This window comes from Rhinoderma darwinii, chromosome 4 (assembly GCF_050947455.1).
Source record: "Rhinoderma darwinii isolate aRhiDar2 chromosome 4, aRhiDar2.hap1, whole genome shotgun sequence".
Taxonomy (NCBI): domain Eukaryota; kingdom Metazoa; phylum Chordata; class Amphibia; order Anura; family Rhinodermatidae; genus Rhinoderma; species Rhinoderma darwinii.
This window is the reverse complement of record NC_134690.1, coordinates 124,376,862-124,437,809: the sequence shown is the minus strand read 5'-3', so window position 1 is coordinate 124,437,809 and position 60,948 is coordinate 124,376,862. Positions and strand designations below refer to the sequence as shown.

The window sequence follows — 60,948 nt, the reverse complement described above, 5'->3', positions numbered from 1 at the left end:
CCTGTTTAGAAATTGCCACACTGGACCGTTGGAGGCCTTCCACAGTTTAGTGTTGAAATATAGATCAAAACGCATTCACTTTGGCATTGATGGAATGGAGGCTAGGACCAAACTTGCTATCCTGGCGCATAATCACAATGTAGGAAGAAAAAACGCTGTTGTTCATGTGCAAAAGCCACATTGTGACTCTATTGGTACTGAAAGAACAAAGTTAATCCTACCAAAAGGGAAGAAGAGGTGGGTGATCAAAAACGTGTTTGAACCCATGAGTAATGAACATACAGATAAAATACTGGATGATTGTCTAAAAATCGCACAGGGTGAGGTAAGTCATACTTGGCAAAGTAGAGCTCCAATGCTTCCACCCAACATTCCCAATGTTGAAAGGCCAAGCAAACAAGATGTTTTGGAGGAGCACTGGACTAGGTTTGGATAGTGATAAGATTAATGCGTTTCATGACAAAATTTAAAATGGTTTATATTGCTATAGAGCTGTAAGTAGTTTGTTTAGTTTCTTGAGATATTACAGGACACTTAGAAGCAAACGTAGCTACGCGGGTCTACTCAAAGATGTTCCTCGATTAGAGTTGTGTAAGTCCTCGTGGGTAAGACAAAATCACAAGCACAGTGTAGACCCAACCTCGTATGTAGATTCTCATACATTACTCACCTTTGCTCAGCAGGCTCACTAGTCCCTGTTTGACGGTTGTTGCTTACTGCTGGATAAGGAGGATTGTTTCTTTGCAGGGTACGGGTATGTTCACACGCACTAATTACGGAGGTAATTCGGGCGTTTTTGCCCCGAATTACGTCCGAAAATAGCGCCTCAATAGCGTTGACAAACATCTGCCCATTGAAAGCAATGGCCAGACGTTTGTCTGTTCACACGAGGCGTATATTTACGCGCCGCTGTCAAATGACGGAGCGTAAATAGACGCCCTCGTCAAAGAAGTGACCTGTCACTTCTTTGGCCGTAATTGGAGCCGTTATTCATTGACTCCAATGAATAGCAGCGCCAATTACGGCCGTAATGGACGCGGCGTTCAAGCGCCTGCACATGCCGGTACGGCTGAAATTACGGGTATGTTTTCAGGCTGAAACATCCCCATAATTTCAGCCGTTACGGACGCCCTCGTGTGAACATACCCTAAGTGTTGACACCATCAATGTAATGAGTCTTCTACTGTGATGTGTGCTCATGGTACACAGGAGTCCCAGTCTAATACTAGTGGTCTACATTTCCTACTTTGTATCCAGACACTCCATTCCCCACGTTTGACGGTGGTTGCTTCCTGCTAGATAAGGAGCATTGTTTCTTTGCAGGGTAAGTGTTTATACCGTCAATGTAATGAGTTTTCTACTGTGATGTGTGGTGGCTACATTTTTTATTTTTTTTTCTTCACAGAAGTCCTTGGTTCTCCACATCTTACACTGTCCTTTCTTTTTTCCAACATTATTTTTGTTTTTAACACACTTTATATATGTAATAGTTTTTAGAGTTTCCAGATGCCTTAACTCCTAAGTGATCACCCCTATAACCTCAGTTTTATTGCCCCGGCTTATCTTAATGATATATCACTTCATGTACTAATTGTCTTTGTGTAACATCTAAATGTTGTGCTTTTTTCTAAGTCATTCATTTGTAAACTGCCTGAAGAAGGAGCCTCTGCGCTCTGAAAGCCGCATATAGAACTTTTATGGTTAGCCAATAAACGTATCATACCTATTATACTTTTGTCTTTTTTGACACAAAAGTATTTAACATTTCATATTGTCTCTGGCTAACACGGTACTACACTATTTTTTACTGTACTTCGTCAAAAGTATATTGAAATGTATAAGATGCAAATAATTTGTGTCAACCTTTTTTAAACCAGCATAATAGATTAAAAACTTTTTTAATGTATTGTATCTTTCAGACTATACAACTTTGATATGATTTATAAATACATATAGTAAGTGAAGATGTCAGGGTCACTAAGGCCCTGTGCACACAAGAGTTTTGGCAACGCTGAAATATCTTCCTGAATATAGATTTTTACCGGCATGCATTGAAGCGGCGTTGTAAACAAATAACATTAAGGCTGGGTTCACACGACCTATTTTCAGATGTAAACGAGGCGTATTATGCCTCGTTTTACGTCTGAAAATACGGCTCCAATAAGTCTGCAAACATCTGCCCATTCATTTGAATGAGTTTGCCGACGTACTGTGCCGACGACCTGTCATTTAAGCGTCGTCGTTTGACAGCTGTCAAACGACGATGCGTAAAATGACTGCCTCGTCAAAGAAGTGCAGGACACTTCTTTGAAACGTAATTTGAGCCGTTCTTCATTGAATTCAATGAAGAACAGCTCAAATGTTCGGCCGTCAAAGACGCCTCGCATAATGCGAGGAGGAGCTTTTACGTCTGAAGCGACGCAGCTGTTTTCTCCTGAAAACAGTCTGTCTTTTCAGACGTAAAAGCCACTTCTCGTGTGCACATACCCTAACATCAATAGGAGACTGCTAACGCTTTTTCCATCAAAGAAAGGGAAGATAGCTAATTTTTGCGCTTGCAGAAAATAATACCCTCCATCTACCATTTTAAATAATATATATTACAGTACATATTTTTTTTACGCTAGTTTTCCAAGCTGTTTATGCGCCCAAAAAAAGAAATGATGATTTGATAAATTGGTGGTGCATTACATGTAGTTGCTACTAGCATTACTCATCATAAGGCCAGATTCACACAAGCGTATGCGTTTTGCACGCGCAAAAAACGCGCCGTTTTTTTCCGCGCGCAAAATGCACTTGACAGCTCCGTGTGTCAGCCCCGTATGATGCGCGGCTGCGTGCTTTTCGCGCAGCCGCCGTCATTATGAAACTCAGTTTGGATGTTTGTAAACAGAAAAGCACGTGGTGCTTTTCTGTTTTCATTCATCCTTTTCACAGCTGTTGCGCGAATCACGCTTGTCCCACGGAAGTGCTTCCGTGGGGCATGCGTGATTTTCACGCACCCATTGACTTCAATGGGTGCGTGATGCGCGAAATACGTCCAAAGAACGGACATGTCGTGACTTTTTCGCAGCGGACTCACGCTGCGGAAAAATCTTGCAACTGTCTGCACAGCCCCATAGACTAATATAGGTCCGTGCGACGCGCGTGAAAATCATGCGCGTTGCACGGACGTATATCCCGTTCGTCTGAATAAGTCCTAACACTTGTATAGTCTGAAAAATATGTTACATATGAAGTGTGAGGACTGGAAAAGGCTATTAGGGGATTTGGAGGAGGCCTTTTTAATATTTTGATAACGCTGGAGACACAATGAAATATTCTTTGAGATGTTGTAATTTTATTTGGACATAAAGTCATCTTTATTTAATAACTATATAATGAAATATCAATTTATGATGATCTAATGGATGATATATTCAAGGTGTCATGATGTTCCTAACTCATGTTTTTGCTTTTTTTTTGTGGAATCTTTGTATGCTAAATAAAAGTGTTTTGATTTGAATAGACTTTTTAGTTTTTTTTCCCAAATTACAAATAGTGCAATATCTAATTTGTAAAGGATTACCCAACATTCACCGTCAATAATGGCCATTAATAAATAATCAACTGTCTTCAAGTTTTCAAAAAAATTTCAGTCCGTTTCTAAGTCCTTTGACATCAATTTTTGGATTTCTGTTACAAAAAAAAAATTGATTCCATTTGTCATGGTTTTCTTGTCCCAACCCCCTGAAAACACCCAAAGGAATGTCACATGTTCACCGTCTGTAAAAACGTGAAAAAAATAGGACATGTCCTATATTTTGACGGCCAATATTCACGTCCGTGTGAATACACCCATACAACATCAGTGTTCTGTAAACGTCACCGGCACATGGCCGTTTTTCAGTCGTGTGAATGCAGCGTTACTAGATTTTGGTAGCAAACAGAAGCTGCGTTATTACAGATCTCAAGGCAAGATAGAAACTTATATTTTATTTTAAAATAAATGATAAAAGACACATTTTTAACTCAACTTTTAATCTTCTATTGCTATATAATACATTTTCTAAACACTAGTCCAAGGCCAAATATTCCGCAGGTTCTTCCCTGAACATTAAAAATCCACAATATTCGTCCACTGGATCAGAGAAGACGTCTCTTATAATTTTAACTGCGCAAGAGGGTATGGGTCTCCTGTTCCCCTTACCCAGGTACCCATGTACCCAAGAAGTGAATCCTCGATATGCTGTTTTTCGTAAAAGCCTGTAGAAGCACCAAAATGCATTGAAATGAAATAGAATGGAAGGAGTGCATTCTTTATTTATTTATTTTTTTATAAAAACATACCTATTCAAATCCTTGTCAGGAGGCGGAAGCCTAATTTCTCCAATGGCACGCATGGAGATGTGAACACGTTCTCTGTCCCCACAAAATTGTTGAAAGTAATCATGCTCAGTAAGGCATGTAATATTGTCCATAAATGGTTCAACATTTTGAATTTCTTTGCAGCAGATACTCTCTATATTAGTTGGCATTACAACGCAGTTGTTGCACAAACACCAAGTTGAAATCAAAATTCTTTCAGTGCCATCACATTCATCCATATCTTCCGTTCTAATTTCTCGAAGATGATTCTTAGGAAAACAAACTCCGGAGTCATCCATGGTTCCATACTTAGGCTGAAGTCGTAGTTTCAACCAATCTAACTAAAATATAAAAAGTTACATTTTGACCTTGAGATTAGTTTGGCATCTGCATTGTCAAATACATTTAAAATATTGAGACAACAATATTTTGATAGACACAATTTTTTAAATCAATCTTGGTGACGCCGTTTGTTGTAACACTACAACTACACGCATGCAATGACAGCAAAAGCGGTTATTATTCCAGGCTAAATTTAGTCAAGGCATGCTCGGATCCGTGGGATTACAACAGCAGTAGGGCTGAACGTTGCTGATTTACACCAAACTTTAAAAATGTACTTTATATAAAAAAAATACAGAGTTACACATAACTCTCCTTCATGTTGTCTGGCCTACTGGGATGACCGCTGCAGCCAATCACAGGCTGCTGCGTCACATGGCCTGCAACGCCATCGTAGCAGACCAGACTACGTGCATAGAATTGTACATTTATTTTACAAGCGCTGCTTTCTAAGGCTGTGTTGTGACATCTAACAATGTTGTGCGGTATTAGACTGTAGGTGATGCGGGTTACACTAATGATACTAATGAAAAACCAGCCTTTGACAGGCATACCTTTTGGGATCGTGTGGCAGTTGGTGATGGTGGTTGATGTTCTATATCCATTTCTAGGTCATAAATTTGTTGTGGTAAAAAACTGAAATAAAAATATGATGAAGTGAGGTATGCTGGTTGTAATGCCACTGAAAAGTTATTAATATGCTTATTGACTAGTGGGCAAAGGTACTGGATGGTAATGCCCCTGTAATTATTTTAGCCACAGGGGTATGGGTAATGTGTACTGGTCATAATGCCCCTTATATGCTCATTGTCAAGGGGGTATGGGCAATGCTGGTAATATGCCCCTTATATGCTCATTGTCCAGGGGGTATGGGTACTGATGGTAATATGCCCCTTATATGCTCGTTGTCAAGGGGGTGTGGGCCATGCTGGTAATATGCCCCTTGTCAAGGGGGTGTGGGTACTGATGGTAATATGCCCCTTATATGCTCGTTGTCAAGGGGGTGTGGGTAATGGTGGTAATATGCCCCTTATATGCCCATTGTCCAGGGGTATGGGTACTGATGGTAATATGCCACTTATATGCTCATTGTCCAGGGGGTATGGGCAATGCTGGTAATATGCCCCTTATATGCTCGTTGTCAAGGGGGTGTGGGTACTGATGGTAATATGCCCCTTATATGCTTGTTGTCAAGGGGGTATGGGTACTGATGGTAATATGCCCCTTATATGCTCGTTGTCAAGGGGGTATGGGCCATGCTGGTAATATGCCCCTTGTCAAGGGGGTGTGGGTACTGATGGTAATATGCCCCTTATATGCTCGTTGTCAAGGGGGTGTGGGTAATGGTGGTAATATGCCCCTTATATGCCCATTGTCCAGGGGTATGGGTACTGATGGTAATATGCCACTTATATGCTCATTGTCCAGGGGGTATGGGCAAGGCTGGTAATATGCCCCTTATATGCTCGTTGTCAAGGGGGTGTGGGTACTGATGGTAATATGCCCCTTATATGCTTGTTGTCAAGGGGGTATGGGTACTGATGGTAATATGCCCCTTATATGCTCGTTGTCAAGGGGGTATGGGCAATGCTGGTAATAAGCCCCTTATATGCTCATTGTCCAGGGGGTATGGGTACTGATGGTAATATGCCCCTTATATGCTCGTTGTCAAGGGGGTAAGGGTAGTGCTGGTAATATGCCCCTTATATGCTCGTTGTGAAGGGGGTATGGGCAATGCTGGTAATATGCCCCTTATATGTTCGTTGTCACGGGGGTGTGGGTAATGCTGGTAATATGCCCCTTATATGCCCATTGTCCAGGGGTATGGGTACTGATGGTAATATGCCCCTTATATGCTCATTGTCCAGGGGGTATGGGCAGTGCTGGTAATATGCCCCTTATATGCTCGTTGTCAAGGGGGTGTGGGTAATGATGGTAATATGCCCCTTAGATGCTTGTTGTCAAGGGGGTATGGGTACTAATGGTAATATGCCCCTTATATGCTCGTTGTCAAGGGGGTATGGGCAATGCTGGTAATAAGCCTCTTATATGCTCATTGTCCAGGGGGTATGGGTACTGATGGTAATATGCCCCTTATATGCTCGTTGTCATGGGGGTATGGGCCATGCTGGTAATATGCCCCTTATATGCTCGTTGTGAAGGGGGTATGGGCAATGCTGGTAATATGCCCCTTATATGCTCATTGTCAAGGGGGTATGGGCAATGCTGGTAATATGCCCCTTATATGCTCATTGTCAAGGGGGTATGGGCAATGCTGGTAATAAGCCCCTTATATGGTCATTGTCCAGGGGGTATGGGTACTGATGGTAATATGCCCCTTATATGCTCGTTGTCAAGGGGGTATGGGCCATGCTGGTAAATATGCCCCTTATATGTTCGTTGTGAAGGGGGTATGGGCAATGCTGGTAATATGCCCCTTATATGCTCGTTGTCACGGGGGTATGGGCAATGCTGATAATAATGGCCACCATTTATGCTGGTTGCCAAGGGGGTAATGCTGCTCAGGCACGTGGAATGCTCATAGCCGAGGGGTGATGTCTGGTCTTTGCAATAAATGTGAAATGCTCGTTGCAAATCGGGGACACCGTTTAAAAAAAAGAATAAGCTCGTCTCTAGGGAGTTCACTATGTTTACCTGCACACGGTGATGCTGCTGCAGATTCAACTGTAGCCTCTCGGACGCCTGGAGCCGATGTGTCTTCTCTCGTCCGACCCAATGGTGAAGGACCTCTGGGAGGAAGTGACGTCACAGCGTGATCTCGCAAGAACACGCTGTGTGTCTGTGCAGTGAAAGAAGCTGGGTGGGAACGATGAGAAGTGTATGACGCTGATTGGTCACTGATTGGTCAGCGTCATACACTTCTATTCACAACGGCCAGTTGGTAAAACGGGAAAACACGCCCAGTTGTCCATTGAAAAACTAATTTGCATAAATCTAAAATTGCTCATAACTTGGGCAAAAATGATCGTTTTAAAAAAACAAAAAAACACTTTACTGTTATCTACATTGCAGCGCCGATCACATGCAATAGGAGATAGGGGTTTTATATTCTGGTGACAGAGCCTCTTTAAGAAACTTTGTGAATGGTGTTTTGAATACTTTGAGGGGTGCAGTTTTTAAAATGGGGTGATTTACGGGGTTTGTATTGTATTGGACCCTCAAAGCCACTTTCACAACTGAACTGGTCCCTGAAAAAATAGCCTTTTGAAATTTTCTTGAAAATGTGAGAAATTGTTTCTAAAGTTCTAAGCCTTGTAACGTCCTAGAAAAATAAAAGGACGTTCAAAAAACGATGTCAATCTAAAGTAAACATATGGGAAATGTTAATTAGTAACTATTTTGTGTGGTATTACTGCCTGTCTTACAGCGAGATACATTTAAATTTAGAAAAATGATAATTTTTCCAAATTCTTTCTAAATATTGGCGTTTTTCACAAATAAATATTAAAACTATCGATCAAATTATTTCACAAACATAAAGTACAATGTGTCAAGAGAAAACAATCTCAGAATCGTTTGGATAAGTAAAAGCATTCCCAAGTTATTACCACATAAAGTGACACATGTCAGATTTGAAAAAATTGTGTGTTCACAAGGCCAAAACTGGCTGTGTCTCCAAGGGGTTAAACTTAAAGGGTTAAGTTTCCAAGGGTCCAAGAAAAATAGGCATTTCCTATTTCCGCTGAAGTGCCTGCAATCTTCAAGACATACAGACACCTGGCTGTAGCTATTAGACATACATTTGTAAAAATCCTGCACAATTTTGTTGTATTTACAGATAATCTAATATTTATGAGGTGCAGCCACAGCTGGGGAAACGACATCCCCTCACTTATCAGAAACATGACCATGTAAATCATTACAAGTGCGGGAGTGAAAGGGTTAAAGCTCCCAGTGACGGACATGCGCGTTTCTTCAATTACAAAACAGGCTGGGTGAGCTGTGTATGAGGTCACCGGGAGCGTCATGTACCAGGAGAGAAAATAGATCCGGCTGCGGAAGCCGTGGTGCAGGGATACGCATGAGTGATGTGCTGCATAATAGACGGAACACAGCTGCTATATTGAGCAATGTGAGGCGGCTGTGCGGTGTCTGCAGCTGATATCAGCGGCAGGGCTATACATAGTGCAGTGTCCTAATAGTACAACTAGAAGCTGGGATTCTTACATGTTTTCTGCAATAAAGTAAGGGGGCAGCAGCAAATTATTAGCTTTATATAAACCTGAGGAGCTGTGCTCCTGTTACATTGTGAGTACACACTGGAGTAAGTTTAATCCTTGACATAACATTATTTAATGGAACCCACCAAATATCTTAAGGTGTTAAGAAACTGTTCCGGGGCCAAAACGCTGAATGTCAGAACCATTGAGGAGGTTTTAGACCTCAACTGATTACCAAGTAGATCTCCAGATCCTCCCAAGTTACAATAGTAGATCTCCACCTGTTGCCAATCCCTGGTCTTGGTATTGCATTTTTTTTCTGGAGTTTTTTTTTCTATAGGCTTCACTATAGGACGCCAGGAAAAACCTGTAAATTACCCAAAATGTACTAAATGACACAAAATAGAAATACGCCATGAAAAAATCATGTAAAAAAATGGTGAGTTCTTGAAGCACATGTTGTGTTTTTACATTTTCAAAACAAAAAAATGTGTGAAGAAAGTCTAAGGCCGGGTTCCCACGGGTCGGATACGCTGCGTAAAAACTATGCAGCGTATCCGACCCGGAACCCGCAGAACATTCCATCCAAAAAACCACACCACACTGTGGTGTGGTTTTGCATCCAGAATTTCCGGTAAGCAGCGTAGAAATAGAAAAATTGTCCATACTTACCTACGCCGTTGTCATGATGACGCGTCTCTCCTTTGCCGTCCAGACCGGCCTCCCTGGATGACGCTACAGCCCATATGAGTGCTGCAGCCTGTGATTGGCTGCAGTGGTCACATGGAATAAAACATCATCTCAGGAGGCCGGACGGGAGGAAGAAGCAGGGAGTTCTGGGTAAGTATGAATTTTTATTTTTTTGTTCTGAGTTGTGATTTTTGCCGCGGAATTGCTGTGATTCAACACTTGGCTTTCCGTTGCGGGTTTTGCATCCCCATTGAACTCAATGGGGAAAACATGGAACAGAAAAGCAACGAAAACAAAAAAAAATTTCCGCAGCGTGGGCATGAGATTTTCAAAAACTCATCCGCTTTGCTGCTACTGTAAATGCTGCAGAATTTCCGCACAGAATTCTGTTGCCGAAATTCCGCATAGTTTAAGCTATGTGGGCACCCGGCCTTACTGTAGTCTGTGTTTATACAGAGTCTGGCGTCCACCAGTCGCAGGAAGTCAGGGAATCAGCGGCTCATGATTGAGCTAGACTCATACCTCAGGAGCTAGTTGGGCACCCAAGGTTTACCAGTTGTTTTCTACATATTTGCCCAGAAATATAAAGAAAAAAATATATACGCCAGCAGGATATAGCTGACAGATGTGCTTTAGTTTTCGGTATACAGTTTCATACATCTGGGGAATACATTTGGCACATTCAACCCAAACAAGGTGTGAAACTTGCCTCAGTCACCTGCCAGTCTGCAGAAGTACGGGTAGTACATGTAGGTGGCACACCATCACCACTTTTGCTCATGGTATTTCTCTTGGTAAGATGACCACCATTTAATAATACTAATCTTTATATAGCGCCAACATTCTCTGCAGTGCTTTACAATTAGAGAAGTGACACAAGTAATCAAAACAAAACGACAATCAATAAGACAAAAAGAGAGAAGTCCCTGTCCACAAGAGCTTACAATCTAAATGGAATGGGAGGAGTAATACAATAGATACAAGGCGCTAATTCTGTCCTGGACCTTGTGTTGGCAAGGGGAATATATAGAAATCAGCATGAAGCTGTCCATTCAGAGTGATGCGACAAGGGTAGCAAGTTCAGGACATTTCGGAGTGGAGATGTCTGTGCCCGGGTAAGGGTGTGTATGGGCCGTGGACAATGGTTATCTGGCAAGCCCCTGTGAAGAAATGACATTCAAGGCATGCCTAAAACTGGGAATGATAGGAGAAAGTCCCTGTGATCCAGGGCAGTGCGTTCTACAGAATGGGTGCAGCGCAGGAGGAGTCCTGCAGACAGTGTGAGAGGTTTAAGAGAAATTAAGACTCATACTGTAGCAGCATGCGGACTAAACTATGCCCACATGCAGTAGGTGGGGTTTTCATATGGCTTGCCGGTAATGCCGCAGTTTTACCTTAAAACGCCTTTGTGCCACCGGTTTGGACCTAGCTGCAGCTCTATCACCAACTATTACCTGCCTTCAGTAGAGTTGTGCCTACCCTTGCACAACTCCAATAGGTGAGCGTAATCTGCACTACTGTTCATCGTCCTTATTTTCTCTTGTGACCTGCACCATGTGGCGCTCTTTTTTCTTCTAGGTACTTTCTATATGTGTCAGGTAGCGCTCTGCCCGCTGGGTGAGAGGGTCGGGGCTGTTCGGGTGACGTATTCCACTGTATGCCTATACAGTGGGATAAGTTGCAGTCCTCTGTCGAATGTGTACATTGGGAGTTCAGACATATTCCGGAAAGCAAAGACATGATGTGAAGGGGGCTTTACGTGGGATACAGAGTAGTGGAGATATATACTTTGTGACATCCACAGAATGCACTCCCTTGAAACCAATGAAAATATAATAAAATAAAACAATAAAGACTGAGTGGGCAGGTTCAGTGTTAATATCAGCTGTCAGGATGCAGAGCTTTACAGTTTTAACAAGCTGAGAAGCAGTCTGCTCCGCTATACTGCCGTGCTACTGCAGAGCCTCTGCTCCTTCCCTGACAAGCAGGGCAGAAAGCTACTTTCTATTGGCTGCTCTGCAGAGAACAGAAGATCACTATGCAGAAACCTGGCTGAGGGAACAGTGACTGATCATGTGTGTTTGCTAGCTCATTAGGTGGATGTGCTCATTGTGATAGACTTTGAACACCAGGTGGCGCCATACTGTGTAAGTAAATGTCATTAGGCTATGTTGAGATTTAGATGGCAAAATCTGAAACGGAATTCAATGAATACAGCTCAGAACCTGGTGTGGGGACACTTTGGCTGTTACTGTATGGTGGCTCAGAAGTTGTTGTGGGGACACTTTGGCTGTTACTGTATGGTGGCTCAGAACCTGGTGTGGGGACACTTTGGCTGTTACTGTATGGTGGCTCAGAAGTTGTTGTGGGGACACTTTGGCTGTTACTGTATGGTGGCTCAGAGGCTGTTGTGGGGACACTTTGGCAGTTACTGTATGGTGGCTCAGAAGTTGTTGTGGGGACACTTTGGCTGTTACTGTATGGTGGCTCAGAAGCTGTTGTGGGGACACTTTGGCTGTCACTGTATGGAGGCTCAGAAGCTGTTGTGGGGACACTTTGGCTGTCACTGTATGGTGGCTCAGAGGCTGTTGTGGGGACACTTTGGCAGTTACTGTATGGTGGCTCAGAAGCTGTTGTGGGGACACTTTGGCTGTCACTGTATGGTGGCTCAGAAGCTGTTGTGGGGACACTTTGGCTGTCACTGTATGGAGGCTCAGAAGCTGTTGTGGGGACACTTTGGCTGTCACTGTATGGTGGCTCAGAGGCTGTTGTGGAGACACTTTAGCTGTCACTGTATGGTGGCTCAGAGGCTGTTGTGGGGACACTTTGGCTGTCACTGTATGGTGGCTCAGAGGCTGTTGTGGGGACACTTTGGCTGTCACTGTATGGTGGCTCAGAAGCTGTTGTGGGGACACTTTGGCTGTCACAGTATGGTGGCTCAGAAGCTGTTGTGGGGACACTTTGGCTGTCACTGTATGGAGGCTCAGAAGCTGTTGTGGGGACACTTTGGCTGTCACTGTATGGTGGCTCAGAGGCTGTTGTGGGGACACTTTGGCTGTCACTGTATGGTGGCTCAGAGGCTGTTGTGGGGACACTTTGGCTGTCACTGTATGGTGGCTCAGAGGCTGTTGTGGGGACACTGGCTGTCACTGTATGGAGGCTCAGAAGCTGTTGTGGGGACACTTTGGCTGTCACTGTATGGAGGCTCAGAAGCTGTTGTGGGGACACTTTGGCTGTTACTGTATGGAGGCTCAGAGGCTGTTGTGGGGACACTTTGGCTGTCACTGTATGGTGGTTCGGAAGCTGTTGTGGGGACACTTTGGCTGTCCCTGTATGGAGGTTCAGAGGCTGTTGTGGGGACACTTTGGCTGTCACTGTATGGTGGTTCGGAAGCTGTTGTGGGGACACTTTGGCTGTCCCTGTATGGAGGCTCAGAAGCTGTTGTGGGGACACTTTGGCTGTAACTGTATGGAGGCTCAGAGGCTGTTGTGGGGACACTTTGGCTGTCACTGTATGGAGGCTCAGAGGCTGTTGTGGGGACACTTTGGCTGTCACTGTATGGTGGCTCAGGGGCTGTTGTGGGGACACTTTGGCTGTCACTGTATAGTGGCTCAGAGGCTGTTGTGGGGACACTTTGGCTGTCACTGTATGGTGGCTCAGAAGCTGTTGTGGGGACACTTTGGCTGTCACTGTATGGAGGCTCAGAAGCTGTTGTGGGGACACTTTGGCTGTCACTGTATGGTGGCTCAGAGGCTGTTGTGGGGACACTTTAGCTATCACTGTATGGTGGCTCAGAGGCTGTTGTGGGGACACTTTGGCTGTCACTGGTCACTGTATGGTGGCTCAGAGGCTGTTGTGGGGACACTCTGGCTGTCACTGTATGGAGGCTCAGAGGCTGTTGTGGGGACACTTTGGCTGTCACTGTATGGTGGCTCAGAGGCTGTTGTGGGGACACTTTGGCTGTCACTGTATGGTGGCTCAGAAGCTGTTGTGGGGACACTTTAGCTGTCACTGTATGGTGGCTCAGAGGCTGTTGTGGGGACACTTTAGCTGTCACTGTATGGTGGCTCAGAGGCTGTTGTGGGGACACTTTGGTTGTCACTGTATGGTGGCTCAGAGGCTGTTGTGGGGACACTTTGGCTGTCACTGGTCACTGTATGGTGGCTCAGAGGCTGTTGTGGGGACACTCTGGCTGTCACTGTATGGAGGCTCAGAGGCTGTTGTGGGAACACTTTGGCTGTCACTGTATGGTGGCTCAGAGGCTGTTGTGGGGACACTTTGGCTGTCACTGTATGGTGGCTCAGAGGCTGTTGTGGGGACACTTTGGCTGTCACTGTATGGTGGCTCAGAGGCTGTTGTGGGGACACTTTGGCTGTCACTGTATGGAGGCTCAGAAGCTGTTGTGGGGACACTTTGGCTGTCACTGTATGGAGGCTCAGAGGCTGTTGTGGGGACACTTTGGCTGTCACTCTATGGAGGCTCAGAAGCTGTTGTGGGGACACTTTGGCTGTCACTGTATGGAGGCTCAGAAGCTGTTGTGGGGACACTTTAGCTGTCACTGTATGGTGGCTCAGAGGCTGTTGTGGGGACACTTTGGCTGTCACTGTATGGTGGCTCAGAAGCTGTTGTGGGGACACTCTGGCTGTCACTGTATGGTGGCTCAGAGGCTGTTGTGGGGACACTTTAGCTGTCACTGTATGGTGGCTCAGAGGCTGTTGTGGGGACACTCTGGCTGTCACTGTATGGTGGCTCAGAAGCTGTTGTGGGGACACTCTGGCTGTCACTGTATGGTGGCTCAGAGGCTGTTGTGGGGACACTTTAGCTGTCACTGTATGGTGGCTCAGAGGCTGTTGTGGGGACACTCTGGCTGTCACTGTATGGTGGCTCAGAGGCTGTTGTGGGGACACTTTAGCTGTCACTGTATGGTGGCTCAGAGGCTGTTGTGGGGACACTCTGGCTGTCACTGTATGGAGGCTCAGAAGCTGTTGTGGGGACACTTTGGCTGTCACTGTATGGTGGCTCAGAGGCTGTTGTGGGGACACTCTGGCTGTAAAGTGGCGCAGTGGCTGCCATGTCTGTTTCGGACCAGTCACATTGAATTGAGAGGTAGGTTACCCCAAGCTCACCGACCGACCGGTGTCTGGAAATCTGCAAAAAGAAGCAAACCAGGTGTCACACTAGTCTCTTTTTTCCATTTTAAAGATTCAGGTGCAAATAGTGATTTATAAGGATGTGTTTTTAGTCTTTTATTCCGCTTTTCTAAAAAATGAATTGGTATTGGCTCCCAGAGATAAGAACTTTTATTTCAGGGGTTCCCAATGCCGAAAAGAAAACGAAACACTCCTATAGATAAATGTCGCTGTCGTGGGATCCTGGTAATGAGGGGCAGGAGAAAAAATTACCAGAATGTATACTAGAAAGTTTTTGGTTTTACTTCCTACAAGTCCCCAGAGTTTGTTTTTTTTTAGACCAAGTCACATACACAATGTTGACTAAAACACGTAAGGTTTTTCACAGATTATTGTATTCCTATACTAGCAATCATAAACCTGTATGATATAATACAAAGGTCTCCCCCTCTAGAGACTCTGTATTCTCCACATAGAACTGACCGGTGACAACTGCGATCCTCTATAATATGACACTAGTGCGCGGGATGCCGGGAACTAGGACTATTTCGCGACCTGACACTGGCGGATGAATATAGAACTTCCGGCGGCGCGCTACTTCCGGTTCCCCGCCTGACTTTTTCGTTGCAGATACGTTTCTCGTCACAGTGATGGCGGCGTTACCCAATCTCTCCGCTCCCGCCGTCCCCCCTCGCCCCAACGATGGTATTCTCATCGGCGACCGACTGTACTCGGATGTCTACCTCACCATCGATAACTCCATGATACCCGAGGAGCGGTTGTCGCCGACACCCTCCATGCTGGATGGCCTAGACTTAAACACGGAGACCGACCTCCGCATTCTAGGCTGTGAGCTCATCCAGTCAGCCGGCATTTTACTACGAATGCCGCAGGTAAGGGGGCGTTGGGGGCACTGGTCGGGGCTTCTATACAGCGTAGGGCCTGGTGGAGGTGGTATTATGACTGGGCCGGGGGTGCGCAAGATGGCGGCTGTTTCTCACCCCTGGCATCCGTCACTTACACCTTCTTGTCTCCTCAGGTGGCCATGGCGACTGGGCAAGTCCTATTCCACCGCTTTTTCTTCTCCAAGTCGTTCGTAAAGCACAGCTTTGAGGTGAGGAAAGCATGATGGAAAAGCTGAGCATGTATGTGGTAGTGCCAGGCAGGGTATGTGGTGTCGTTACAGTGTATGGTGATCTACTGTATCCTATCCTGTCACTTCTCTACATAGAAGTCCGAGGTAGCCCAGAATAGCCTTACTAGACAATTGCATACATGGCAATTCCCTCAAGTACATTTATAATCTATTACTTTAGTGAGAAGTGTTAGGCCTTTAATCACACAAGCATGTCTTTATCCACCAAAAAATGTGTGTGCATATAAACTTGTCATGTCTCAAGTTTTATTCTCTAGGAACTTTCTGGTTTCGCTATTTTTTATTTTATTTCTTGCGTTTCTTTAGCAGCTGATCCATGAAAAACGGAAAGCATGCAGATGTCTGTGCTCCTTTTTTTACGCGCCCGTAGACTACGTTGGGCAAGTTTGGTCCTCAAAAATGGACACGTGCGTGAAAAGTGACATTATGAATAGCCCTATTGACTTGTATGGGTCAGTGTGCTGTCCTTTGTTAGCACATAGATGAGAAATAGGTTTGTGGGAATAAGGCCTTAGGGAATAATTGTGCTCATAATTAAGGCCTCATTCACACGGCAGGGTTTCCCGGCCGGGTGCCGGCCGTTCATAAATCGGCCGGCACCCGGCTGCATTAGGAATGATAGACCCCTAATGGGGCTATTCACACGACCGATTTTTTGACGGCCGGGAAATCCGGCCGTCAAAAAATAGGACATTCTCTATCTTTGCCCGGGCGCCCGGCTCCCATAGAAGTCTATGGGGCCGGGTATTACACGGCCATCACCGGAATGTGTTTCGAGTGATGGCCGGGTTTCCCGGCGCTTGCGCTCTATCTCCTCCTCCTCACAGCGCAGAGTGCATGTGAGTTGATGCCATTCTGACGAATGGCATCGCTGTACACTGTGTTGCAGGGCCGGGGTGTAAAGCAGGTGGAGGGAGCGCCTCCCCTGCTTGTTAAAAGCACCCTGGCTCGGCGACACCTTCGATGGCGCCGCTAGTAGCAGCAGCTGCTACTACTGCAGCGACGCCACTATAGCAGAGCAGGGAGGTATCTCCCCGCTCTATGTGCTAGCCGCACTTTAGCTCCTTGAAGGAGCGGAATCCCCGTGTTTTCGCGGATTCCGCTCCTGGACAGAGCGCTTGATGTCTCTGTCCATATCTGGGCAGTGACATCAGGGGAAACTCCTGAAGCGGAATCCCTGAACACATGGGGATTCCCCTTCAGGAGCTGCCGCTGATGTCACTGTCCGGATCTGCCCGGCCCGGCACGGATGCATAACTTTATGCAAACCGGCTGGGCAAAATGGCCGATTTTACCGGCCGAAACTCGGGCTCAGGAACGACCCGGTCGTGTGAATCCTGCCTAAAGGGGTATTCCCAAAATCATAGATTATCACTTATCCACAGGATAGGTGATAAGTATCTGATCGCTAGAGGCCCCACCGATCAATTCAATGTCTATTGGAATGACGGCAGCGCCCGGCTGTTTCTTTCATTCTCCTAGACGTTAAAAGGGTTTTCCCATGAGGGACATATGACATCCACAGGACATGTCATAAATGTCAGATGCGGGTCCCACCTCTGGGAACCGCTCCTATCTCTAGAACTGGCCCCCCGGTACTCCGTTCTAGCTTTTTCTGCTCGTGTGGCATCCCAGCCACTTCCTGATTACATGGCCGGGAGTTACGGACACCGCATAACCCGCTGAGCTACGCTGTTTCTGGAACTCCCATACTACTGAATAGTAGATGCGGAAATAGTAGCTCAGCCAGCTGCGCTTTTTCCGTAACTCCCAACCATGTAATCAGGAAGTGGCTGGGATGCCACGCGAGCAGAAAAAGCTAGAACGGAGGTCAGGGGGCCCAGTTCTAGAGATAGGAGCGGTTCCCAGAGGTGGGACCCGCATCTGACATTTATGACACATCCTGTGGATATGTCCCTCATGGGAAAACCACTTTTAAAATGAAGCAGTAGGCGCATACTTGACTGCTCCTCCTCACTGCGGCCGAACAATGAGAATGATCTGGGGGTTCAGCTCCCCCATTCTCAGGATGGTTGGATAGGTGTTAATTTATGTTTTTTGGAATACCCCTTTAACCTATTACATTGATAACATGTGGACACAAAATTGTTCAGTGTTGCTTGAGACATTGACAACCCAAGAATCCGGGATTAGGAATGGTTTGCATGAAAAACCATTAGGGAGCATAAACAGAGGAAGTCCCAGATCACGGCTATTTGTCAACCAAAGCTGTTTTTGGATTTTAAATGTTATGTACACCCTTGTAGACAAATTTTATTTTTTATGTCTTTAAGCCACTTTCAAATTCACTTTTATTTAAAACCTTTTTTTACTTTTTAAGATACAGCTTCTATGTATCCTATATACATAGAAACGGCATCATTCTCTCTCATCTGATTTCAGTCAGTTCATCTGAACTGATGAAGTGACTGAAAGCGGGTCCTGTGTGCCTCTAACACAGAAGATACTGCTAATATCGATCAAGTTCATAAGTTATATTGTAATAGTTCAGACTCATGGATGTGGCGATACCAATTGGGTTTTCTTACATTCCTTTTGGGAAAGTGGCAAAAGGGGAGTATTTTGAACTTATAGATATTTTTTATGTATATACAAAAATATATTATCTTTGTATTACTTTTTTTATTTTTAGCTTTTTATTAGTCCCCCTAGGGGACTTAAACTAGAGATAGTTGGATCACTTGCACAATATACTGCAATATCTATTGATTGCAGTATATTCTGTTTCTCAGGGCCTGTTCACATCACCGTTGCCCTTCCGTTGAGGGATTCCGTTGGGTTAACCCCTCAACGGAAAGGCAAACGGAACCTCCGCTTCCGGTGACCATTGAACTCATTATGGTGATGGAAACCTAGCTAATGGTTTCCGTTTGTCACCGTTGTGACAGGGTTCCGTAGTTTCGGACGGAATCAATAGTGCAGTCGACTGAGTACTTACTACGTTACTGAGTAGAGATTGCTGTGGGTTCACACTTGTCAGATTTTTCTGCAGAAAAGTGCATTGCAAGGGGTATAATCCGCAGCAGAGTTGACATCCTGAATTCTGCATGGAATTTTTCCGATACCTGTGGATGGGATTTTGCAATCTTCGTCCACATGCATTGTACTGTAAATTATCGCAGGTTTTTGTTATGAAATACGCACTGAAAATGCACAACAAATATGCCGTGTGTGAGTTTAACCTTTAATAGGTCTTGGTGGCACAAGCAGGTTTTTGATGTAATCTGAACTGGTACAATCAATTTACATCCGATGGAGAGCAATGGGTTCAGTCAAAGGATTGTCTTTTTAAGTTAGTTTCTCATCAGGAAAATGTAAATTGTAACCGGTGTATGATAAATTGTAACCGGTGTATGATAGTCCTGCATTTTTTTCGCTCTGCAGGTGGTGGCTTAAAGGGGTTTTCCCATCAGGAACATTTATGACATATCCACAGGATGTGCCATCACAGATAGATGCAGGTGCCACCTCTGGGACCTGCACCTATCTCCATAATGGGGACCTCTAAACCCCGTTCTATCTTTCTTGGCTCCCACTGCCTCAAGCCACTTCCTGATTTAGATAGTCAGGAGTTACGAAAACAGCGTAGCTCGCTGAACTAGGCTTTTTCCGTAACTCCCATAGAAGTGAATGACAGCTACGGAAACCGTGTAGCATGTGAGCTATGCTGCTTCTGTAAATGCCATTCACTTCTATTGTTTTCTGTTGAAGTTACTCCTGACCACCTGATGAGGAAGTAGTCGGGAGGCAGCAGGAGCCGAGAAAGGTAGAACAGGGTTTTAGAGGGCCCCGCTCTAGAGATAGGTGCAGGTCCCAGGGGTGGGACCCGCATCTATCTGACGTTTATGGCATATCCTGTGGATATGTCCCTGATGGGCAATCCCCTTTCAATTTTACTGTACAGCTTTCCCTGTGTTGTCAATGATCTGTTTTGTCAGATATTGAAATATGGTTCTCTTTATCATATTGACTTCTTTTCAGATTGTTGCCATGGCTTGTATGAATCTCGCTTCCAAAATAGAAGAATCTCCCAGACGAATTAGAGATGTGATAAATGTTTTTCATCACTTGCGCCAGTTGAGAGCAAAACGGTATGTTTCTTTGTTATGGAAATACATGATGTGTGTTTGAACAGTTCCTTCACTTCTGCAGTTTGTGATGTTCCCATTTAATGGTGAATAGATTTTTAACTAACAAAAGTGGTGCACGCTGAATCCTTTCTCCTTTTACCACTTCTTTATAGCAGGATCATTATTTACTTCTTGAGAACGATAAAAGTACTTGTGGTGTTCTGATCTTTCCTATCCAATTGGCCATGCAGAGTATTAGATGACACATACAACACCTTGGTGTTTTTATTTGTTATAATTTTTTTTTCTTTGTGCATCGTTGTTGTGTTAAAAAATACCCTCATGATGTCATGTGAATATCTTGCTTAATTTTTCAGTTAAGGTCTTGTGTTGGAAATCTTTTCAACACTTAGCTATGTATGGGATGACCAAGCCTTTATAACAGACTCCTTAAATTACAAGTCAGAGGCATGACACAGGTTTGATTTTGTAATAGAATGTAACCATACAAAATAAGAATTAGTGGTATTGTCTAGTATAATGCACCTGAAATATATTCCAACAGCCAGCTCATAAGTATCACTATATTTTCAGCCAGTGTTTTGTTGTGTGATTTGACCAAGTGATGCAACTAAACAGCTGTGAACTGTGAACTTTAGAGTCATTGTCGCTTAGTATTTTCGCGATATGTGACGTTTAATCTCTTTACTTGATTGGATAAACGTATAATTTATGCATTCCTTACTGGTCGTCATGTATCAAAACAGTCTATAAAAAAAAAAAAAAAAGGACTTATTGCCCATTGTAGTTTAGAAAAATGCGGATCTCTGGTTGCTAATGAAAACACTGACACTTCGGTTCGTGCTTTTCCACATGGCAAAGCTGTTTTCTTGACCATGTACCCATAGGCTCTTATTGCAGACCCGTGAGCACTTTGGGGGCAATTTATTAAGACTGGTGTTTCATACGCTATTCTTAGTCTAAAGTGCTGGAGTTAGATGCGTCTAAATTAAGAGGCGCACGCCTCTTAATAAATTATGTGCAACTTTGGCCACCCAATCGCCGGGAAGTCAAATCTACCCCAGCTACGAGCTGGATTACAGATGCACTATAATTTATGCAATTTTCTGGTGTAAATGAAAGTCCATTTGTAATGACCCAGTCTGCTAAGCCCCACCCACTTTTTTTAAACTTGGTCGTTGCGACGTAAAAAGTAAAAAAAATGTGCGCGAATTGCAACTTCTGTGCCAGAATACTGTCAAGAGTGTGTGGAGCCTCCATGATACACCATACTGCCATAGAGAAACAACTCTTCATGGGGAAACATTGCTATATTTTGGTGTGTGTTGCAGTATGCCACAATTTAGTTTCTTTTCTAATGGCATGACTGCTATGCTGCATCTATTTTTAAATGGGTATTTGCAAATCCCAATACACCCCTTTTTGTAGGGTCTGGTACTTTTGACGACCGGAATATTGCTGTGCACTGCTATTCCTGCCATCAAAAATACCAGAAAATGGCAAAGGAAAGCACTGCTAAGGCTCTGAACGGTAGTGTGAACAGAGCCTAAAATCAGAGGTACAATATGGGACTTGATCAGGTTGTGTGAGCGCCTTGATTACGGATACATACTGCACTGATCTGTAATATATACATAAAATGCATCAAATGCTTTTCATATTATAGATTTCTCAAGGTTTTGTAATGAGGCAAAATATTAAACATTATGTGTGGAATATACAAAATCTGACTTGTTTTGGAGTCACTGGCAAACACTTTATGACCATGGTAATTGAGTTACTTTCTAATTGACCCTTTAGAGCATAGGTTCAACTTTTGGACATTTGTCAGTTTACATAGATGTGGATTGCATAAAATGTCAAGTATATATTGGAAGTACTTTGGTTTATAGATCAATTGATCTTGCAGTTCAGTGTGCCTTATAGCATTCTTCAGTAATGTATTCAGAGTTTTTCTTTGCCACTGGAATTAGTCATATGATAAGCCACTAACTGGTTGTACTATATAGTCAGACTGCTGTTCTCGCTACTGCACTCAATTCCAAGTAAATTAGCCTTTTTTAAATTACAGTATTTGGCCACTAAACCAGCTCAGTTAGCTTAGGTAATTGTGGTCAGAGAAAAGAATATCAATGATGACATGCTGTAACTCAAGGACAGTGCTCGATAGGTAATGCAATTTGTACACCATATTAAAGGGTAACTAAACAGTTCAAAAAAATTTTTTTGGACATGTCAGTAGTTTTGATTGGTGGGTGTCCAAGCACTGATACCCCTACCGATCGCTAAAACGAAGCTACAGAAGCACTCAGGTGAGCGCTGTGCTGCTTTTGTTTCCGATCGGCTTTCCTCGTAGCCGTGTACGGGCTCAACAGAAAGTCTCAGCCTGTATACCACTGGATCGGCTTTCTGGGAAAGCCGATAAACCAAGCAGCACAGCGTTCCCCCAAGCGCTTCTGCCGCAACGTTTTAGCGATCGCTGGGGGTCTCGGACCCCCACCAGTCAAAACTTCTGACATGTCAAAAGTTTTGTGGTGTGTTTTTTTTTTTTTTTAAATTTTAGTTACACTTTAAGTTTTACATCTAGGTGCCTCAGAAGTGAACCAACATTTAAAGAGGACTTGTCAGCATTCCTGACATGTCTGTTTTGGTACATATGTGTTCTTCATTAAAAAAAAAAACCATGCTGGAGCATCTTTTCCCTTTGCTGTTCCTTTTATAATTCCTCCTGGAAATGTATGAATAAATTTTCAATTGGGAATTCACATTCCACATGTCATTAGACAACAGTTTAACACACAGCACTGAGTGGACCGTGTCAGTGTGTAGCGCATTAGTTTGTGGTATTGTGACTTATTTCTGTCTGTCGAATCTAAATAAATGCACTGTTTACCCATACATATTTTTAGTTTGTGCTTTTTCACAAAACCTTAGTAGGGCACCATTAACATTGGTTGCAATATGTGAATTAATACATAAATATGTTGTATTTATATCTAATTAATGCCTTTATTGACTTTGCATTTTTTTCCCCTTGCAACCGACTATACAGCAACCAGCTACATTTACCAATGCCTGGGTGATGTGGAGTGGTACATAGAGATGAAGCTGTCGTCTTGGCAACAGTGAGTGACGTGTCGAAAAATCCCCTTGGAGAAGCCAGTGCTCTGAGGTCACTGGAATCGGGGACTCACAGGTTGGCCACTGGTGAACCATTTGGACAGACTCCTGTATCATGTTAAGCCTTTGTCTTTGCTGTCCAAGTTTATTTTAACTGTCAATATTTGCATCTTTTCCAAGAGAAATACAAGGCAGAGAAACATTTAGCTTAGCATATCTTGCTGCTCATAGCAACTTTAGGCACAGTTCACACTGAGTTTTTTTGGGGGTTTTTTTGCGCTGATTTTGACGCAAAAGATGCGCTAGAATCCGCGGCAAAAAACTTCTAAAACAGCCTTCCATTGATTTCAATGGGAGGCAGAGGTATTTTCTTTTTTTTTCTTTCTGCGGTGGCTTTTAGCTTCTCGCAGTAAAAAAAAAAGGCGGCATGCTCTTTCTTGCCACGGTTCCGCCTCTGAACTCCCATTGATATGAATGGGTGGCAGAGGGAGCGTTTTTTGCCCGCGGCGCTTAATAGTCGTGGCTGAAAAACGCAGCGACAATGGCGGCAAGAATTTGCAGGCAGGTCAAAATTAGATTTTTCTGCCTGCAAAAAAACAGGGCCATATATTATTTAGCCAGAGTTTAGTAAGTTCTGTTTTCATTAAGTTTCAGAAAGAAACACAAGCAGTACATATACATTGTTTCCCTCCTCGTCTAACCATAAAAATATCTGATCAATATTTATATTGTCTACATATTTACTCATTTTATATTGTGTGCACTAGTTAGGTCGTGGTGTGCTAACTTTTCATCTACATGCATCATAGTCAAGAGAGGTCCAAGGCACTGCCAAAATTTATGTAGGCCTAATCATTATAACTTATGAGGGAACTTTTGTTATCACATCTAACATTTTTATGGAGGATACTGTACTTAACAACTCCCGCTTTATTAAATTATTATTTTTTTTCTTTAATTTCCAGTTACTTTTTTTTTAATTGATTTGCATAGAAAAAAAATGTTTTATCGGTCTAACGTAGTGTGCACAGCTTTACAAATCCCCATTTACACTCTGTGCAAAAAAAATCTGTTCAGATTTTAGGCCATGCTGAGGATTGCCATAGCGTGCTTTTATATAAATTTTTGCAGCAAAAGCCACATGTAACACATGGGGATTATACACAACAGAAATTTTCTGCTACGTATAAACTTAGCCTGAGGGTGGGGATGCCCGTAGCAGCCACGATATTACTGAAAACCAATCCTACATTACAACCTGCAACGCACGCACAAACCTTAACAGTTCTCTAAAACTACACGTCGGGTGGGTATTTGTCTGCATTGCAGCTGCTATGGTTGTCCCTACCTTAAGGCCTCATGCACACGGCTGTGCCCGTGATTGTGGGCTGCATTTTCGTGCCGTTCTCCCATACAATGTTTGGGAGCACTGCCCGTAAAAAAAAGAAAAGTAGGACATGCTCCATAATTCCCGGCACGGACACCATTCCGTAGCAATACGTAGAATAGGGCAGGTCCATAATTGCGAAACGTACTGTGGTCCGCAATTATGAAGATTTTTTACGGTCGTGTGCATGGGGCCTAAGAGAGAACTGATGTTAGGAGTGAATCCTCACAAACCAAACATAAATACAGTTGGGCTACCTGGCTATGAAAATGACTGTTGCTACCGGAATTCCTACAGCATTACAACCCATGCAAAAACAGTTGCACCTTCCAAAAGTATATTCCAAATATTTAGGCTGTTTTTATGGATATATTGTGATACATTATATAGTTATGCAGTTTATAGATTCCCTATGAGGAAGGGAAATGCAGCCTGCTGCTATGTATAATTTTGTTGGTCATCTAAATTTTTAGGATCCGCAAGGGGAAGGTGTTCTGTCACTTATCGAAACTTAATTTATGCTTTTACATAACCAGACCTGCATCTAAACTGATTGCAGCCAATAGCCTTTCAGCTGACTTTATCAGGGATGGGGAGATACGACATCTAAGGGGGTGTTCACGTCAGCGTCGGGCTTCCGTTTTCACTATTGATTTAATTGGTAATGCTTCCATTGCAGTTGGTTTCCGTTTTTTCCATTCCGTAAGGTTTCAGTTCTTTTCGTGGAAACAATAGCAGTCGACTACGCTATTGTTTCCACAGAAAAAACAGAAACTTAATGGAATGGAAACTGAAAATAACTAACGGAATCATTACCATTGAAATCAATGGTAATGCAAATGGAAACTATGGTTTCCGTTTTTGGCTTTCCGTTCATCGGTTCCTCCAAAGGAGAATTCTAACGGAACCCGTGAATGGAAGCCCGACTGCTGTGAACAGGCCCTTCTAATTACTGCTTACTGCCATATTCTATTATCTCTGACTTCTGTGTTTCAAATAGTCATGCAAGTGTTTGGTTTTACAGATGACTTTTATATACTTCCATTCCCTATATTTAAGCCCAACTATTCAAAGCTTTTAGCCAAACATTCCCTTCCTTTTCCAGTTTGCTTTGGAATAGAAGAAATCGTAAACTCAAATTTTGTGCTAATTATTCAATTAATAGCACTGTCTGTACTTACTGGTGTCCTGGCATGTTGCATTGTGTGCTGACCCAACTGCTCCAAGTCTCCAGGTGGTTAATATCCCTGTATGAAGTGCAGTCGTAGCATGTTAAAAATAATGTGTATTAAAATCCAGGCGCTTTTTTTTTTTTTTTTGTAGACACCACAGGCTTTTTAACATAACCTTTTATATAGAACCAACTGTGTCGCTTTGTTTTCTCAATAAAATACGTAAAGAACACTGTAAAATATACATCTACGTAAAAATTGATAAATGCACTTCATAACCTGACATTATGTAGAGGTTCACTACATGCAAATCTATGGTTAATAGGCCTTAAACTGGGATTTGTGTATCATGTACAATTCAAGTCCGAGAGCAAAGCAACTGAACCAATCACATTTAACCCCTTAATGACCAGCCTATTTTAAAACTTAATGACCAAGCCATTTTTTACGTTTTTTCCATCGTCGCATTCTAAGAGCTATAACTCTTATTTTTGAGTCGACATAGCTGTTTTTTGCGGGACAAGTTGTATTTTTTAATAGCACCATTTTGGGGGACATATTATTTATTGATTAACTTTTATTAATTTTTTTTTTGGGGGGGAATAGAGAAAACCCTGAAATTTCACCACGCTTTTTCGCGTCTTAAATCTACGCCGTTTACCGTGTGGTATAAATAACACAATAACTTTATTCAGCGGGTTGTTACGATTGCAACGATACCAAATTTGTATAGTTTTTGTATGTTTTACTACTTTTACACAGTAAAAACGCTTTTTTTTCAAAATTATTTATTTTTGTGTCTCCATGTTTGAAGAGCCGTAACGTTTTTATTTTTCCGCCGATGCAGTTGTATGAGGGCTTTTTTTTTGCGGGAAGACTTGTCGTTTTTATTGGTACCATTTTGGAGTAGATGCGACTTTTTGATCACTTTCTATAACATTTTTTTCAAGTCAGGATTCACAGAAAACAGCAATTAATCCGTCGTTTTTTATTACATTTTTTACGGCGTTCACCGTGCGGGTTAAATAATGTAATAGATTTATAGTCTGGGTCGTTACGGACGCGGCGATACCAAATATGCGTAACTTTTTACATTTATTTTGGTTTTTTAATAGTAAAGCATTTTGTAAGGGGAAAAGCTGGGTTTTTCATTTTTTTTTCACTTTTTTTTTTTTTTAATTAACTTTATTAAACTTTTTTTTTTTTACATTTTTACTAGTCCCACTAGGGGACTTCACTGTGCGATTCTCCGATCGCTATTACTACTTTTGTATTGCAGGGTATTACTGTCTATCCGTTTAAAACGGACAGGCATCTGCTAGGTCATGCCAGAGACATGATCTAGCAGGCATTCACTCCAGGCAGACCTGGGGGCCTTTATTAGGCCCCCGGCTGCCATAGAAGACACTGACACTCGGCGATCGTATCGCCGGGTGTCGGTGGGAGAGAGGGAGCTCCGTCCCTCTCTCCAAAACCACTCAGATGCGGTGCTCGCTATTGTGCACCGCATCTGAGGGGTTAAACATGTGAGATCGATACTAATATCGATCTCACACGGCAGAGCAGGGACGCTCCCAGCCCTCAGCTGCCTCTAGCAGCCGAGAGCAGTGAGATTTGACGGCTCCCTGCTCTGTTTACTCATCCTGATGCAGTGCCATAAAAAGGCATATGCATCAGAATAAAGCCCGTTAGTGGCTGCCGTTAAAAGGCGTGTTGGCGGTCACTAATGGGTTAAGGAATTGCTCAATTGATGCAGTCAGCATGGCCAGTAAGTGCACATAATCATGTATTACCCAGTGACTAAACAAAGAATTTTATGGAGGATCTTGTCCAATTGTGCTTTTTAAAATTGTATGAAAGTACCTACGGCTAATACTAAGGCAGACCCCCTCTTTTCAATGCCTCAGATGTTGCGATTGACTGCAGCATTTGAGGGGTTGAACAGCCAGGAACAGCACAGTCGTGTTAGTCCTGGGTGTCGGCTGTTAAACACAGCTGACACCCGCAGCACATGGCGTGTTCTCCGCGCGATTTATACTTCTCCCCCTGCACCAGGACATACCGGTGCGTCCTGGTGCTTTAGGGGTTAAAGGGAATCTGTCGTGAAATTTATATTGCTGTATTTTAAGAAGCGCTTTGGGCAGAACTGATAAATTGTTATGACTAGTGAAGGGCCTGATGGGGCTGTGCATGACTAAGGGATTTAAAGGGAATGTGTTGCCAGAAAAACATGTTTTTTTTTAATTAAACATTTAGTGTGTAGGTGATTAAACATTGTTCAAATTTTTTTTTATTTTTTTCACGAGTCAGGAAATATTATAAATTAATTCTAATTTATAATATTTCCCATTGCTGGTCACTAGATGGAGCTATTCCCAAAATTGCAGCATTGCAAAATTGGGTAAAAAGCCCTCGCTCTAGTGAGCTCTCAGCATCCCCCCTCTCCTTTATCCTGGCTAGTGCCGGGATAAACGAGGGGTTTGAATGGTCTAACCTCCTACACTGTGTGTCGCCATTTTTTGAGCTAACACACAGTGTAGTAGGTTTACATACAGTAGTAAACACACACTGAAACACGAACATACATAGAAATCTCTTACCTGCTCCTGCCGCCGCGGCTACCTCCGGCCCGTCCGCTCCGTCTGCTGCCGCTGGTCCAAGTGCACAAGTCCGGAAGCCGCGACCGGAAGTAGTAATTTACTGTCCGGCCGCGACTTCCGGTCCACAGGAAAATGGCGCTGGACGGCGCGCATTTCAAATTGGACTGTGTGGGAGCGGCGCATGCGCAGTTCCCACACAGACGGCGTACATGTTAGTGGATGGAACGGGCCCCGTTCGCAGTCCCTATGGGACTGTGGCTGCCGTATTCCATGTCTGTATGTGTCGTTAATCGACACATACAGAAATGAAAAAAAAAATGGCAGCCCCCATAGGGAAGAAAAAGTGTAAAAATAAGAAAAAGTAAAACACAAACACACAAATAAATATAAACGTTTTTAATAAAGCACTAACCTCTTTAACATATTAAAAAAAAAATTGTGATGACACTGTTCCTTTAAAGAACGCAAAAATGAGACTGCCGAGTCGCACCGTCCCATAGGCACTACATTAGTTATAACATTGTTTTCCTTCTATTCGAATGTTTAAATGGGTATTCTCAGATTCGACAATTATCACCTATTCAAAGGATAGGTAAAATTGTCTGATCCCACGTCGCGAGAACGGAAGTCCCGAACCCTCTCTTCCTCCTCTCTTCTCTACTGTAGTGAGGAGGACAATAAATGCAGCAGCACTTGAGCATGCGAGCTGCCGCACCATTCAGTCTATGGGACTGGTGGAAACAGTGGAGTACAACGCTGGACTGTTTCCATCAGTCTTCTAGACATTGACTGGAGCAGCGGGTGTAAGCTCGACTTCCGCTCGATTCGCTGTCCCCTTCACTGAGGTCGAGCAGTGAGGAGGAACGGCGGTCCGGAACTCCAGTTCTCACGATCGGTGGGGTCCACAGCGATCAGGCAATCATCTATCCTGTGAATAGGGGATAATTGCCCTTAAATGGGAATTTTTAGAATCTACAGAGTATTACGTCTGCTCCTGCTCTATCATCTGAGTCACAGCTGTCGAAATTTAAGAGTATGTTATATGGGTGGTCATCGCTCAGGAGGGAGCACACTTCACATGAACACCGCTCTATAGTATGCATGAGTCCAGTGTATTTGTGCTTCTTGGCAAAGTAGCTCAGCAGATCTGTTATATTCTTCCCTTTAAAAAGGACCTGTAATCTCTCCTGACGTCTGTTTTAGTACTTTGTATTACCCCATAAAACAACAATTCTGTAGCATCTTTTTCTTATGCTGTTCCTCATTAAAATGACAACTCAGTGTTGCCATTCCCCTTGTCAAAGTCCAACCAGTGCAGACAGAGCCAGACTGTTGGGACAAACCCTGTTGACAAGAGGAATAGTAACACCCAGTTATCAATTTATTCGTACTTTTCCAGTTGAAATAGAGGAACTGCACAAAAAAGTTGTAAGAAAAGATTCTCCAGCGTTATTTCATGGGGAACACCAGTAAAAAGCGGTTGTCCCACAATGGAAATGTATCATCCACGTGATAGGTGATAAATGTCTGTTTGCTGTGGGTCCCACCACGGAGGGGGCCCCCCCCCATCACGCCTGCAATGAAGACCACTTTAAATGAAGCGGTGGTCCAACATGCTTTATTCGAAGACTCTCTGAAAGAGAGCCAAGTACAGGGCTCGACTGTTTCCATCAGTACGATATACGTTGAATGGAGCGGCTGGATGCATGCTCGACTGCCGCTTAGTGCAAGTTCCTCCTCACTGCGATTGTGCAGTAAGGTGGAACTGGGGGCTCGGTACCCCCGTTTCAGTTATCGGTGGGGTCCTCTTCGATCTGATTGTGTAGTGAAAGAAGCTGGGCTGGAACAATGAGGTTTATGATGCTGATTGGTCAGCCTCATACACTCCTTCACAACGCCCAGTTGGTAAAAAGTAAAAACGCACCCAGTTGTCTATTAAGAAACGAATTAGCATAAATCTAAAATTACTCATAAATGATAGTGGTTTTTATTTTGAAAAACTATCTACAGCTCTGATCACATTATGTCGGAGATAGGGCACTTTTAATCTGGTGACAGCCTCTTTAACTAAAACAGACATATCAGGAGAGCTGACATGTCCTGTAACTATGGCATCATGTTTGGCTTAGCTGCTTTGTCTAATGTCTGCGATCTGACATCTATCTGCTTGTCTTCTTAGAGGTTCATGCTGTTACACACTCTCTTCCACATGTTACATTGCAGCTCTGCCTGCTCAGATTGGTTGCTGTATATGAGCCATACCCTCCCCATAAAGTCAGCAGGTAGAGGTCCAATTCCATTAATATGAATGACCCTCTGGTTTTAGCTAAAAATGACAAGTTTGCTGGGGAATATAGTGTTTACTTGGTGCCCTCCGTTTAACTTGTTGTGCTGCTGATTCTTGGGCCCTCTCTTCAGTAATCCGAGATGGCCCCAGCTCTTCCCAGACTATCCAATTCACACTTTGCTTTGGTAGTAACACTCTTCCCTGCTATCCAATTGGCTAGTGCTGCTCTCGTGAGCTGACTAGTCAATCGGATAGCAAGAAATAGTGTCTTTGACTACAAAAGCACAGTGTGCGTCGTGTAGTCTGAGAAGCCTTTGCGGCCGTCTTGGATGACCGAAGACAGGGCTCACGGATTGGCAGCTCAACAAGCTTAACGGACGACACCCACTATCCCCAGCAAACCTAACCTTTCAGGAGACTTTTCAGAACAAGCTGATGTGTGTACATGAAGAATAACGCTTTCTGGCCATTATATGATTTGTATTCTGAATTATTTGAGCCTGCAGAGGAAAACGGCTAATCTCTTAATTCTCAGTGGTCTCTGAGCTAGTGGGAGGAGCCTAACGGCTATTATGTCACCGCACACAGAGAGAGATAGGGGAGCAGGAATCTGCTCTTCTCTATCACCTATATAGAAGCTGCAGCTGCATGGAGGAGTTTATACAGTAATAATAAGCAGTGTAGCGGAGAATCCAGCACTGGGGTGAGATGTAACCCTTACTAGAGTCTTTCTTACACTCTCCCTCCTCACCTATCCATAGACTTGTATGGGCAGCCGTAACCTTTTAATGAACTGAGGAGACAGATTTAGCAGAAAATTCAAAGTGAGTGAACATTTAGGAGGTGGTGGATTGAGGCTGGGGGGAATGGAGAAAGTGGCCTTTTTCTCTAATGAGATATATTATAAAGTTTCTTATATTTGCCTGTACTTTTGATTTATACAAAGTTTCTTGCAGTTATTGACCATTTAAGAATACAATGATCAAAAAATCACAAGTATGTTATTGCTTATTAAGTAATTGGCACACACCAAACCAAGTAAGCTTCAGTGATGGGGTGGGGGGCATTAAATACGTTTAAGGCCTCATGCACACGGATGGCTTCCGTGTGCAGCCCGTTGTTTGTAGCATGAGAATTTGATTTATTGAGGGAACTTTTTGTTTTCTCATTTTCTGCAAATGTGCATCACCATTGTGATCCAACGTTTATTTTAAATGTTATGAGCTTATTTCTAAATATGTAAATGAGCCTTTATTAGACAAGTGGGAGGTAACAGCAGTGATTCTCCTGAGGTGGAGCTACCTCACAGCGTCTAACGCTGTCCAATCAGCATGAAGCTGCTTCACACAATGAGACACATTCTAGAGGGAAGGGGGGTCATTTCAAACAGCCATATCTCAGACTGTGGACCAGCTAGAACAGTGGTTCTGGTGGTGTATGAAAGAGGAGATTCTAGCTGTGACATAACTAGAGATATCGCCCGTTGAACAGCTGGGAATGGAAGCTGTATACTATGTGATCACACTGTGTTGCTGGGGAGGGGAGGGGGAGAAGCTGTATACTGATTGGACAGCGTCATGCAGAAGACATTACACCGCCCAGAGTGAAGTGTCACCTCGTATTTGTCTATTAGTCACATTAGAATATTTAGAAATATGCTCATAGCTTTGCAAATAATAAACCTTTTTTAAAACAAATCACACTACTTCTCGTCAGGATAGCGCCTATTAGATTAGTTAGGAGATAGGGCATTATCACACTGTGCTGTGGATCATGCTGGGCTGGAACAATGAGAAGTGCAGGACACTGATTGATCACTGATTGGTCAGCCTCATACACTTCTCTGTACAACGCCCAGTTGGTAAAAGGTAAAAACACGCCCAGTTGTCAATTTTGATAATCATTAGCGTAAATCTAAACTAGCTCATAACTTGCTCAAAAATGATCGTTTTTCAAAATAAAAACCACTGCTATTATCTACATTCCAGCGCTGATCAGATTATGTAGGAGATAGGACACTTATAATCTGGTGACAGAGCCTCTTTAAGTTATCTTCACATTATAATATAAACTCCTATAATGGTCAGGGCTAAATTGCTGCATGGGGCCAAATTCTGGCCTGGTCCTCTCTGTTTTGGCCCGAGAGTGCACAGTCCTGCACATGCAATACTTGGTGAAAAGTGTTGAGAGATCAGCCAATAATTACTAATTTTCTCACTGGCCGTGGCATCAGCAGGAAAAACCTGGATCTGTCAGCAAGCCTGTTTGTGCTCGTTGATATCCACCTTTCCACCAGCACTTTTCTGTTCTCCCTGTCCAACAGTACCAGTAGCAGCTGATGGAAGAACAACAAAGGCATCTATAAATTCTTCTCCACATTTTAAGTGTACTTTGTGTCTTTTTAGTAGCAAGTTGAAATGAACAAGCATTGTTTAGATCTTTGTTATCCAAATGTCTTCGCCTTCAGTCCTACAGGCGTATGAACAGTCTAAGAACTGTATATTTTATGACTAAATGGGCTTGGGTTCCATAGAGTAAAACTACGCTTACACTGCTGTATGAGGACTATTTTGAGCCAAAATGGGATTTGATCCCATCTGAGTAAAAGCTTTTGTTACCTTGCAATTTAGTCACCGTTATTCTATTAAGATGACTGCTTGTTTTGACAGTGGGCGTCAGTTTATAATGCTATATAACACGCCAGTTTTAATTTTATTTGATCTTTTTAGATAATACAGTACAGACACATGTGGAGCAGTAAGGGTATGTGCACACGATAACTGCATTTACGTCTGAAATAACGGAGCTGTTTTCAGGAGAAAACCGCTCCGGAATTTCAGACGTAATTGCATGTACTCGCGTTTTGCGAGGCGTCAATTACGGCTGTAATTTGGAGCTCTTCTTCATTGGAATCAATGAAAAACGGCTCAAATTACGTCTCAAGAAGTGTCCTGCGCTTTTTTTGACGAGCTGTCTTTTTTACGCGTCGTTTGACAGCGACGCGTAAATGACAGGTCGTCGGCGCAGTACATCGGCAAACCCATTCAAATGAATGGGCAGATGCTTGCCGAACATATTGGAGCCGTATTTTCAGACGTAAATCGAAGCTTAAAACGCCTCGTTTACGTCTGAAAATAGGTCGTGTGAACCCAGCCTTAGGGTTCTGCTTGTAAGATGTGTGAAGATATCAGTGTTTCTATGTTCTCCAACTGTACCCTATAAAAACTGATCCCTGTGATCTGCCGCACAGTGGATGTTACTTCTTAAACAGATTGGGGCACACTTATCAAAGTAACTTCGCAAGTTTACGACACTTTTCCCAACGACTAAAATGTTCCTGATTGTTGCGGATGGGTGGTGTAGCTTTCAAGTGTCTGACTTTACAAATGCTTTCTGCCACTTGTTGCACAGCAATATTCAGGCGTCGTTGAGTAGCTGCCACTTCTTTCTCAGTAGAGCACTTTAGTACATTGAATAGAAACATTTCAAAAAGGCTACGGCCAGATGTAGTGGAAAAAATCTGCTGCAGATTTCTTCATTGGGATTTTGGAGATTCACTGCAGATTTCACTCTATTGCTTTGTGGCAATACGAGCATGCTGTGGATTTGGAAATCTGTAGGATACTTGTATTTCTGTACAGAATCTTTCCACTAAGTGTGGAAGGGGGTCTTGAATCTCGCATCCAAATGCATTGTACTTTACATTGCCCCAGGTTTGTGGTGCAGAATCCGCACCGCTAATCCACCACGTCTGAACATGGACAAATTGTGAATTCTAGTACTTTTTAGCACACACTTTCTATAATATTGTATAATTTACATTGTTCTAGACTGATCACATGTACTTGGTGTAAAGCAGCTTATAAAATTTAAAATGTTGGCATTTATTGTTTTTGAAGAAGTAATATATATGTGACACGGGTTAATTTTATATTTTCCACTTTGGGATCTTTGCACAACTGGTGTCTCTGGAGTCTTGAAATGGCATGCGTTCAAGAGTCATTTAAATTAAACTTGGACAGCACAAGGTTAAAGTCTGGACATATTTGCAGGAAGCCAAACTTTTGGTTTCTGTTGCCGTTTAGTCGGTTGGAAGGACTAAATGAAAAAAAAAGCCTGTAAAACTATTATTTTCAAAGCAATATTGATTTTATTTCCCATAAATTAGGACCCCAAGTCCACTGATACTTGACCAAAGCTACATAAATACCAAAAATCAAGTAATCAAAGCGGAAAGAAGAGTGTTAAAGGAGCTGGGATTTTGTGTTCACGTAAAACATCCTCACAAGGTGAGCATGTGCAATATGGAGTGTCTGGAGGTAAATACATCTAAGCCAATTCCATACTGGGAGTATATGGGTTCGAAAGAACTATGGATGATGACAATGGAACAAAGGTTTAACGTAAAACAAGAAAATGTAATGCACTATGTAATAAAAAAAAAAAAAGCCCTGTAAAATGAATTTGATTTTTCTTTCTTTTCTCTTCAATGTAGAACACTTATTCTCAACGGAACAATAAACGTCTATTGAAATGTGATACCTAAATGATAGTTGGATAAGGTTGAAGGGAATAGAAAGTTTTGGTTATGGGCCTTTAAAATTGATGTATGTTTTAAATGTAACGAAATATAATTTTTAGTTTTGGGCCTAGTTCAGTCTTTTTGATGCGGAAACCGCGCCAAAAAACTTCTCTCATTAATTTCAATGGGAGGCGGTGGCAGTTTGTCCCGTGAGAGGAAAAAAGGGTCATGCTCTTCAGGTGCTTCCGTCTCTGACCTCAATGAGAGGCAGCGCTTAATGGCCGAGTAAATTTGAGGCAGATTTTTCCGCCTGCAAGAAAACTGTGTGAACAGGCCCTTACTGCGGTTTTAAGTGTGTGTGTGTGTGTGTATATATATATATATATATATATATATATATATATATATATATACACACACACACGTGTGTTTTGTGCAACTTTATAACTTTAAGTTTTATTGAAAATTATTTTTACTTTTTGTGATACTAATGTTCTGTGTACAGAGCAGCTGTATCTTACACTGAATCCTGTACCCGTCAGACATCATTGATGGGTGCTGTTTGCTCCTGTCACACGGAGCTATGGATGGGGACGAGCAGTTGTTGCTCTGATCGCTCGTCCCCATTCATTATCATGTTGGCAGCGCGTCTCCCTGTTTTACACAAGATGTGCTGCCGACAGCAATATTTAACTTTTTTAAAACGATACGGCCAGCAGATGATCTGGCGTTTGCTCGTTCATCTGCTGATCGTTCCCCTGTTTACACAGGGCAATTATCGTCAACGAACGTTCTATGTGTAAATTCCCCTGGGTGTGACTAGTTCTGTGGTAGGGGCTCTTACTGACTGCCGCATATATTATACACAGAATACATAGGCCATAACCATGCCTTTTGTTATCCTGATTAGCATATGTAAGTATGCTGTTTATACATGTACATTTAATCTGAGAATAGATCAGTACCTGTCAAGGTAAAAAGGTGAAAGTTTTTTTTGTCTCCGAACAATGCAGGGAAACCCCTGACAAGATCCTTGTATTTACAAAAAAATATATATGGTTCCCACTCAGACTTATTAAAACAATCTGAATGCAGGCTTACATTTGGAGTCCTTGTCAAAAACTACAGTCCATATAAAACAGGCATAGGACTGTTGGCACAACACAATCTGTAATCGGTATAACTCAATCGTTGTTAAACCGCCTGTGCCAGGGCTTCAAGAGTTCTCTAGGCACCAAGTAAAATTCTTAAGAGGTTATTTATAATAGAAATGACAGCGAAATGCCATAATCAAAAAGGCCACGTCCACACATTTAGGACCTTTACAAGGGCCAACGAGCGCTCGTACCCATCATAGCCCTGTGTGAACAGGACAGAGATCAGTCTGATCATATTTCGTATGCTGACAAAAAATAATAAAAATGGTCGCTTGTCAGCAGCACATGTGGGATGTGCTCCCAACGAGATGCAGAATGTATGAGGACGAACTGTCCCCATAGATTGACTATTGCTCCGTGTAAGTGGAGCCATCGTTATAAGGCTGGAATTCTGGCCATGTAGCGCCACCCTCTGGATTCCATGTCAAAATACTGACCAAATCTGCTGAAATTCTGCGTGCAGTGCATTTTAATGGAGGTTCTATACCTCATAAAAAAAAATATCCGCACAGAATAATAAATGTGCTGTGGATTTTCAAATCCACTGCATACTCCTCATTGCCACTAATTTACCACTCAAAAGCCGAGTATTGGATCAGTTGATTTACAATGGAACTAATTCACCTGCGGAACCAGTGACTGATCTGCCAGAAATTAGAATCTCTGCTTATGGCAAATTTGTGCTTTGTGAACATGGCCTTTTGATGGTATATTAACAATGTTTTTACAGGTTTTTTTTTTTTTTTTTATATTCTGTTTGTTCTTAGTTATAAAGGTGTTACCTAGTTTATTGGACCCCATGTGTCCAGGTGCCTTTATTTGATCATACTACTTTCAGTATTGTAATGGCTTTATTTTTTCTCCTAGATGATTGTTCTGTACCTCCAGGTCTTAGAATGTGAAAGGAATCAGACCCTCGTTCAGACAGCCTGGTAAGTGTGTTTTATTTCAAGTTTGTTTTTTTTGTTTTTTAATTTCTCACTACCAGGGAAATGGAAGCAGAAATCAGTTAATGGTGTTCAGAGACCTAGATTGTAAATCATTTGAACACAAGTACAAATATACAACCGTTTCTGCTTACTGTTTTCATGGCATGAGCAAGACATCATTTGGAGATCTCTGTTTAACTTTGTTCTTTTTTCTACTCTTTGGTTAAAGGGTAGTCCATGATGGTAAGTCATAGAACTCTGCCCTCTGCACCACACCAACCTCCGGATGGCCTGATTGGCTGCCCTTCTCTTCAGCCAATGCAGTGCAAGCTCTCATCCGTGATTCACTGAAGTGGTCCATATCCATCTGGTCGCATCTTCTAGTTCTGTGCTGGTGTCCAAAGGATTTGTATATTTGCTTTCAGAACTATTTTTGTAATGTGCTGTTCAGAAAAGGGAAAATGTTCTTTCATTTTACAACACCTGCTCCCCTTGCCGTTTTGTAATAGATTATTTGTTTTTGAGAGAAAAAAAAAATCATCCTTTTGAAATTTTACATTGTTGGTATACTTTGGAAGTAATGCCACTATTGTAAATAGTAAGGTGAGTTAAAATCATAATGTTGCAACTGTTTACAATGAAATGGCATCTTTATGTTGTCTGCAAGTTCTTTATATTTTTAAAAAAGAATTTCTGGATGTATGTAAATAAAGCTGTAACATCGTGTAATAAAAAATCCTGCAACTTTCTAATATACTTTTGAGTATTCTCAATTAAGATCTCTGCTTGCTGACAGTGAATAAAAACATTAAGAGTGCGGAGCGGCACTGACCCAGCCGTTATGCAGCCAACTGCTGCATCGGCACATTGTCGAATACACCCTTTATGGCCGCACAATCTGGCAGGTAAAGTGCCGTTTTACCCACAACAGCACGTGGCCATTAACAGGCAGTTTGACAGCCACACCGACATAATGCCGGCAAATCTGTTGGTTGTCAGTGCCGCTAATTGTTGACCTTTAGAGACTGAACACTTGTCCAACTGACACAGGTTCACAGCCCATAAAGTGTATCAGAGCTGTTGTAACGAGCCCCTGCAGCAATGTAAGCAGCAGGGTTTCAGCCTCTGGATATAAACATTCACTGATTACAGGTAGAGATTTTGAAAATGGTGACTCATTAAAACACAAAGTATATTAAAAGGTTGTTTAACCTTCCATTATTCAACTATTTGGCTTTTACATAAAACCGCAAAACCCCTGTAAGTTTATTTTGGGTATACACACTAAGGATGATGCTAATATATCCATACATATCTGGTTACATGGACCGCTGACCGCATAGGATAGCTGCACATACTTTGCTTCATGATCTGGGGCCAATCATATGCTTACTCTTGGCTATAGAAATTGATCTCAAGCAGTTTAGTAGTACATGCAGAAGAAATGGCAGGCATTCCGTGATCAGTGTGTGTACAGGACATTGACTAGCATAAAATGTGCCGATTACAACTGTATGACTGCAAATGTCCTGAAATAAAAAAAAAAACAACCAGTACTCTCCAAACCTTTTCCCTGGCGATCCAGGGCTGATGCTCTGGCGGCCCTCCTAGTGATTGTTTACAGGTAGGTTGCATGTGACCACTGCAGCCAATCAGAGAACTCGGTGGTGATGAATCATATTCCCCTCTGTGTTTGGATGCCTTGGTCATGTGCTGCTTGCAGGTAACCAATCACCAGGAGAGTCACCGGGGTAAGGATAGGTGAGTACTGGTTGTTTTTTTTATTTTTTTTAAAGACATTTGCAGCGTTTACTAAAAAATTAAGAACCCAGTTAGCCCCCTTTTTAAGTGTTGCAGGAAGTAATGATAAATTAAAGGGGTTGTCCACTTTCTGAAAACTGATGACCTATCCACCGGAAAGGTCATCAGTATATGACCGGTGCGTGTCCGACATCCGGATCCCACACCGATCCGCAACTTTGGCTGCCTGCGTGCACTGGACGTTTGGAACGAGATGCAGTAGTTGGAGCCGGAAGCAGATGGCTCCGATCACTGCATATAAGCCATTGGGCAGAACTGCAGCACTGCTCCTATTCACTTGAATAGGATCAGAGCTGCAATACAGCAGCTCTGCCGCTATTCTTTGGCCGGAGCCATCTGCTTCAGGCAGCGTCGTCCGGTGGCGGATCGGTCCGGGGGTCGGATACACACCGATTGTATACTGATGACCTATCCAGTGGATAGATAATCAATTGTCGAAGTGGAAAACCCTGTTGTCTCTCCTGACAGGTTTATTTTTAGTAAATACTTGTATTCCCCATGAAATAACAATTCTGAAACATATATATTCTTAGATCTCTGTATTGTGATGCTCCTCTGTTGTTCCTCCTAAAAAATTATGACTAAATTGGCAACTGGGTCTTACCACTTTGACAAGGGCAATCGTGTGTCCCTACAGTCCTACTATTTCAGCACTGACTGGACATGGTCAGTTTGTGTAGGGACCGCTCCACCTGGTAACACCCAGTTGTCCATTTATTCATAAATTTCTAGGAGGAAGAACAGAAACGGCACAACAGAGTTCTGAGAAACACTTAGGCTCTTATTATACATGCAGTTTTTTTGACAAATGCAAAGAATGGAACTGAAAAGAAAGAAGTATAAAGGAAAGACCTGAAATGTTTCCTTCCTGTATGATCCACTTCTGGAATTGCCACCAAAAACTGCATGTGTGATTGGCTGGCTATGGGTTTGTTCAAATGCAGGAAGATTTGTTGCAGAAGTTTCTACGACTGAAAAATTTCTTACAACTGATCCATTCAGACGAATAGGACATTCACAGAAATGTCTTTAACAAATCTGCCACGTTGAAATATTCCCTTAGTGGGTTTTTTAGCTGTATTGGGGAATAGAAGCCAGGCTCAGAAAACCTAATGTGATCATTGCCATACTTACTTTTTAGCTTTAATTTGACATACTTCTCTATTTTTAATTGAATCAGAGTGAGAAGAAAAAACAAAGTATACCGAGTCTCCAAGTGATCTATATTTATTTGTTTTGTTCTTTGTTTTGTTAGACTGTAGTTATGTTAGACTACAAAGTGATAAGTCAATTTTATGTTTTTCAGGAACTACATGAATGATTGCCTTCGAACTAACGTATTTGTCAGATTTGAGGCAGAAACGATTGCGTGTGCTTGTATATATCTGGCTTCTAGAGCTTTGCAGGTGAGGGTTTAGGAACTTTTTTTTCCGTCCTGTTTAGGGTTGACTAAATAGCTCTTCTTTGATTTCATATAGAACAGTGGTAGGCAATAAACCATGTTCTAGTAGCATTCAACCTTTTCTCCATCCAATGTTCTTACCTTATATATATTACTTTCGTTACCTAATCTACTTTACCTGAGCAGCTAGGCCACAAAGCAACCCATCAATAGACTGTCTAGACATTACCTTGCACTGTACCCAGGTTCCACCAAACCAGAGGTTGTCCTTTAAGTAAATTGCTGTAAAGTTTATAAATCTTATGGTACATGTTCTGTGACCCAGTAAGATGTCCAGTCTTCCTTTCTACTAAACTCTCATCTTTCCTTAGATTCCATTACCCAATAAGCCACACTGGTTTTTACTTTTTGGAGCTACTGAAGAAAGCATTCAAGAAATCTGTGTCTCAACTTTAAGACTTTACAGCAGGAAGAAGGTAGGTTGAACTGTCATACGTCCTCATTTGTCACATTTTATTGTGCTTTCCCTTTTTCATTTGGTTCACAGCAACCAAATTCAGAAATGTCTTTCTGTATCGTAACCACTGTTTGTAGTGCAAGTGATCTTTTGTGAAAAACCCAGATAACTCATGGGGAGGCTGTGAGTTCTGTTCCCCATTTAGGGAGCAATCCGTGTGTCTGTTCTTTGTTTTTTTGTTTTTGGGGGGGGGGGGGGTTTGTTCCCAATTTTACATTTAATGGATACATTTTTCAACTTTAAATGTGATGTGTTCAACAGCCAAACTATGACTTTTTGGACAAGGAAGTGGAAAAGAGGAAAGTGACCCTGCAGGAAGCTAAACTTAAAGCAAAAGGCCTGAATCCTGATGGAACACCTGCTCTTTCTACAATGGGAGGTTTCTCTCCAGCATCTAAACCATGTACGTTTTCCATCACTGCTCTTTGTTTTGCATAATTTAAGATTTTATCCTTTTTGTTGCCATTAAGTCTTTGAGGCAAAAACAATATTGCCAAATATGGCTTATTTTCAATAAGGTTATCCTATGTTTTATCCTCCTTTCTGATTGGTTGTACATTTTATTACGTTAGTTCATGTTACATGGTGCTTAGACTGGTTTTACATCAGTGTCGGGCTTTCGTTCGACCTTTCTGTTTGAAGAACCGATGAATGGAAAGCCAAATGGAAAACATAGCTTCCGTTTGCATTACCATTGATTTCCACTGTAATGCTTCCGTTGCACTTTTTATTTCCGCTCCGTAAAGTTTTTCAACTTTTATTTTATTTATTTTTTCGGAAACCATAGTGTAGTCTACTACGCTATTTCCGCGGGGAAAAAAACCCGGAGATTTTACAGAATGGAAACTGACTGCAACGCCAGCATTACCATTGAAATCAATGGTAATGCAAACGGAAGCTGTGGTCTCCGTTTGGTTTTCCGTTCATCGGTTCCTCTGACGGAAAGGTCAAACAGGACCGATGAGCCGAAGCCCGACGCTGATGTAAACAGTCCCTTAGTCTTCGTGGATCTAAAAGCTAGTCAATAGTTTGGACTATTTCCACATTATATAGCAATGCAATAAGTGGCTTTAATTATTTTTTTAGCATCTCCTAGAGAAGTAAAGGCAGAAGAAAAATCTCCAGTATCTACAAAAATTAAACGTGAACCAGAAGAAAAGCAGTCATTAAAGAGTCCTTATAATGGGTAAGTCGTTTTGGGTTATTTGAATCCAGAAATCTCATTCATAATTGCAAATATGAAAATGCATAAATGTTTTAGTACCTAATCTTTTTACCGGTATGTGAGCTTTGTCTTTTTGGTGTGAGTATCTTATTTTTTATTTGCTATGTGTCGTTGTAGAGAACCTGCATTTCAGACACTTAATTTTTTTACGTTTGCGTGCACTTAAAATTAAGATCAGCCTCAATGCAGCCTGAACTGGCATATCGAGGCTGTAGTGAAGAAGAAAAAAAAACAACAACAATACCTGTAGTTGGCTGATCATGCCTTGCATGCAGAGCTTCAGCTGATGAGCAGCTGAAAAAAATCCCACATGACTGGTAACAATCGTTCACGTAACCTTATTTCGGTCGGCTTTCATCTTGAGTGTTCGTTTTTGTTTTTTTCCCCCCAGTAGTTCCTGCTGATAACCTGTAGCCATGTTTTTACTTAAGTTATTTATTGGATGTCTCATCCAGCAATGACGTTATCTAATTGCATGAAGGCATTGCCCATATCCTGCTCTGGGCACGTTTTATGTGCTGAAGAATTTTCTAGCAATCTCTTTATGCAAAGCTGGAGACTATAGACAATGCAATGGTCGACCTTTATGTAAACAATATGGCTGACGGGTTTTACACCGACTACTGGGGGCATACTTTTATTTTTAGTAAGGGCCAGTAATGAGCTTACAGCAATCAAGTCAATTCCCCTGTCTTCCCCCTCTTTTCTAACTTGAAGAGAATGTAATATTCATTTATTTTTTTTACACTTATTAAAACCAGATGCTGATATAATTTTATTTATTTTTTCTAGTTTATGTGCATGATTATGGGGCAGCCATCTTGTCTGAGCTGCTGTTAAAAGCACTTACAGGTCCTTCTCAATAAGTTAGAATATCATCAAAAAGTGAATTTATTTCAGTAATTCAATTCAAAAAGTGAAACTCATACATCATATAGATTCATTACACAGTGATCTATTTCTAGCTTTTTTTTTAAAAAGTTGATGATTATGGTAATAGTTAATGAAAACCCATAATTTAGTGTCAGAAAATTAGAATATTATATAAGCCCAATTTCAAAAATTATTTTTAATACTGAAATGTTGGCCTACTGAAAAGTATGTACAGTATATGCACTCAATACTTAGTTGGGGCTCAGACTCTGCATGAATTACTGTATCAATGCGGCGTGGCATGGGGCGATCAGCCTGTGGCACTGCTGAGTTATGGAAGCCCAGGTTGCTTTGATATTGGCCTTCAGCTGGTCTGCATTGTTGGATCCGGTGTCTCTCATCTTCCTCTTGACAATACCCCAGAGATTCTCTATGGGGTTTAGGTCAGGCGAGTTTGCTGGCCAATCAAGCACAGTAATACTGTGGTTATTACACCAGATATTGGTACATTTGGCAGTGTGGGCAGGTGCCAAGTCCTGCTGGAAAATGAAATCCGCATCTCCATAAAGCTTGTCAGCCGAGGGAAGCATGAAGTGCTCAAAAATGTCCTGGTAGACGGCTGCGCTGACTCTGGACTTGATATAACACAGTGGACCATCACCAGCAGATGACATGGCCCCCAAACCATCACTGACTGTGGAAACTTCACACTGGACCGCAAGCAACTTGGATTGAAGCCTCTCCACTCTTCCTCCAGACTCTGGGACCGAGATTTCCAAATGAAATGCAAAATTTACTTTCATTTGAATACAGGACTTTGGACCACTGAGCAACAGACCAGTCCTTTTTCTCCTTAGCCCAGGTAAGACGTTTTGTGACGTAGGGATGTCACGATACCAGAATTTGGACTTCGATACCGATACTTCGTTTAGTATTGCGATTTCGATACCAATTTCGATACTTTGGCAACAGTAATAAAAAAAAAAAATTCCGTTTTCTGATGTGAGGCGCGACGTGTGATGAATTTTGAATGCGCCTTACATTAATAGTAATTAATCCCATACTGTTTCTCAGTCATAATGGGTTAATGTGTGAGGTACATGATGGGGTTAATTACTATTAATGTGAGGAACATGGAGGTTAAATTCATCGCACCTCGCGCCTCACATTAATAAGTGATAGAAAGCCGTGTTTATTTTATTTTTTTACAGCGTACACATCATAAATGATGCAAAAACATTGTTGTGCGCGCCATTACTGAATGTGTATATTTTATGTATTGAGACTTCTTTTAATGTTTATTGTAAAAAAAGGTGTATGTGTTTTTTTTTAAATTTAACAATACTTTGTTTTTACTTTATTTTTAAACTTTAATGTACTGACATATCAGATATATCCCAGTACATTAGCCTGTGGACAGATAGTACACAGGCAGTTGTTAGGACAAACCTCAGTATGCCCTAACAACAAGAGATATGGTAAGACAGCCCTGGGGTCCGTCAATAGACCCTGAGCTGTCTGCCCATATATGGCATGTCCCTCGATCGCGTCACAGGAATTCCCTGTGACGCAATCCAGGGGCATCCCCCCTTCTCATTTTCTCCTGAATGCTGCAGCCCGCTGTGATCGCAGCATTCAGGGGAATAACGGCGGAGGAGAGGTTTCTCTGATCGCCGCCAGCAGGGCTGCGGCTGTGTAATACAGCCATTGCCCCGCTCCTGACAGGAAGTGCGTGCGCGGTCAGCATGAGGTGATGCGGCCGGCACTGCACTAATGAGCGGCGGTTCAGGCACTTAAGACAGAACATGGGGGTGTTTTGTAGTGCGCCCGCCATGTTCTGTCTTCAGTGCCGCCACTCATTAGTGCAGCGCCGGCCGCATCGCATCATCCTGACCCCGCGCACTTGTTATCAGGACTCCGGAGCGGAGCAATGGCTGTATTACACAGCCGCAGCCCCGCTCTCATACATTCATGTATTACTATTAGGGATGCACGGTGCATCGAAACTTCGATACTGTTTCGATACTCTGCATCCCTAAACGGTTCGATACCGCTATTTCCTGTATTTCGATACTGAGCTGCGCAGCCGCACAGCTCAGTATAGTAATACATGAATGTATGGGAGCGCGGCTGCGGCTGTGTAATTCAGCCACAGCCCCGCTCCTGAGTCATGATAAGTTCGCGGGGTCAGGATGATGCGATACGGCCAGCGCTGCACTAATGAGCGGCGGCACTGAAGACAGAACATGGCGGGCGCACTGCAAAACACCCCCATGTTCTGTCCTCAATGCCTGAACCGCCGCTCATTAGTGCAGCTCGGCCGCATCACCTCATGCTGACCGCGCGCGCACTTCCTGTCAGGAGCCGGGCAATGGCTGTATTACACAGCCACAGCCCCGCTCTATAACGGTGGAGATCAGAGAAACCTCTCATCTCCGCCGTTATTACCCTGAATGCTACGATCACAGCTGACTGCAGCATTCAGGGGAAAGTGAGAAGGGGGGATGCCCCTGGATCGCGTCACAGGGAATTCCTGTGACGCGATCGAGGGCCATACCATATATGGGCAGACAGCCCAGGGTCTATTGACGGACCCCAGGACTGTCTTACCATATTTCTTGTTGTTAGGACATACCCAAGTATGTCCTAACAACTGCCTGTGTACTATCTGTCCACAGGCTAATGTACTGGGATATATCTGATATATGTCAGTACATTAAAGTTTAAAAATAAAGTAAAAACAAAGTATTGTTAAAATTTAAAAAAAAATACACCTTCACCTTTTTTACAATAAACATTAAAATAAGTCTCAATACATAAAATACACACATTCAGTAATGGCGCGCACAACAATTTTTTTGCATCATTTATGATGTGTGCGCTGTAAAAAAATGAAATAAACACGGCTTTCATTCACTTATTAATGTGAGGCGCGAGGTGCGATGAATTTAACCTCCATGTTCCTCACATTAATAGTAATTAACCCCATCATGTACCTCGCACATTAACCCAATATGACTGAGAAACATGATGGGATTAATTACTATTAATGTGAGGCGCGTTCAAAATTCATCACACGCTGCGCCTCACATCAGAAAACGGAAGAATTTTATTTTTTATTACTGTTGGCAAAAGTATCGAAATTGGTATCGAAATCGCAATACTAAACGAAGTATCGGTATCGAAGTCCAAATTCTGGTATCGTGACATCCCTAATTACTATACTGAGCTGTGCGGCTGTGCAGCGAAGTATCGAAATACAGGAAATAGCGGTATCGAACCGTTTAGGGATGCACAGTATCGAAACAGTATCGAAGTTTCGATGCATCGTGCATCCCTATTGTGACGTTGTCTCAAGGAATGCAACAGTTTTAGACCATGTCCTGGATATGTCTGTGTGTGGCGGCTCTTGAAGCACTGACTCCAGCCGCAGTCCAATCCTTGTGCACCTTTTTCTACCACACTTTTTACTTCCTCTCAACTCCCCATTAATATGCTTGGATACAGCACTCTGTGAACAGCCAGCTTCATTAGAAATGTCCTTTTGTGGCTTACCCTCCTTGTCAATGACTGTCTTCTGGAGAACTGCCAAGTCCGCAGTCTTCCCCATGATTGTGAAGCCTACTGAACCAGACTGATGGACCATTTAACCCCTTCGGGACGAAGCCAGTTCTTTTTATTTTTCACGCCCCGCATGCCAAGAGCCTTAACTTTTTTTTCCCCGTCAATAGAGTGGTGTGAGGGCTTGTTTTGTGCGGGAGAAATTGTTATTTTGGTACCATTTATAGTTCCATGTAATGTACTGGGAAACAAATTTTTTTTCTTTGCGGGCTGAAGTTGATAAAAACTGATTCCTCAATTGTTTGTCTTGGTTTCATTTTTACGGCTTTCAGTGTGGTAAAAACGCTAAAACTTTTTAATAAAAATTGTCGCCACAATCTGAGACCCATAACTTGTTTAACTTTCTGATCACTTTATATAAAAAAAAAATCTTAGCGCTAATTTGACCAAAAAACAGCGATTTTTGGAGTTTTACATTTATTTTTTACGGCGTTCACCGTGCGCATTAAATAACTATTGTAATCATTCAGACTTTTACTGACGCAGCGATACGAATTTTATTTACTTTTTTATTTTTAACATTACCTTATGGGAAAAGTGAAAAATTGAAAAATGTTTTAGTAAAAGTTTAGCTCACCTCATAACCACCACGCTATGGTTGCGTTTTCCAATGCGTTTTTCATAATGCTTGACTGATGCAAAAAATGTAGTTAATCCAAAAGCTGTAGGTGCTTGTAAATCCTCCTGAACTGATCCTGTGTCGACTGCAGGCAATTGAAGCAAAAAATGATGTGTAGAAAAGGCAGATCCAGCACTCGAATAATTAAAAATTCCAATTTTATTTAGGTCATGTTTAAAACCAAAGATAAAACAAAAATCCCGGGACCACGCTTACGCGTTTCAGACCACTAGGGTCCTTAATCATAGCTTGATCATACCCTAGTGGTCTGAAACGCGTAAGCGTGGTCCCGGGATTTTTGTTTTATCCTTGGTTTTAAGCATGACCTAAATAAAATTGGAATTTTTAATTATTCGAGTGCTGGATCTGCCTTTTCTACACCATTTTTGCTTATGGGAAAAGGTTTGTTTTTGGCAAACTTTTTATATATATATATTTATCTCTCTGCACAGCTTTTGAGGGGTTAAACAGCCAGGAACAGCGCCATCGCTGCTCCCAGCTGTTAGTACAGCTGACACCCGCAGCATATGGAGGGCGTGAGTGCGCCCCAAACATCAAATCGTAATGGCACATCTGGGTGTGCGAAGGGGTTAAAGGCTTAGGAAACCTTTGCAGGTGTTTTGTGTTGATTAGCTGAGTAGTGTCACACCATGAGTCTACAATCTCCAACTTTTGCCCAGTATTCTAATTTTCTGAGACTAAATTTTAGCCATAATCTTCAACATTAAAAGAAACAAATGCTGGAAATGGATCACACTGTATGTAATGAATCTATATAATGAGTTTCACTTTTTGAATTGAATTACTGAAATAACTCTTTGTTCTAAGTCATTGAGAAGGACCTGTAGAGAAATGCTCTACAGCAGCCACATGGACCATGCAAACCTGTAGTCTGGAGAAGAGCTGTTTATTGACTTCTATGGGAGAGTTTCCTAGGCATGCTCTGTGACATGTACAGAAGTATCTGTGCAGGAAGGGATAGGAGGGGATCTGTGGTTGTCAATGGTGGATCCTTTGTTCTCTATCTGGTGGTGTTACCTTTCATTGTAATCCTACCTGTGATATCTGCTGAGAAGTGATCTCTACAGAACAGGAAGTATTGTTGGTTTATTATTCTTATGATTATATATTATTTTTTTTAATAAAGAGCGACTTTTTCAACCATAGGTCATTTTCTGATGCCTCGTTCCCTTTAACGCCCCAGTTCATACTTCTCATTCATCCGTTCATTGCAGACTGGAAAACTTTGCATAATGCGATTTTCTTTTTATCCAGCTTGCGAAAAGAAAACAAAAGAAGTCGAAGTGTAAGCAGGTCGAGATCGCGAACAAAATCAAGATCCCGCTCTCCAAGAAGACAGTAGGTCTTATTAATGTTCTTTGTACAAACTGTGATGCAGTCTAGTTTACTACTTACAGTATGTTATTAATGTTCCCCAAGTTCTACATGAAGTGTGCAATAATCTCCAGGGGCCAGGAGTTTTAGATGTTTAACGCCAGCTGTAGGACACAAATGGAAAAATGTTTAACTAGTCTTAAGCTTTGTTAAAGGGATTGTCCACCTTCTGACAACTGATGACCTATCCACCTGATCTGTGCGAGGCCTCTGTGTCAGACCCCAACAGATCATGTACTGAAGACCTATGGTGGGCTGTAGCCCATACATAGAAACGTGTATCCTGTTAATGCTGTGCTGTAGTGCGCTTTGTCTGTGCTATACAGCATTATAGCGGTGTCTGATTTGTGCACAATTCCTTACCATCCGCAATTATAAATATATGCATCGGTATACAGAACTGAATTTGTTTTTTTGTTTTTTTTCTTAAGCTATAATAACAGACGAAGTCGATCTGGAACTTACAGCTCAAGATCAAGAAGCAGATCCCGTAGCCACAGTGAGAGCCCACGGAGACATCACAATCATGGATCTCCACACCTCAAACTAAAGCACCGTGCGGATGATTTGCGGGGTTCAAACAGACATGGCCATAAACGGAAAAAGTCACATTCCCCCACCCCAGGCAAATCCAGGGAACACAGTGATCCTTCCAAAAAGCACAGGCATGACCGTGGCCATCATCGGGATAGACGAGAGAGGTCTCGTTCATTTGAAAGGTCACATAAAAGTAAACATCATAGTAGTGGTCACTCTGGACATAGCAGGCACAGACACTGAATGCCAAGCCAGAAGGGAAAATAAATGTTTGTTTGTAAGGACTTTATAAGTAGGCTTTTGTAACTAACTTTAAAACATTTGACTACAGAAATGGACATTTATCAGATATTTTTGGTTTTCTTTCAATGTATATCTTTTTGCACATTATACCTTGACAGTATGACATTAAAGAACATGGTCAGAGGATATTGATCTAGAGTTGTATTAAAACAGCTTCTGTGACTGGATTGCTGTAAAAGGTCTTATTTTTTATATGAACGGATTGCAGACACTGGTATATTTAATGATTATTTAAATTGTGAAATCTTTCTTATTGGGTTTTAGTCTGCATGTGTACAAACTGAATTTTATTAGGAAATAAATTAGAAAAGCCAAATCAGTGCTGCTTGTCTTTATGAATTTTGTGTAATACTTAGGTGTGCTGATTTAGCTGTGAATAGAGAAGACCAATATTGGGAAAATCATTGTAGCAAAAATCTTTGCAAATGTAACTTGCATTGCTGTGTGTGAACTCCATAGCCAGTTGGTAAACGGGAACAAAAAGAATTTCAGATTAGTTCAGTTCTGATCGTTTTGTCGAAAGAAATGTGGTTATGTTCTAACTGCTTGTTGGGAAATCAGAAATAAACAATATGTCTATAGACAGGTAAGTTGATGGGTAACATCCTGTGCACCATGATTGCTCCATACATCTTGCATTTAAAATGTAGCTAAACGTCTGACATGTCAGAAGTTTGGATTGGTGGGGGTCTGAGCACTGCTTCGTTCTAGCGATTTGGGGGGGGGGGGGGTCTCTGTGCTCGGACCCCCACCAATCCAAACTACTGACATGTCAGAAGTTTTTCGAACGTTTAGCTACACTTTAAGTGACTGATTATAATATGGTTTTGTTAATTTCCAGTAAAATCATTTAAAGGGGTTGTCCAGTTTTTATTTGTAGAATAGGAAATCACACACTTTTCTGATATCTATTAGAGATTCTGCTCACATCTTCCGAATAACGTTGCGTTAGCCTCAGTCTAAAGAAAAAAATAAGAATAATGGTATAGCCCACATTTTAGTCAATTGTATAACAATGTATCCATAGGATAACTGAAGGGACTAAACGTGACCTACCACCCACACGTGACAACTAGCATTCAGGTAACACCATCCAGGTATTTAACAGGTTAATGGCATTTTACTAAGGAGTATAAAGTATTTGTACCTACAGGAGCATCTGCTTCTACACATACACTGACAGACATGATGCAGCTTTAACCCCTTAATGACCAGCCTATTTTAAACCTTAACCCCTTCCCGACATTTGCCGTAAATATACGTCATGGAAAGCAAGTGCTTCCCGCAAAATGTCGTATACTTACGCCAAATGTTTGGCACCGGCTCAGAAGCTGAGTCGGTGCCATCATCGTCGGATCTCAGCTGTATCTTACAGCTGACATCCGACTGTAACGGCGGGGACCGAAATTAGCTTCGATCCCCGCCATTAACCCCTTAAGTGCAGCGCTCAAACGCGATCGCTGCACTTAAGGTGTTTGCAGCTCATCGGAGCCCCAGCAATGAAATTGCCGGGGTTCCGGTGGCTGCAATGGCAACCGGAGGCCTAATACTGGCCTCCCGGTCTGCCTAGCACCGAAGCCGGTCAAGATCCGCCCGGCGGCGGAGCCTGATCGGCTTCCGTAGCTGCCGGCAAGATGGCGCCGGGTCAGGAGCTGATCCGGCGTCATCAGCGGTGGAAGTCAGCTGTACTGTACAGCGGACATCCACCTGTAACGGCAGGAACCGGAGCTAGCTCCGATCCCTGCCATTAACCCCTTCGATGCAGCAATCGAAAGCGATTGCTGCAATCGAAGCGGTTACTAGCAGATCGCCAGCCCTGACAGGCAATCACAATGGTCTCCTGCTCTGCCATTACGGAAGCCGATTTAGGCCCTGCCGGGAGGCGAAGCCTAGTCGGCTTGCTGTTAGTGAATGACTGACAGATCTAATACATTGCACTACATAGGTAGTGCAATGTATTAGAAAAAAAAATATCTGACCGTTGGACCTTCAAGTCCCCTAGTGGGACTTGAGAAAAAGTGTAAAATAATGTGCAAAAAATAAAAAGTTTGAAAACAATAAAAGTTTCAAGTAATCAAATAAAACACAATCCCCCTTTTACGCTTATCAAGTCCTTTTATTATTGAAAAATAATAATAAACCTTATGTATTTGATATCGCCACGACCGTAACGACCTGAGGTATCAAAATATTATATTTATTGCACGCGGTGAACAGCGTAAAAAAACTACTTATAAAACGTTACCAGAGTTTCTGTTTTTTGGTTCACTTTGCCCTACAAATATTAGAATAAAAAGTGATCAAAAAGTCGCACGTATCCAAAAATGGTACCTATAAAAACTATAGCTCGTCCCGCAAAAAACAAGCCCTCATACACCTCCGTCGATAAAAAAATTAAAAAGTTATGGTTCTCACAACTTGGCGACAGAAAAAATACATTCTTTTTACAAAAGTAATTTTATTGTGCAAAAAGTTGTAAAACATAAAGTCCTATAAAATAGGTATAAAAAAAAACGAAAAAAGCAGAATTGCGTTTTTTTGTTTACCTGGCATCCCAAAAAGGGGGATAAGAAATGACACCATTTATCAGTGCGACACCGGCCCGTGCAGAAAGGATTGCTTCACAGTGTAACACACATCTATGGATTATTTTTACCCCATTATTATACCACCTGACTATGCCCCTTATATACTCCGCCCCGCTTACATGTACCCCCACATTATAAATGGAAACACCAGTAAGACTCCAAACAAAACTACTACAAGCAAAATCTACGCTCCAAAAGCCAAATGGTGCTCCCTCGGCTCTGAACCCTACAGCGTCCCCAAACAGCAGTTTCCTTCAACATATATGGCATCGTCATACCCGGGAGAACCCTTTTTTAACAATTTTTGGGGTGTGTCCAGTGTCATAAGCTTGGCATGACATATTTGCCACTGAATGGCATATCTAGGGAAAAATATAAATTTTTAATTTGCACCATCCGCAGCGCATTCATTTATGGAAAAGACCTGTGGGGTGAAAATGCTCACTACACCCCTTAATAAATGCCTTGAGGGGTGCAGTTTCCATAATGGGGTCACTTCTCAGGGGTTTTTTATTTCACATCTGAGCCTCTGCAGTTGTGAACCAATACTTTGTAAATCGCCAAATTAGGCCTCCACTCCGCATGGTACTCTTCACTCCTGAGCCCTGTCATATGTCCAGGCAAGAGATTAGGGCCACATGTAGGGTGTTTCTAAAACCGGGAAACACCGCATAATAATTAGAGAGCGGTCTTGTTATGGTGGCACAAGCCGGGCACCACATATTTGCATATCTATGGAAAAATTCCCCTTTTCACTCTGCAACATCGAGTGCACACTAATTTCTACAAAACACCTGCAGGGTTAAAATGCTTACTACACCCCTTGGTAAATGCATTGAGGGGTGTAGTTTCCAAAATGGGGTCACTTCTGGGGGGTTTCCACTGTTTTGGGCCCACAGGCGCCCAGAAACCAATCCAGCAACATCTGCACTCCAAATGGCGGTCCTTCCCTTCTGAGCCCTGCCGTTTGCCCAAACAGCAGTTTATGACCACATATGGGGTATTGCCGTACTCGGGAGAAATTGCTTTACAAATGTTGGGTTCTTTTTTTCCTTTATTTGTTGAAAAAATGAAAAAATTTGTGCTAAAGCTACGTCTTATTGAAGAAAAAGGACTGTTTTTATTTTCACTGCCTAATTCTAATAAATTCTATGAAACATCTGTGGGGTCAAAATGCTTACTACACCCCTAGATGAATTCCTCAAGAGGTGTAGTTTCTTAAATGGAGTCCTTTTTTGGGCGTTTTCATTGTTTTGTCCCCTCAGGGGCTTTGCAAATGTGACATGGCCTCCGCAAATCATTCCTGCTTAATGTGATCTCAAAAAGCCAAATAGTGCTCTTTCCCTTCTAAGCCCTGCCGTGTCTCCAAACAGCTGTTTATTACCACATGTGGGGTATTGTTTTACTCGGGAGAAATTGCTTTACAAATTTTACGGTGCTTTTTCTCCTTCAGTCCTTGTGGAAATGAGAAAAAATTTGCTAAACCTACATTTTCTTTTAAAAAATTTAGATTATCATTTTCACAGCCTACTTCCAATAATTTATGCAAAAAACCTGTGGGGTCAAAATGCTCACTATACCCCTAGATAATTTCCTCAATGGGTGTAGTTTCCGAAATGGGGTCACTTGTGGGGGGTTTCCACTGTTTTGTCCCCTCAGGGGCTTTGTAAATGTGACATGGCCTCCGCAAACCATTCCTGCTAAATTTGAGCTCCAAAAGCCAAATGGCGCTCTTTCCCTTCTAAGCCCTGCCGTGTGTCCAAATATGCATTTATTACCACATGTGGGGTATTGTTTTGCTCGGGAGAAATTGCTTTACAAATTTTGCGGTGCTTTTTCTCCTTTAGTCCTTGTGGAAATGAGAAAAAAAATCGCTAAACCTACATTTTCTTTGAAGAAATGTCTATTTTCATTTTCACAGCCTACTTCCAATAATTTCTGTAAAAAAACCTGTGCGGTCAAAATGCTCACTACACCCCTAGATAATTTCCTTGAGGTGTCTAGTTTCCCAGATGGGGTCACTTTTGGGGGATTTTTACTGTTTTGGCACTGCAAGAGCCCTTCAAACTTGACATGGTGCCTAAAATATATTCTAACAAAAATAAGGCCCCAAAATCCCCTAGGTGTTCCTTTGCTTCTGAGACCGGTGCTTCATTCCAGTAGCACGCTACGGGCACATGTGGGATATTTCCTAAACCTGCAGAAACTGGGCAACAAATATTGAGTTGCATTTCTCTGGTAAAACCTTCTGTGTTATAAAAAAAAAATTGTATTAAAAATGTATTTCTGCAAAAAAATATGAAATTTGTAAATTTCACCTCTACTTTGCTTTAATTCCTGTGAAATGTGTAAAGGGTTAAGACATTTTCTAAATGCTGTTTTGAATACTTTGAGGGGTGAAGTTTTTAAAATGGGGTGACTTTTTGGCGGTTTCTAAAATATAAGGCCCTCAAAGCCACTTCACAAGTGAACTGGCCCCTGTAAAAATAGCCTTTTGAAATTTTCTTGAAAATGTGAGAAATTGCTGCTAAAGTTCTAAGCCTTGTAACGTCCTAGAAAAATAAAAGGATGTTCAAAAAACGATGCCAATCTAAAGTAGACATATGGGGGATGTTAATTAGCAACAATTTTGTGTGGTATAACTGCCTGTCTTACAAGCAGATACATTTAAATTGAGAAAAATGCTAATTTTTGCAATTTTTTGCTAATTTTTGGTGTTTTTCACAATTAAATACTGAACATATCGAGCAAATTTTGCCAGTAACTTAAAGTGCAATGTGTCACGAGAAAACAATCTCAGAATCGCTTGGATAGGTGAAAGCATTCCGGAGTTATTACCACATAAATTGACACGTCAGATTTGAAAAATGAGGCTCTGTCAGGAAGGTCAAAAGTGGCTAAAGAGGGAAGGGGTTAATGACCAAGCAATTTTTTGTTTTTCCATCGTCTCATTCAGAGAGCTAGAACTTATTTTATTTTTGCGTCGACATAGCTGTATAAGGACTTGTTTTTCGCGGGACAAGTTGTAATTTTTAATAGCACCGTTTTGGGGTACATATAATTAATTAACTTTTGGGGGGGGGGGGTAGAAAAAAACAACAAATTTCGACACTTTTTTTGTGTCCTAAATTTACGGCGTTTACCGTGTGGTATAAATAGCACTAACTTTATTCAGCGGATTCTTACGATTGCAAGCAACAATGGCAAATTTATGTTTTATTACTTTCACACAGTAAAATCACTTTTTTTTTTTTTTTTTTTTTTTTTTAATTTGTTTTTGTCTCCATATTTGAAGAGCCATAACTTTTTTTTTTTATTCCGCCGATGCAGCTGTATGAGGGATTTATTTCTTTTTTTTCTTTTACCATTTACCATTTTTTTACCATTTTGGAGTACATGGGACTTTTTGATCACTTTTTTAAGTCAGGATTCACAGAAAACAGCAAATTTTCCATATTTATTTTTTTTTTTCCGTTTTTACGGCGTTCACCGTGCGGGTTAAGTAATATAATAGCTTTATAGTTGGGGTTGTTATGGACTCGGCAATACCAAATATGTGTAACTTTTTTCCTTTTAATAATAAATCATTTTGTAAGGGCAAAAAGTGTGTTTTTCATAATTTTATTTTTTTTCACTTTTTTTTTTTTTCTGAACTTTATTGAAACTTTATTTTTTTTGTTTGTACTAGTCCCACTAGGGGACTTAACTATGCGATCATCCGATCGCATTGATAATACCCTGCAATACTTTTTTATTGCAGTGTATTACTGCCTGCCTGTCTGTTTAAAACAGACATGCATTTGCTAGGCCATGCCTCTGGCATGGCCTGGCAGGCATTTACTACAGGCAGACCTGGGGGCCTTTTATTGGGCCCTAGCTGCCATAGAAAGCAGACACTCGGCGATCTTATCGCCGGGTGCCGGTGGGGTGAGAGGGAGCTCCCTCTCAAACAACTCTGATGCGGCGCACGCTATTGAGCGCCACATCTGAGGGGTTAAATGGGTGAGATCGATACTAATATCGATCTCACAGGGTCGAGCAGGGATTCCCCCAGCCCTCAGCTACCTCTGGTATCAGAGCAGGGAGATTTAACGGCTCCCTGCTCTGTTTATTCTGATGCAGCGGCGTGAAAAGGCGTATTGGCGGTCACTAGCGGGTTAACATTCTCGTGTGTTTTTTTTACAGTTAACTTTATTAACAACGTGACCACATCTAGAGACGGGCAGCACTTTTATACAAGTGGTTCCATGCACAGTGAAGTAGTTCATCATTATTTCACTATTAGTCCTATGCACTTAGCCCACGGATGTGGCCTAAACACATGTATATCATGTAACCCTGTTGCTAACTGAATGCTAGGATGACGTGTGTGGTCATGTGACTGACACCATGTTTAGTTCTATTCAGTTAGCCCATGGATGCATTACACAGGACTAATCTGTGGGCTATACCGTTCAACTGTGAGGAGACGATGGCCTACTGCACTGATAAAATAAATATGTGAGAAGAATTTCTAATGTATATTAGTAACTGCATGACTTACTATTCTATAAGCAAATTAAAAGCGGACATCCCCTCTAAGGACAGGTTCTAATATTTCAGCATCCGGAAATAAGCAAAACCTTTATGAGAAAATGACACGGGAGCTACAACTATCTCAACACCTCAAGTTGTGTCCTGCGGTGGTATCTATTACTACCAATGGATTCTCCAAGATTTTATCAAGAGTTGAGCCCCTAGATAGATATTATAGAGGGAGGGTCATTCAGGTGTGTTCACCTGACATTAATATTTATGGCCATCTGTTACTTGCTAGTGTAGACTTAAGTGACCCTCACTTTACTACGCTTCATTCTACTGTTTGTGTTTTGTCACTAGAACAAATGTGTTCTTTTCATGATGGTTACTTGACATTACAAAAGCAAATACAGGTGAGCTGAGGTAATTTCCGGTTTCTGCCACTGGTGCAACTCAAGACCATGGAGGTTTGTACAGTCCGTATAGAATGTTACCGATAAAGATTTCTAGGTAGCGCACCCTAAGCCCTTATTCACACTGTAGATTTGGTCAGTGTTTTGAAACAAAGATCAGGATTGGATGCAAAGAGAAGAGTAAATGTTTCCATTGCATAGCCTGTGTTTAGGGCCCATTCCTGGTTTTGGCTTCAACTAGGGGCTGGACAATTAGTCAAATTAATTTGCAATTTCAATAAAGCACGATTCTGATTTGGTCAGAATCGTGATTGCAATATCAGCCCTGCCTCCACAACAACGGTATATCATCATGGACCCAAAGGAGGGGGCTCTGCAAGAAGAAGCTGATGAATTTGTTCTTGTGGTGAAGTGGGGGAGCTGCAGCACTCATCAGAACCGAGTTTGCAAGGCACGCCGCACTCGGACCGTCCAGTCGATGCACCTCCCCGTCACGACTGTCTTTTTCCTCCGCACACCCATTGGCCACCTCAACGTGCAGCACACCTGCTTTCTGGCTCACCTGCCCCAGCTGGGCCCCACATTTATGTCCTGAGGGGAAAATGGGAGACCTGGAGACGCATACTGTATTCTGAGGGGAGGGGAAGGATGTTGTAGACACTGCAGCTAGGTGAGGAGGAAGGCACCCCCCCCCCCCCCTACACTGCGAGACAGAGGCAGTCTAATGTAAATAGAACAGAGAGAGACTATAACAGACCATCTCTCCTCTGTTAATGTCTAATAGACTGATATACAGGGTGGAGACACCGTATTTGCCTGCTTAGTATATAGGAGCAAGGTCTTCATAGGCACTTCTGTTGCAGTGGCCAGGGCTGAGGATCTAGAGCTGTCTGCAGCCGTTATGGGCCCTGTTCTTTTACAAAGGGGAGTTGCATATACAGCAATTCCTTTTAAATGGTTCTCATGGCGTTTTATATTGACTGCTTATCCTTGGGATAGTCCATCAATGTCAGATCAGTAGGGGTTTGACTCCCTGCACCCCTGCAAATGAGCTGACTGAAGGGGCCACGGTGACTAAAGCTGCAGCCTCTTCAATGTTAACCAGGCACAGTGCTGTACATATCCGCAGCGGCTGTGCCTGGGATTGCAACTCTGACCCATTCACTTGAATGGAACTGCGATCACAGGCACTATGGATGTGCACAGCACTGTGCCAGCTGGTCGGTGCTGGGAGTCTGACCCCCACTCATATGATATTGATAACCTATACCAAGGATAGGCCATCAATATAACGTGCCCGGAGAACCCCTTTTAATACCTACCGATTATCAGAAATGTTCCTTTTACTAGTGAGGGATGAGACATAACACCTTAAGGACAATCCTGATAATCAGTATATGTTAAATGGTCACTGTCGTTTCAGCAAATTTTGGATAAATCAATAGTATAAGCGAATATAAGAAACTTTGTAATGTAGCTTCGAAAAATATGCCTCTCTCTCCACTTATCAGGCACTTCTACCCCTGCCTCCTGCACTAATCTTTCATGCTCAATTCACTGCTAAAATTGACAGATTATCGGCTCACTGAGGGAGCAGGTTACAACTGTCCATAGAAGTCTAGGAAACTGCTGGAGGTAGACCGAGACACAGAGACAATGCTGCAGATTCTCCTATTTTTACTGTGTGCAACGTATGTTGGTTACAGGCCTGGTCAACACCCTATGGGTGTCAGGAAACCAGGCAGTTTTCTGCCCTGAATTTTCGTTATCACCTAACCTAAATTTATGCATCCGCAGGCGGAGTGCCGTTGACCCCACTATATACGCTAGGTTACTGAAGGGGTGAAACATCGCACACCCCCATGACTATACCCAAGGAATCACTCATTCCCACTGACTTTCCAAAGGGGTATCCCCTAGTGGAACTCTGTTTGCAATAATATTTTTATTGGAAAAGTTGAACCCCATCTGGGGGGGAATACCTGAGGGTTTATACTGCATAGTGACCTGTATCTCCTTTGGAGCCTTTTTTTATGCTCATGCCTAGGAGCAGTCATCTTGCCTTTTTTCCACACTCTGCATGCCCTATTTAGTGGTCGGGGAAAAATTGCCACGCTGCAATACTTTTGCGACATCTTGTTACTTGTCCCCTCAGCGCTGCAGGCCGAGTCCTTTTTTATTATAGGCTCCGTCCTGAATCCGCCTTAGGCAGTAATCTCGGCCACTCATGCCACACCCTCTGACCGGTTAGCATCATGCCACTGGAGGAAGTCTCAAAAGAGGCAAGCTCATGAGCAGGGTAGTCATTTTTCCAGCGTGGCCTTCTGAAAGGGGTGCTCTTTTTACCTCTTGCATCTACCTCTGTGTGTCTACGCCATTTCCAATTCTGCTGTTCAGACGAAGTGTCTCTTCAGTTCCTGCTCTAGGAGCTGTTGTCTTTATCCTTCTTCAGCCTATTTATCCTCTCCAAGTGGTACACAGCAGCCTGGTAGGCCAGTCTTAGGGCTGATTATCTGTTTTTTTAAATCTGAGGGGTCACTTTTTTTTTTTTATAAGGCGCAGTAGGGTTGCATGATGCATTGAAACTTGGATACTGTTTAGATACCGTGCACCCTCAAACGGTTCAATACCGTTAATTCATGTATTTTGATACTAAGCTATGCGGCCGCACAGCTTAGTATAGTAATACATGAATGTTGTTAGAGCGGGGCTGCGACTGTGTAATACAGCCATTGCCCTGCTCCTGAGTCCTGACAAGTGTGTGTGGTGGTCAGCATGATGTGCTGCTGTATTACCCAGCCGCAGCCCCAGCCCCGCTCTAACGGCAGAGATCAGAGAAACCTCTGATCTCCGTCGCTATTCCCTTGAATGCTGCGATCAAAGCTGACCACAGCATTCAAGGAGTAAATGAGATGGGAGGATGCCCTTTGGATCGCGTCACAGGGAATCCCTGTGACGTGATCGAGGGACATACCATATATATGGGCAGACAGCCCGGGGTCCATTTAAGGACCCCAGGGCTGTCTTACCATATTTCAGTACACAGGCTGATGTATTGGCATATAGATATGCCAGTGCATTAACCCGTTAGTGACCGGCCCATAGTGTTTCTACGCCGGTCACTAACGGGCCTTATTCCGATGCCATAGACTTTTTATGTTGCGGCATCGGAATAAGTAAACAGAGCAGGGAGCTGTCAAATCTCCCTGCTCTCAGCTACCAGAGGTAGCTGGGGGCGTCCCTGCTCTGCCGGGTGAGATTGATATTAGTATCGATCTCACCCGTTTAACCCCTCCGATGCGGTGCACAATAGCGTGCACCGCATCTGAGTCGTTTTAGAGAGAGGGAGGGAGCTCCCTCTCATCCAACTGACACCCGGCGATAAGATCGCCGAGTGTCTGTTTCTCCGTATTTTTTTACGGAGGCATGACCTAGCAGGTGCCTGTCCATTTTACACGGACAGGCATAATACACTGCAATACAGAAGTGTTGCAGTGTATTATAAATATGATCGGATTATCGCATAGTGAAGTCCCCTAGTGGGACTAGTAAAAAAGTGGAAAAAAAAAAATGAAAAACCCACTTTTTCCCCCTTAAAAACTGCTTTATTATTAACAAACAAAATAAAGTAAAAAAGTTACACATATTTGGTATTGCCGCGTCCGTAACGACCCCAACTATAAACTTATTACATCATTTAACCCACATGGTGAACGTCGTAAAAATAAAATAAAAAAACATGCAAAAATTGCTGTTTTCTTTCAATCCAGCCTTAAAAAAATTTTCCACAAAATTCATATGTAATATATTTTTTCCTGTACCACAGAAGGTTTTACCTGAGAAACGCAACTCAATATTTATTGCCCAGGTTCTGCAGTTTTTAGAAATATCCCACATGTGGCCCTAGTGTGCTGATGGACTGAAACACAGGCCTCAGAAGCAAAGGAGCACCTAGAGGATTTTGGGGCCTCCTTTTTTCAGAATA

At 42.4% G+C, this 60,948-nt stretch overlaps 1 protein-coding gene across 2 annotated transcripts; it reads left to right on the top strand.

Moving 5' to 3' along the window:
* Positions 1-15,268: 15,268 nt before the first annotated feature.
* CCNL1 (cyclin L1) lies at positions 15,269-49,791 on the top strand. 2 transcript variants are annotated; one of them, XM_075861534.1, is made up of 11 exons: positions 15,269-15,582; positions 15,729-15,803; positions 19,848-19,957; positions 34,692-34,812; positions 37,070-37,134; positions 40,259-40,358; positions 40,726-40,830; positions 41,133-41,274; positions 41,958-42,057; positions 48,485-48,568; positions 49,036-49,791. In XM_075861534.1, the coding sequence occupies exons 1-11, from the start codon at positions 15,340-15,342 to the stop codon at positions 49,382-49,384; spliced, it is 1,494 nt and encodes a 497-aa protein (XP_075717649.1). In that variant the 5' UTR covers positions 15,269-15,339; the 3' UTR covers positions 49,385-49,791. The 2 variants fall into 2 exon arrangements, with proteins under 2 accessions (XP_075717649.1, XP_075717650.1); XM_075861535.1 differs by lacking the exon at positions 15,729-15,803.
* Positions 49,792-60,948: the final 11,157 nt, after the last annotated feature.

Coding starts and splice junctions, on each gene's coding strand:
- CCNL1 (XM_075861534.1), top strand. CDS start 15,340: ATGGCGGCGTTACCCAATCTCTCCGCTCCCGCCGTCCCCCCTCGCCCC. Junction 15,583..15,728: donor TTTTACTACGAATGCCGCAG/GTAAGGGGGCGT, acceptor TTGTCTCCTCAG/GTGGCCATGGCGACTGGGCA. Junction 40,359..40,725: donor TGGCTTCTAGAGCTTTGCAG/GTGAGGGTTTAG, acceptor ATCTTTCCTTAG/ATTCCATTACCCAATAAGCC.